This window comes from Cajanus cajan, chromosome 4 (assembly GCF_000230855.2).
Source record: "Cajanus cajan strain Asha chromosome 4, NIPB_CcT2T_4, whole genome shotgun sequence".
NCBI classification, from domain to species: Eukaryota; Viridiplantae; Streptophyta; class Magnoliopsida; order Fabales; family Fabaceae; genus Cajanus; species Cajanus cajan.
Window position 1 is genome coordinate 19827794 of NC_138520.1, and position 72089 is coordinate 19899882.

General features: G+C 32.8%; 2 protein-coding genes and 1 pseudogene across 2 annotated transcripts; 1 reads left to right on the forward strand and 2 right to left on the reverse strand.

Annotated features, from left to right (window-relative positions):
* Positions 1-25877: 25877 nt before the first annotated feature.
* On the reverse strand, positions 25878-26228 carry LOC109807185 (zinc finger BED domain-containing protein RICESLEEPER 2-like). Its single transcript, XM_083073444.1, has one exon. It carries the CDS (start codon positions 26226-26228, stop codon positions 25878-25880), a length of 351 nt encoding a protein of 116 aa, XP_082929570.1.
* A 17785-nt stretch (positions 26229-44013) lies between these two features.
* LOC109807184 (putative clathrin assembly protein At4g40080 pseudogene) lies at positions 44014-44819 on the reverse strand (annotated as a pseudogene).
* A 993-nt stretch (positions 44820-45812) lies between these two features.
* On the forward strand, positions 45813-51892 carry LOC109809486 (GDSL esterase/lipase At5g14450). Its single transcript, XM_020372817.3, has 5 exons — positions 45813-46106; positions 47376-47582; positions 49408-49568; positions 50384-50669; positions 51390-51892. The coding sequence occupies exons 1-5, from the start codon at positions 45854-45856 to the stop codon at positions 51638-51640; spliced, it is 1158 nt and encodes a 385-aa protein (XP_020228406.1). The 5' UTR covers positions 45813-45853; the 3' UTR covers positions 51641-51892.
* The last annotated feature ends 20197 nt before the right edge of the window (positions 51893-72089 follow it).

The following is a 72089-nucleotide window of genomic DNA, read 5'->3' on the forward strand; positions in this document are numbered from 1 at the left end:
GGGGCCACCTCCTCCTCTTGAGGCTCAGGGACCTCAATCTCGGCGACGTTGTAGCGTGATTTCAACTCGCGCCACTTGCTTCTGCCCATGATGCCTGCAATTACAAGAAACAAACACATCATTGAAAGAAAATTCTACAAACCCCTAACAATAAAAAAAAAAAGACGAGATACTCACTCTCTAGGCCCATCTCCTTGTACACCGAGCGACAAAACAAGCTTGCAGTCCAAGGGACGAGGGAACACCTCTAGGTCGGCGATGGCAGCAACCTCCGAGGCCGTCAGTTGCAGGCTGCCCGACCCGTGAAACTTGGCTGGGGCTTGCCGCCAGTAAAGTGGGAACCTTGGCAACCCACTGAAGTAAAATACCCCATCTTCCAGTGAGTTCACATCCACGAGCCGAACCTGGAAAAACTCTTGTTTAAAGTTTTTATAAGATTGGGAGTAAAGGGAAAACAACCCCCCAGCCTTACTACCGTTTAGAGACGCCCAACCGTAAGGAGGGACACCCAATTTTAACTGATAAAAATGGAGAAAAACGGGCAGAGACACCTCTATCCCCAAGGTCGAACATAGGACTTGAAAAGCCCTCAAAAGACCTCAATTGTTGGGGTGCAACTGGCAGGGAGCCGAGTTGATAAAATTCAAGAAATCACATTCAAACTGAGAAAAGCGTAAGAACACGCACAAATCCCTAAAAAAGCACTAGTACATATAAAAGAAAGGAGGGTCAGAGGGACCCCCCATATAGACACGCTCACCGGGCTAGCACGGCTCCAGCGGGATAAGCTTGGAAAGAGAGGATTCACAGATCCTATGCGATTTCCACATTGCATTGATCTCCATAAACGACCTGAAGGTGCTCTGAAACTCCCCGACTTCACTCCTGACCTAGTCGTAGCCAGGAATGTCGGCGAGGGGTTCCTTGGGCTGGTTCTCCCCTTTCTTCTTTTCGGCGGCGGCCGTCCAAGCAGCCACCACCTTGTCGCGCGCCTTACCTTTGCCTCTGACAGGCGCAGAGGGGGCGACATCATTGTTACCAGCCATCAAGAAATCAAAGACTCAAGAAAAGAGACGACAAAGATGAAAAATGAAAAAGAAGACTGTAGAAAGGAAGTACCTGGTACTCTTCCTCAGAAAACAACCCTAACAACGATGGGGTTACCGGAAACGGCGACGATAAAGGAAAACGGAGACGAGGAGAGGTAAAATGCCAATCGGCATGCATAAGAAGCTATAGAAAGAAAAGAACTAAAAAGAGAGAAGTGAATGGGAAAGGGCACGAGAGAGAGAAAAAAAGATCCTCCAAATTCAAAACGGTAACAACACGTGTCAGCGAAAAGACAAAACTGACAGCGCATTAATGAGGCTCCATCATGACGAGCACTACCATCATTGCGCAACCGTCATGCCCATTAACGCGCCGACCTCGCGTTTCGAAATGTGAAACGACAATTGCGACACATGGAAACATAGCAGAAAAGCGCACGCAAAGAGTCACGACCCCCTACTGAGCTCAGCATTAACTCCTTGACCTACGGTCTTCGGAGCTCGGGGGGCTAGTGTACTATCCGTACCGCTATGCCGAGCTTGAGCTCAGCTTCACAGCGCAGGACGACCTTGGACACGCCCTAAGGTACGTCAGCTCGACATCTAAATAGATCATAACTAATCTAGGGCCCAAGGCCTAGTAAAACCCTAATCCACACAAAGGTACGTGCATTACTTATACGAGACTCATACTCCCACAAACACTAACTTTAGCATCGGAGTCTCTTTTGCAGGTACCACCCCCATCTTGGAGCAACAAGCGTACCAGTGAAGGAGGCTCGCCGATCTTACCTGACAGATCGTCCCCTACGACCGATCTCCAGTAAGAACACATATATTTGCATGATATTTATGTGTTCTAGAGGTATTTTTTAAGATCCCACAAAAGTAGTTCTATTTGACATTTATATAAGTAATTTCATGATGTGTATGTTGCAAATCATATGCGACCTATTAGAAATATGAAAAAGTTTTATAAATTTGTTAAACTTTTTCATAATCACATAAAACTTAACCATCAAACTTAACTTTTGAACCACTAAAGTTGAGCTAGTGGTGGGTTAGAACTTTGTTGTCGTTGTGAAGTAATTACAATTGATAAAAAAAATACCTAAAACTCTCAATAATATACAATATCTAGCACTTTCCTCACATGATATGAAAGCATCAAAGAATAAAATCAATTTTTTAATCAATTTTAGTTTTAGACAAACTAAATTTTATTTTTTTCATTGAATCTTCTTCACTTGATCTCCAATTTTAATTATGGGTTACCATCACTTGTTTGTTTTCAAGTGACTCCATTTGATGTTTCTAAAACCATTTTTCTCCCTAGGAGTTTTATTAAAGGATTTGCTAAAGTTCCACCTGACTTCACATAATTCATGATAACTTTTTCCTTCCTTCTAACAACTATTTTTTTCATGTTTTCTTTAATTGTATATGTTTGTTTTCATGTTATAAGTTTTGTTCTAACTATTGTCAATTGGCATTCACAATGCATTGACACTTATGGAGTTGTTTTCATTTGATTTCATTGCCAAAGAAATGTTTGCCAATAAGATTTTAATGACTCAACCTACCAACCATATAAACTTTCACTCAATTGTTGTTCTAAAAATAATTATTCTTTTGGATGATGTGAGAAAATCGCAAGTGTATGATGGTCATCAAGTAATAAATTATCGAATCTACAAGGACCATACGTTTGACCTTGTAATTATTAATATTTAGTTAAATTAAACAAAAAATTTAAAAATACCTAATAGTATGTTTGGATGATGAATTTTAGAAATTCAAGTAATTTGAAATTCTTGTAATTTGAATTACCTTAATTTCAATTTCTATCATTTTTTAAACGTTCTGTTGCATAAGTCAATTCAAATTTCTTAAATTTGAAATTCTTAGTTTAGATATGGAAATTTTGATTTCCACCATGGTAGAATTAATTTTAAATAAATATATATATATATATATATTGAGATTTTATTAAATTTTATAAAATTAAATATTAGTTTTAACATTTAATAGTTTTTAAAATTAATATTAGATAATATTAAATAATTTTAAAAACATTTTTGAATATTCAATAATTAAGAGATAGGAAGGATAAAAGATATATAGGTAAAAGAAAAAAGAAAAAAATATGAAGAATTTCAAATTCTTACTTTTTTTTAGAGAATTTGAAATTTTACTATTTTGAGAAATTTTGCAAATGTTTGAATTTCAAATTCTTTGTAAATTCTCCACCCAAACAAGTATTTCATCTCAAGATGTAACGTAGTTAATAAACTGGAAAGGGGCGTTCCCAAACTAGAACGAGCTGTTCAAAACTACTAAATAGACCTATAAATCATAGATGAGAACGAGCCGTTCTGGTGTAACAACGGGCCGTTCCAAACATGGCCATTATGGGTTAAAATGCAATCCCGGAACGGGCCGTTCTGGTTTAAGAATGGGTCATTCTGGATATGAATTTTAAACATGATGAATGAGTGTAGAACGAGTTGTTCTGAATCTGAAACGGGTCATTCTAGCCACTCTAGACTTCTATAAATAAGCCACATACGTGCAGTTGAGGAAAAAAAAGAGGAGCTTAGAGAGAGGTTTTAGAGAGAAGTTTTAGAGAGAAGGACTTTGGGCTAGGAAGCTTTCTTTTGGAAGATTAAAGTTCTCGGGTTGAGCTTTGAAAGGAAATTCCGCTTCTTTTCAGTTCTTGGCTATTCTGAGCCAATCTTCAGGTTAGGGAAGCTTCATGCATTTTTTTCCTTGAAATGGTTGAGTTGTTGGGTGCGGATTGAGTTAAAAAGTTAGGTTTTTGATGTTTGAAAGAAAAATAGATGATTGATTTAAATTTGTGGTTGCATTTAGTTGTTCTTGTGTTTTAAAAGTTGTTTATTACGTGGTTAAGTTGCTAAGTTTCCTGATGAAGATGAGTTGAGTAGTTATTAGCTTAAGTTGTTCATATGTTGTGTATTTGGTGAAACTAAGTTGTTTACATGTTGTTTATTGTTGAGTTATTAATAAGTTGAGATGTATAAGTTGAAGTACTTTATTATTGTAAAGTTTTTTAAAGTTGTTAAGTTGCATTGAGTTGATTTAAAGTTATCGGATGACTATTGTTGTAAAGTTGAATGAAGGGTGTCTATAGTTGTGAAGTCGTAAAGTTGATATTGTGTTGACTATAGTTGCTCAAGTTGTTTATTCAAGTTGTATAAAGATGCCTATTGTTGTGAAGTTGTATAAAGATGCCTATTGTTGTGAAGTTGTATAAAAATGCCTATTGTTGTAATGTTGTAAAGTTGTAAAGCTTCCTATTGTTGTAAAGTTGAAAAGTTAGGGACATATGGTGAAGATATATGTCCTATGTTGAACATAGTACTAAGGTGATAAGTTGAAAGTTGTTTTAAAGTTGAATCCTTTAGTACTATGTGGGTGATGTGGACGTAGTCGATCCATGTCATGGTTGAATGACCAAATTGAGTAAGGTATCTAGTTACTGTTGTAGTCTTTGACTAGGTACTGGAGGGTGCATGGTACTTGGAGGGAAATGGGTGGACTAACCCCATATGTGGATTGGTTATGCAGACCAAGGTCGTGGTAGGTTCATACCCAAACCTTTCTGCCTTGACAGTAGTACTGGACCTCCGAGTCTAAGTGGCACACCCGAGTAATCGCCTATTGTTGTCTATACCTGGTTCTCTTCGAACTTCCTAACGATGCCCTATACCTGACTTGGTTAAGATCGGTCAAACGTTGGATTCGGTAGGGTTTATGACACTTAGACTGCTCAACCTCAGTTGTTGGGGATCTCCTAGTTGTATATGTGTGATGATGCATTAGTTGATGTTGCACATGTTGTTTCATTCAAGTTGCATATAATGTTATATGAATGAGCTGGGAGTCAAATTATTGTGTTAAAAACTATATAATTGTGCTGTGATGAATTGTTATTGATCACTAGGACTAGAGGAGATATTTTTGAAGTTGTTCATCCCATTGTGTGGATTGAGATAGTTATGGTGCTGGAGCCCAATTTGTTGAAAAAACCTCCTTAGGAAGTTGTCCCTTGGAGTGGATGATGTGTTGTTCTCCTAATGGAGCCAAGTAGGTGAGATGAAGTGATGAATCCTCCTTGCTTGGTTCCAAAAATGATCTTCTCCTTGAGACCTTGAAGATGGACGAAATAATGGAGGAAGAAGACTAGGTTTGAATATTCAAACCTAAGATGGAAGCACTCTAGCAAAGAATGCCAAGGAAAGCTCACAAAAAGCCTTTAGGAGAACTCGGATCCCTAAAGCTAAGCTTAGGAATTGTGATGACTCTTGAGGAGAAATTGGCTGAAGATTTTATTCAGATTTATCTAAGTTCAAAAGTGAATACATGAATGAAGGAAGGAAGCTTATATAGGCACGAATTTGAAGCTAGTTGGCGCCAAGTTCAAGCTTCACAATTTGGCGCCTAGATTTGTATTCCAATTTGAATTTGAATTCAAATTTTCAACCCACATGTGCTTGGTCGTGAATCTTGGTGTTTCCATGCATCTAAGTTTAATTTGACAAGCATTTAGGGTTGATTTGAGTGTGCACATGTTTAGCCACTCATGGTGAAAAACATGTGTCTCAAATGCAACTTAAATAACTTTCAAATTAAACCTAGTTTTGCCTAATTAGCCTATTTAAGTAATCCTTCCATAATCCTATTCTAATGGCCTAAATACAATGGCCAACCAAATACAATCAAAAGGAAAAATTACAAGAATCAAAATGAGCCCAATATTGGGTACCAAAAACCCAAAAACCTATGAAGCCCAAAACTAGGCCCAATAAGCCTATGACCCAAATTGCTACTCTATGTGGTCCAAAATACAAGGCCAAAATATATGAAACCTATACTAATATGATATCTACAAAATGTAATACAATGAGTATCTCAAGGTGTGGCCCATATGATGATCAACTTGGGCCTTCCAAGCCCATCGGGCCCATTGGGCTTTGACTGACCCAAAGCTTCATGTCTAACCCATTCCTCTTGGTTCCTTCAAGATGTCACCCCTTGCCTTCGTAGGCATGATTCCATCATCCCTTCTCTCTTGAAAAGGATTTGTCCTCAAATCACGAGGGTCTATTTGATAGAGATCATCACCTACATGCACAAAATACCATGTATAATGGGTGATATGTTCAAATGATGAAAATGGATTGTGTATCCTAAGAGGAATCCTTCTATCTAGCCTAACAATGACACTTAAACTAATGAAACTAAACTCCCTAAAGTTATGGATAGGATCCTCTCCTAAGCATAGTCTAGAATGAAATCCTAAAAATGTAATAAAACTAAGACTAATACAATGGAAAGAGTTATTCCTAAAGACTAAAACATCTTGCCTAAGGTGATGGCATCCTCACTTGCATGAACATGAGATGATGAGCAAGGAAGAGGATGCCTACTCCAAGGATCAAGTCCTCCAAGGGTGATGCGTGATTTAGAGAAGGAATAAGGTGGAATGAACGAAAATGGAGAGTGTGGGTGAAGTGTTTGATGAAAGGTTTGAGAGGGCACTCTAGGTTTTGCTCTCATGGTGGAGATAGGATGGGTGGTGGCCGAATTTAGCCAAGAGTGACTAAGGATGATATAAAGGCAAAAATGCTCTCTTTATATTCAATTTTCCAAAGTATTTACAAGGTGTGGTGCCTAGGGTATTTATAGAAGTGGGAGGCATTTAGGGTTGCATTTAGCGTGCCAAATGCACACCAAATGAAACCCAAATTAACCCTAGATGCAACTTGGTGGCCAAGGATTGAATCTTTGGGTTTAGTTAGGCTACATTTAGGTGCATGATAAGACCATGCAACCTTTGCCCTCCACTTGGGCCTAAGCCTTTCTAAGTCCAAAAATAGGTCAAAACACCACCAAAAATGCGTCTAGCTCCCTAATTAAATACCTTAGCCCAAAATTAAAAACCTATGATCTAAAGCACCCATAATACAAGGGTAAAATGGGAAATACAAAAGAAAATAAATCCTATAACTAAGATACCTCAAAATACAAGGGTAAAATAGGAAATTAAAGACAAAGGTAAAAATAGGAATAAAAATAAATGCTATAGAAACTTAGGAGATAAGGCCCAAAAATAGGCTTGCTCCTCTTATGGGTTTTCAACACTAACCCATTCCTCTTGCCTCCTTCAATATATCACCTCTTGGTCTTCTTGGCCTTAGTGTTATTCCATCATAAGGTACCCTAAATAGTGACCTAGGCATTTCCTAGAATATAAAGACAACAAAACAAAGAAATTTTCTAAACAATTTTGGATTTTATTGTTTGATAGATTGTCATGGAAAGATGGGGTCCAATGGAGTTTTGAAAACTCACATAAACTATGTTTGTCTTGTAGGGAAGGAGTCGAATGAAATTCAATGAAAGATAAACTTCCCTTAAGATCAAACATAGAGTATAGAACACTACAAGCGGTTTCTACCAAACAATATAATCCAAAAAGTGGGTGCTTTATTAGAGCAACTAAAGAAGAGAGAGTCTTAAAAACAGAAACACTTTCTTCCTTGGGCAACTCCAAGGGAGTAGTATAAGAAGTAGGACTAGGAATAGTCCACTCCTTCTTCACTATATCTTGAAGCTGAGAAATCTTTGTTTGAAAATTGTTTTGTTGCTCATTTTCAACTTCATGATTAGTGGCAGCATTAGGATAAGAGTCAAGATCTTTATGTATAAAGAGAGTATTTTTCAATGGTTGTTTGGTGATAAAGTAACTCTCTTTAGTCACAAGTTCTTTAGAGGAGGCCCCTTCATCCTCATTCTTTCCTAATAAATCCTTTTCTTTTCTTTCTTTCTTTCTTTTTCTTTTCATTTGTTTTTGATCCTCAAACACTTGGGATGGTGTTAAAGGATGAAAAACAATTTTTCTATTTTTATGAGTGAAGGATATTTTGTTAGTAAGGTCATCATGTATAGTTTTTTTGTCAAATTTCCATGGCCTACCTAGCAAAATATGATAAGATTCCATAGGGTTGATTTACCTTATAGAAAACTTGACCTTCACTTGTTGATTTACCTCTAATTCCTCACCTTCATTGAGCCAATGAAGTTTATAAGGTTGGAGGGTGAGAAATGGTGGTAAGAGATAACTTGTTAACCAACCTTGTACTATAATTAGAGCATGATCCACTATCAACAATGAGAGAACAAGCTCTTTTGGACACTAAACATCTTGTATGAAAGATGTTCTCTCTTTGTGATAATGAAGTGGGACAAGGTTGGCTTCCAAGAAGCCTTTTGACCATAAGAAGATCACCATCAACAGGATAAAGTTTTTCTATTTTCTCTTCTTGGTCACTAGCTTCCTCCTCATTCTCATTAGAAGAAGATGAAGATGATGAGGACTCTTCACTATAAATGTCTTTACCCCTAAGTATCATGGTCTTTTTGGTGGGGCATTGAGAGGTAATGTGGCCTCTTCCTAGACACTTGAAACATTTTATTTCACTTGTCCTTGAGCTAGTGTGTGAAGTTATCTTTTTCTTTTCCACATCTTTTTCATTTTCTTGAGTTTTAGAGGGATTTTCTTTAAAGTATCTCTTGAATGAACTTCCATCCCTCTTGAGATCTTCCTTGATATAAGATTTAGAGTTGGTACTTTTAGAAGATTTTCTAAGTTGTTGTTGCTCTACCCTTATACAAAGTTGGACCAGATCATTAAGGTCCCTATAAAGGAGTAATTCAACTTTATCTCTTATATCAAAGTTAAGACCACTCAAGAATCTTGCTATGGTCAATCTCTCCTCTTCCCTTATTCCAGCCCTCATTAAGTACAACTCCATTTTTTGTCTATATTCCTCCAAACTTATATTCTTTTGTTGGAGTCTTTGGAGCTTATCCATAAGCTCCCTACTATAATAAGAAGGTATGTGCCTTCTTCTCATAACACTCCTCAAGTCATTCCAATACTCAATGGGTGGATCATTATTGATGGCAACCCTCCTTGCACGGATTGAGTTAAGAGCGTGAAAAAGGGATGACCGGACTCCTTGGATCATGGAACTCAAGGTTTCTAGCCTTGGAGATGGAGATGGGCGAATGGTGTTTATGGAGGCTAGGTGTTTGATGAAATGCTAAGGTGGTACTCTAGGGTTTTGGCTCACTTCATTGATGGATGAAGGCCACTCCTAAAGGTGAGAACACTCACGGTGAAGATGAGAGGGATAGGTGGCCGAAATGACCAAGGGGACTAAGGAAGAATATTAAGGCACATAAGCTCTCTTAATATCATAAATTCCAAAGTATTTACAAGGTGTGGGGTGTTGGATATTTATAGGAGGGGAGGCATCTAGGGTTGCATTTGGAGTAGGCAAATGCATTCCAAATGAAATGCAAATAAACCCTAGATGCAACTTGGTGGCCAAGGATGGAATCTTTGGGTTTAGATTGGCTATATCTAGGTGCATGATAAGACCATGCAACCTTTGCCCTCCACTTGGGCCTAAGCCTTTCTAACACCAAAAATAGACCCAATGACACCAAAAACATGCGTCACCCTCTAATTAACACCCTAGCCCAAAATTAAAAACCTAATTATCTAGAGCACCCCATAATACAAGGGAAAAATGGGAAATACAAGGGAAAATAAATTCTAAGTCCTAAGCACCCCAAAATACAAGGGTAAAATTGGCAAATAAAATAAAAATAAATGCTATAAAAACTTAGGAGCTAAGGCCCAAAAGTAGGCTTACTCCTCCTATGATTTTTCAACACTAACCCATTCCTCTTGCCTCCTTCAATATATCACCTCTTGGACTTCTCGGCCTTAGTGTTATTCCATCATTCCCTCCCTCTTGAAAAGGATTTGACCTCAAATCAAAAGGTTCCTCATGGTGGGCATCATGACCAACAAAAACATAAAAATAAGCATTAGAGGTAATAGTATATGATAGAAATGGAAAGGGTATCCTAAGAGGAGTTCTACTAAAAATGCTAAAAAGTTTGTCTAAATTAAAAGGACTAGACTCTCTAATGTTAAGGATAGGATCCTCCCCACGGTGAAGTCTAGGTGTATAACTAAAACCTAAAAAGGTAAAAAGACTAAAACTATAGCACACTAATGTATTAGTCCTAAAAACTAAAATATCTTGTTGGAAGTGCCCAATGTAATGACCTAGGTATGTATTTGAAAATAAAGAAAACTTAACTAAAAAATTACCTAAACAACTTTGTATTGCATAATTTGTTAGATACATATGAGAAAAAGGTGTTAAGAGAAGTTTAGAAAACTCATATAATCTAAGTTTGTCTTGTAGGGAAGTATCCAAGTTAAGTTCAATTAAGTTTGAACTTCCCTCAAGATCAAAAATAGAAAATAGGACACCATGAGATGTATCCAACAAATCATACAAATTGAAAGTAGGGTGCTTTATGAAGGGAACTAAAGTGGAGAAAGTCTTAAAGAAAGAAGGCTTATCTTCCTTGGGCACCACCAAGGAAGTAGCACAAGAAGTGGGATTAAGTGAAGTCCACTTCTTCTTCACTAAATCTTGAAGTTGAGATTCTTTTTCTTTAAAAAGGACTTGTTTTTGAATCTCCACTTCATGACTAGTGGCAATGTGAGAGAAAAAGTTAAGGTCTTGATGAATAAAGAGAGTTTCTTTTAAATCATTTTCAATGGGAAAGTGACTCTCTTCAAGCATAAGCCCTTTGGAGGAAACATTATCCTCCTTACTCTTCTCTAAGAGTGTTGGTTGTGTTTCATTTTCTAACCACTCTTGAACTTTCTCTATACTTTTCTTCATTTTTTCTTTCTTTTCTATTTTCTTTTCTTTTTCTTTTCTTCTAAGTCCTTCCTCTCTTTTTGTATTTTCTTCCTCATGCATACTCTTAGGGATTCTAACCTCTTTGGAATTTTGATACCTAGTAGAGACAACCCTAGGTTTGGATCCACTAGTTTCTCTCCTCTCAACTAATTTTGCAAGTAACCTTTTTATTTCCGCATTATTTTTTTCAAACTCTTTTTCTTTTCTTCTCAATTCTTCCTCTTTTTTTATATTTTCCTCTTCTTTTCTTCTTAGGTACTCTTTGAGTTGCCTAAGTTCATCCCTAACACTAGACTTAGAACTACAAGAATTATGACCATGGACACTAGAATGATCACTCATCTTTGATCCAAAAAGTTTTTTACAAAGTTGTTTTCAAAAAGGTTTGAAAAAGTTTTCACAAAGAGTGAGTGATAAAAAGTTTTCAAAAAGGCTTTTAAGGTGCAAGATAGGTAGGAAAAGGCTTAAGTGTACAAAGTGAACTATCAAAGGGAGGTGGACTACTAGGAATCACTTAAAAATCAAGCCTTATTAAGTAAAAATCACAAAGCCCTTTCCACTTTTCTCACAAAACAAGTTGGCACAACAATAAAGTGTGTGTGTGCACGTTACCACTAGTAGGCAAAGCAAGCCTTCTAAACGTAATTGGAAGCAAAGTTAAAACCCTAACAATTATACTACCAAAAACTATAAAACATGCAAAAGGAAAGCACTTAAAACATACTCTAGTCGAAGTCCTAGGTGAAGGTTTTCAAATCACCTTCAACTACACGAACTAAAACCAAAGTGAAGAGGTTTAGAAATGGCCAATTACAAACCAAAAATGAATAAACAAAGGCCAAATACAAGTGGCCTAAAAGAAATGGTGCAAAAGATAAAACAATTCAAGAAATTGAGTCTTCAAGTCTCCCACTTGTCACCCTTTCACAAGGAACAACCAAAAGTTAGCCTCTCAATGTGTATGCACTCTTTTTGATAGTAGAAATCCTTCCAAAGGTCTTGGAATCAAATCGGACAGCTCCTCCAATCAATTCACCAAAAGTGTATGTGATGAGTTTTAGGAGCTTTCCACACCTAGATCAAGAAGAAATCACCCAAGAGTACAAGAGTCCAAAGAAATAAAACTAAAAAGGAACAATTAAAAAGGCTAAACTCAAGTAGAGATATATGTGACAAAACTTAAGAGTAGAAAGAAGACACAAAAACTAAAATTAAGGCACATTAAGAAAGGCAAGTACTCAAAAGATTAATTCCTAGAATGACACTAGAATTGAGTAGCAAGTGTTTGATAAAATGTTGCACTTAACATGTTAAATTTTAAAGTCTCATTCAGCCACTAAAACATAGTCCAAAGGTCCAAAGAATAACTCCAATTGCTAAGGTAGGAAAAATTGTCCAAAAGTCCACAAGTCTAGCAAAGGATCCCTTTTGTTTGCATTTTTTTTTTCACTTGTTTTGGCACTTTTTTTTTTTAATGATAATGTCCAGCCACTTTCTTGCTTTTTTTTTATATTAATATTCCTCCTTTGCTTGGGTTTTACACTTGTGTTTGTTGATTTTGATTAGCAAAAAATTTGGAGTATCCTTTTAGCAATTAGTGATGGCTTAATGAGTCAATAATTTTAGTTTCTTTGAGCTTTTTGTGTAATAAAGTCCAGCAGTAAAATAAGCACATATAATCACTTTTCAACCTCAAATTATCAAGCAAAACATGTTCATATTAAGTGCAAATGGAAAAGGAAAGCAAGATGGTCGATTTTTGCAATGTGTGCAAAGATACAAATCACACATGAATGGTTAAATATCAAGGAACATGCTAGGATTAATTAGCATGCATGATTGACTCTCTAAAGCACTCTAAATCCCACGGCCATTTCAACAAACATATAGCATGCATATCATATTTTGATCATGAAAGTCTTTAGGCATGTGTATTTGGATTTTTCTTTCAAGAAAAATTAGGGAGAATCATACTCTTATGACAAAACTTAATAGATTATAAAATAAAAACACATGATCATCATTTTTCTTATCATGCACAAAATTTTCCAGCCACCCAAACTTAAACAAAAATGGACGGATCCTACAAAGAAACCTAGGCACCAAGATGATTCATAAGGAAATTTATGGCATGAATCAATGAACAAAACAAGACACATAGACCATGAGAATATAGCATGAATATGATCTATCAAGCACAACTTCAAGACAAGCAAGAAGACACCATGACATGACCGGATTTTTAAAAGACTCAAAATAGACTAGAGATTACCCTTGAAGAACCATTGGCTCTAGATACCACATGATGGCAACCCTCCTTGCATGGATTGAGTTAAGAGCGTGAAAGAGGGATGACCGGACTCCTTGGATCATGGAACTCAAGGTTTCTAGCCTTGGAGATGGAGATGGGTGAATGGTGTTTATGGAGGCTAGGTGTTTGATGAAATGCTAAGGTGGTACTCTAGGGTTTTGGCTCACTTCATTGATGGATGAAGGCCACTCCTAAAGGTGAGAACACTCACGGTGAAGATGAGAAGGATAGGTGGCCGAAATGACCAAGGGGACTAAGGAAGAATATTAAGGCACAAAGGCTCTCTTAATATCATAAATTCCAAAGTATTTACAAGGTGTGGGGTGTTGGATATTTATAGGAGGGGAGGCATCTAGGGTTGCATTTGGAGTAGGCAAATGCATTCCAAATGAAATGCAAATGAACCCTAGATGCAACTTGGTGGCCAAGGATGGAATCTTTGGGTTTAGATTGGCTATATCTAGGTGCATGATAAGACCATGCAACCTTTGCCCTCCACTTGGGCCTAAGCCTTTCTAACACCAAAAATAGACCCAATGACACCAAAAACATGCGTCACCCTCTAATTAACACCCTAGCCCAAAATTAAAAACCTAATTATCTAGAGCACCCCATAATACAAGGGCAAAATGGGAAATACAAGGGAAAATAAATTCTAAGTCCTAAGCACCCCAAAATACAAGGATAAAATTGGCAAATAAAATAAAAATAAATGCTATAAAAACTTAGGAGCTAAGGCCCAAAAGTAGGCTTACTCCTCCTATGATTTTTCAACACTAACCCATTCCTCTTGCCTCCTTCAATATATCACCTCTTGGACTTCTCGGCCTTAGTGTTATTCCATCAATTATGGAGTCGCCTCTCTCTAACTAAGGTTGTCCACCAATACATAACTTGTCCTTGGAAAGCTAAGGTGGCTAAGGGAACCTTTCTTTCTTCCCTTACTTGGTGACAAGTGAAGATTTGCTCCACTTTCATTTCCCAATCCAAGTAAGCATCCACATCCTCTTTGCCATGGAAGGAAGGGAGATCAACTCTTGATTCCCTAACCTTTGGCTCTCTTATGACTTGTGGCAACCCGAAAATTTCTGATCTTGCGACCTATGGTTTAGACATCCTTTTAAAAGTCTCATTAATTAAGGAATGCTCAGACACCAGACTAATCCTTAATTAATGGTTTTGAAAATAGGTTCATGGAGTCCCCACCAATATTTTACTCAAAACATTGGAAAAAGAAAAGGTTTTTAAATATCCAATAATGGCCTTGATAACCAGAATTGGGTTCGGGGGTCGGTTACGTGTAGGGAAGGTATTAACCACCCCTACAGCGCCCTCAATCGGTATCCTATGATGAAGTTAACGTGATAAGAAATAATAAATTAAATATTAGATCCCCTTTATTAATAATTATTTACATACTTAATATTTAAATAATACAGTTAACACTAAAATGTCTTCATGATTATTTTTATTATAACGATAATTATTATAGATAAGAAATAAAAAAAAAAAAGAGAAATTAACTGAAATACCTTTTGAATGAGCTCTATTGGATCTTCAAAATAGGGAGATTTTAGGTGCTTTGTGGCAACCTTTCACACTACAATTGTCTCACAATACTCAAGAAATACAATAGGAGAGAGAGAGAGAAAAAGAGAGAAATTTCGAGCTCTAAGGAGTGCTAGACGAAATTTTTGGGGTCTTCGAGAACTGTGGCCGAGATTTCTATTTATAGGCATCAGACGTGGGCCGGAACGGCTCGTTCTGGATTCAGAACGTCTCGTTTCGGATCCGAACATTATCTATTATTTTGCACCTTAGAACGACCCGTTCTGAAATGAGAACGGCCTGTTCCGGGGTACAAATTTTAGCCCCTTCGATTGATTTGGAACGGCTTGTTCTGGTCTGGAACGGACCGTTCCAACCTATTATTTCTAGGCTTTTTAGGAGTCTCAGAACGGCTCGTTCCAATTCAAGAACGGCCCGTTCCGGACTTGGGAACGGCCCGTTCCGTGCCACTAAAACTAGTTGATTTGGGCTTTTGGGTCCTCTGATGTCCTATCTTGTTGTTTGTATGCCCCCGGACGAAATTGGGTGTCTACATGACTCTTCTAGGAGTAGGTTGATAATAATCATCCAAATTTAAACTTCCTACTTCCTCTTGGCTTGTGGAGCTATGGGAACTTTTATGACTCTTCTTTTTTTTGTTTCAATTTTTCCAAAATTTTTGCTTCTCGTTGCTTAACCTTTTGTATTTCTTCCTTAAGTAAAGAAAGTTGTAATTCTTTTTCAATTCTTTCTTTTACCTCTTGCTTCCTCCAAATTTTTAGTAATTTTAACTCTTTAGCAAAATGAGAAAAACTTTTTGGAGAGTCCAAATTACTATTACTTTGAGAATGAGTACTCATGGTTAAGTTTCAAGAAGATTTTAGTATGTAATGCAAAAAGAAAATGTTTTTGGACCTTTCTAGGAATAAGACTAGCACTTGGAGGTCTAAGTATACAAATTGCACTATCAAGGGAGGTGAGCTACTAGGAGCCACTTAATAACCAAGCTTTTTCAAGTGGAAATTACTAAACCCCCTTATGGTAATCTCCATTCCACAAAACTTTTTATGCTTTATGATTTTCAAATATTTTCTTGACTTCTATCTAAACGTGTGCAAATAACAATTCTACACAAACTAGTCGAATCTACAATAATAAAGCAAGCAAAAGAAACTAAACAATAGCAAGAACAAGATTAACAAGCTAGTCAGTTTCCTAAGTGGAAGCTTAAAATCATATGAAATTTTCAAGCCACTTCCACTAGATCTACACGTGAGGAGTCTAAAAGGTTTGAAATATACCTGATCAGCTTCTTAATACTCCCTCCAAGCTATTACAAATTGATTAAATTTAAGAAAATAACAAGAAAGAACAAATAAAACAAAAATAGAATTTAGTGACAGAAATGGAGACAACTTTAGAGACAGATTTGATGACTAATTTTGCAGAAACAATTTTCTTTCACTAATCCGTCCCTAATCTTGAAATTTCCTTTGCTCCTCTAAACTTGCACAATTGAACAAATAATTTTAAAAGAAACAAGGCCTCCTCACTATGATGAAGGTAGGATCACTCTTGTGAAGGATCTTTAGGAGGTTAAAGGAGAATTTATGTATGAACAAGTCCAAAATCTCCTAGTCTTAGAATTCCTCTCCTTCTTCTAGGCTTTGTGAGCTAATGCTTGCCTCCTTTGCAATGGTTTGAGGCATCTTCCAGTCATGGAATCCAAGAATAAAAACAGCAAAGGCACAATTAAGACTCACCTAAAGGTTGGCACACAACAGGAAAATTCCTAGATGCTCTAGAGTGGATTAAGAAAACTAAAAGTCAAAAGAAAGAAAATTAATCAAGGAACCAATCAAGTTGCAAACCGGATTCAATGTAGTGGCAAAATTTCAATGTTCATTGATTCTCCTTGGCTTTTTCTACTTTTCTTTTCTTTTTTTTTTTCTTCTTTTTTTTTAATCTTTCTTTTTCAAATTTCTTTTGAATCAATGGAGAGATCAATTGCCTTTTTCCAGAAAAATATTCCAGCCACTATGGATCACAAATTAAATCCGAATTTGCTCAAAATTTTCAGCTAGAAATAGTTCAAAATTGTAAGGATTTTGGTGCATGTTCTATGTCAACACTTGCTTGCTTCAAATCAAATTTTTCTTGCAAATTATTTTCAATATTGGTTCTGTTTTTCCTCTGTTTTACAAGCAATTTTCCATATTCATAAACTCCAATTCATGCACCAAGATTGAACTACTTCAACTAGCCAAAAATCTAGGAAATGTGATCACAATTTTTTTTGACAAATTTCTTGGAATTCAAAATGAAATACAAACATCAAGACATAATGGAATCATAACTCTAAGAGTCCATCAATGAACTAATAATGAACATGACCTCAAATTTGCAAAATGAAAAGCACATAAGCAAGGCACACAACAAAGCTCTCGGCCAAAGCTAAATATCAAGATTCAAATGAAATTAAAATTGGCTAAACTAAGCACATCTTGAAGTTTTGACAAAGAAATGACTAAACATGACTTCTAGACAACAATTAGGATTCAAAAATTGAAAAACCACATGCAATTCAATACAATAACCGAATCAAAGAAAATGAATCAAGACTCAAAGAAACAAAACCGCACAAGGTAGAATCCTAGACACAAGTGATTGTGAAATTTAAGCAAGCAATCACTAACACATGGATCTATCAAATTTCAACCAAAAATTAGATACAAAACAGCAAGACACATATGAGACATATAAGAATACAAATCACAAACAAAATAAACCGGTGAAAAGGAGCACTTAACCTCAAGGAAAGTAACCTTGCTCTTGATACCAAAAATGATGGAGCCAAGTAGGTAAAATGAAGTGATGAATTCTCCTTGCTTGGTTCCTCAAATGATCTTCTCCTTGAGACCTTGAAGATGGACGGAAGAATGGAGGAATAAGACTAGGTTTGAAGATTCAAACCTAAGATGGAAGCACTCTAGCAAAGAATGCCAAGGAAAGCTCACAAAAAGCCTTTAGGAGAACTCGGATCCCTAAGGCTAAGCTTAGGAATTGTGATGACTCTTGAAGAGAAATTGGCTTAAGATTTTATTTATATTTCTCTAAGTTCAAAAGTGAATACATGAATGAAGGAAGGAACCTTATATAGGCACGGATTTGAAGCTAGTTGGCACCAAGTTCAAGCTTCACAATTTGGCACCTAGATTTGAATTCAAATTTTTAGCCCACATGTGCTTGGCCGTGAATCTTGGTGCTTCCATGCATCTAAGTTTAACTTGGCAAGCATTTAGGGTTGATTTGAGTGTCAACATGTTCAGCCACTCATGGTGAAAAACATGTGACTCAAATGCAACTTAAATGACTTTCAAATTAAACCTAGTTTTGCCTAATTAGCCTATTTAAGTAATCCTTCCATAATCCTATTCTAATGGCCTAAATACAATGGCCAACCAAATACAATCAAAAGGAAAAATTACAAGAATCAAAATGAGCCCAATATTGGGTACCGAAAACCCAAAAGCCCATGAAGCCCAAAACTAGGCCCAATAAGCCTATGGCCCAAAATGTTACTCTATGTGGTCCAAAATATAAGACCAAAATATATGAAACCTATACTAATATGATATCTACAAAATGTAAGAAAATGGGTATCTCAAGGTGTGACCCATATGATGAGCAACTTGGGCCTTCCAACCCCATCGGGCCCATTGGGCTTTGACTGGCCCAAATCTTCATGTCTAGCCCATTCCTCTTGGTTCCTTCAAGATGTCACCCATTGTCTTCGTAGGCATGATTCCATCATCTCCTCTAGGACTTAGTAGATCCCGTGTGTGGGCAAGGTCGAGGCACACGTGTATGAAGTGACCACAGTATAGGGGTCAGGCCGAGCTATACCGATTACAAGCAACCAATTTGAGTAAAGTACGATGTGTTGAAAATGTTGTTGCTATTATATGATGTTGTATATCTATTTTTGTATGTGTTGTGTTGCTTTAAGTTGCAAGATAAAAGTAGAATTCTATTGTTGTTTATTATATGTTGATGCTATTTTTTATGATTATTATTGTGAGCTTATCCTAGCATGTTTTTCTATGTGGTTGGGACTGCAATGACCATACCTAGGTATGCGAGCAGATCAGGATTAGGTACTCTACTGGACTGGGTGAGCTTCTTTTTTTTTGGGACTCAGGAGGAGGGTTGATGTTGTATTTAGTTGATTGGTAGCATTTGACTACCTAGTTGTTGTATAGGATATTATTCCCTACTTTCAGTTATATATATTATGGAACTTTTTAGTTGTGTATTCTCAATATATATATAATTGTTTAGTAGTGGTATTTTATTTTATACTTATATCTAGATGCTATAGACAGTGTGAGCCTAGCGGGTCGTTACACAAGACATTTGAAATTCTTCAAAAAAATGAATTACTACTCTCAAGGTTAAGTTGAGGGTAACTCTAAGATTGATTGTAAGTAAAATTTAGAAATAAAAAATAAAAGTAATAAGATATCTCAGGTAATTTATTAGAAAAGAAATTTTCAGGATTAAGGGTTCACTTAATGAGTTCCTAAATGTTCAAATGTTTTACCCAAATATATATATGCTCTCTTTGAAGGTAAATTAACCTTAGGTATTATTTTTTGGATACGGAGGTGTATTTAATTGAATTAACTTCTACTATCATGATAAATATGATCAATTAAACCTTTTGAGATATATGTTAATTTAGTTGACCCTTAAAGAATTAAACCTAGTCTCGTAATTTAAAGTCAAAGTCTATTTATTTAATTAAGTTTCAATAGTTCCAATACTTAGGTTCACCTTCTTAGTACCTCCTTAAATATCTAAAATCATTAAAAATAGTAAATAATTGTTTCACAAATGTAAATTGTAAAGAAATGAAAACAAGAGGAGAACAAGAATAAATAGCTAAATAATTCTTAAAATCTTAAGGTTCTTAAGGGCTAAAGCCCTGATCCTAGAAAAAGAGAAACTACTCACACATATTAATAGTAGTTCTCTAAGAAGAAAAGAAAGATGACATAAATAGAAAAACAAACATAAGAATCAGGAAAACCCAAATGTGAGTTTTTCATGGGTGTGACTGATGAGTGACAACTATGACATATTCTATTGGTCTTTCTCTCCTTCTTTCTTGCCATTCTTCATTGATCTTTCTAAGAGATCATATCTTTAACTAAAACATATGCAAATAATAAAGCAAAACAGAAACATAACAAGTTTAAAAGGAAAAATTGAATTTAAAGCAATTTTTAGGGTAAAACATTTTATATGATGCATGAAAGTACTTTTAATCAGTTTAATACTTAATATAAAAATATTATAAAAATGCAAGACATCAAATAATCCCAAACTTAAAATTTTGTTTATCCTTAATTAATAATTATGATCTTTGAGTTAATACACTTAAAAACATTAGTATCCAACAAAATTCTTTTTGGTCTCGTGAAAGTCCAATTAGAGTCTTAAGTTTCTAAAATTTATATTCATACTGATTTCTTATAAAATAGGTTTTTGGGTCTCATTTTCTCACTTGGAAACTTCTTTTCAAAATATGGTAAGAAATTATTCATTTTTTTAATTGATCTGAATAGGCATATGAATATTTGTCATTTAGTGGACTTTGCTCAATACTCATTCAACAAAATGGTTACTAAACTTATTTTATTTTTCATCAACCAAAACATTTTCCTAGTAGCCAATCCTTATGAAGCTATTTTTCCTAGAACCTATTCGCCTCAAAGGGATGCCTAGCCTAATACCAAACATTTCCCTAATAGTTAATGAGTTTGTGAGTAATTTTTTTATTTTATTTTTTCTCTTAGTTTTCTAAGGTATTGACCATTGTTCTGAGTTGAAAGATCCCATTGTGAGGATCTGAGTTGTGGCTATACTAACTCCTGAATCCACGAGACTAGTAAGCCTTTTAGTATAGGTTTAAGGTTGATGCCTCATTTTGTATAGGTTGTATTTTGACCACTTAGCAAGTTGGAAGAATTAGTTATTTTATTATAAACTTTAAAATCTTTTGATATTGTTGGGCCATCTTTTGAATTGTAGCTATGTTAAATTCTCTTTTGCTAGTACATCTTCTATTTCTCTTTTAATTTTAATGATTTTACTTAAGAATTCTTCCTAGGAAAAAACATAAATAAACTTAAAAGTGAAAATATTAGATAATTTTTCTTACAAATTACTTTATATATTGAAAATGTAGAGGAAAATTACTAAATATGTGCAAATATAATCTTTAAAAGGAAATATAGAACTTGGTAGAAGTACCAAAATCACTAGAATATATATATATATATATATATATATATATATATATATATATATATATATATATGAAAAATAAAATGTAAAAAAAAACATAAAAAAAGGTATCTGAGTGATGGTTAAGAAATTGCCAAAATATATATACATAGTGGTGGTTCAAAAATTGCCAGCAATGTGTCACACAATTGTGAAAAAAATGCATAATAAATATCCTAATGGTGGTTAAAAAACCACCAAACTAGTCCTGCATAGTTGCGATTTTAGAACCATCAGCAAAGTGAGACATAATAATAGTGTTGAAACCACTAGCAAAGTGAAACATTGTGGCAGATTCAATACTTAGCCTTTCGATGGTTATTTCGACGGTTGCTCTAAAATGATGTTGTATGATGGACTTGTGGTGAAAGATATTGTATCAATTTTAAAATCGCCAGTGGTTATTCTAGTGTCGGTTAAAACCTCTAGTAAACATTAACTTAAACGCCGCTGAAAACCAGTTTTGTTGTAGTGCAATGATGAAAACCTTTTAGTGAGAAAGTTGGTTCCTAAAGAGAGAGTTGTTTTTGAAAAGTTGTCTAAGTTCTAAAAGAGTGTATGGTAGCAAAAGGATAAGTGGCAAATTAATTCCATTTAGGGCTTGATATGCATCATTGATTGATGCATACCAATGATGTGTCAGCTTACACCCAATATATATTATGTACGATGGTTGCACCAGGCTTTCTTAATTTATATGGTGACATCTAAGAAACTATTTTTAATTGTTTATGACTACTATGCCCACCTGAGTTGTTATTACCTAGATATGACAGGTCACTATGTTGTAGGTTTGATAAGGTCGAGCCACTTAATTTTCTCATTGTGTTGTAGGAGATCTCCTAAGTTGAAAATGAATAATGATGCATAGTTTTGTTGAGTTGTATATTTCTGTTGTTGAGGTAATGTTTCTAAAGTTGTGAATGTGTGTTGAAATATGAGTTGTCATATTGTATTGTGTTGGTGTGACCTTCTCGAGTTGGAGTTGATAAGTGTTGTGGATTTGTTTGCAATTGATACAATTAGCTTTTAACTTTCTACTATATGATGTTTCTTTTACACAAGCTTACCTTTATTTTCCTTGTGTTGAATTGTGATGACCATACTTGGTATGAGAGTGGCTTGTGGTGGAGTTGCACTGATGCAACTTTGTTTTTAGAGTTGTTTGATTGACAATCTAGGATTTTATGTTTTCAATCCTTATGGTTGTGCCTCTATGTGTGTGTGTGTACTTGATGATGCATGAATATCAAGGAACTGCATATATGAGAATCCTAGGTTAGCCAACATAGGTTAGTTTACTTAGGTTTTCTGGTTCGTGCTTTTAGTTGTTGTTTTGTGCCAAGCATAATGATTTGTTAGATCGTTACACTTCATATCTTATAATAGAGAGTACAATTGTTTTGTGTCAAAATTGAAACTTCTTTTTCGAACACATCATTTTTCAACGTGGCAAGTGGCACTTTTTCACTTGGCCTTTGCTTTTGACATTGTAAGAAAAAATTAAGAGATTACTTCAAATGATTGTGCTTTCATACTTATATTTAAGTCAAATTATGCAATTCATAGTAGATATATTTGTTGCTCAAGGTAGATGAATGAAGCTTCAAGTGTTTTGATGATTCCAAAATGTTTCTTATGTGTGCAAAATTATTGCTTGTTAATTTACACTTTTTGTGTGTTCTTAGAGTAATTGTTCTATAATCTTAATGTGGTTAATAACTAGCTTAAAAATGGTTTGCAAAGTGTTTAAAATCATTTTTGAAAGTGTTCAAGATCAAAATTCGTGAAAAACTAATTTAACTTAGAATAATTAATTACATACTTATAGTAATCATAGATTATAATACTTAGTTTTCCTAAAGCTAGCTTTTGCAAATAATTGATTATCTACGAAGTAAGAAATACCAAGCTTTGAAAATAATCAATTACGTATCAAAATAATCAATTATTTTTTTTCTTGATTTGTTCTCAGAATTAGGATGATCAAAATAATCAATTATCTATAAAAATAATCAATTATATTAAGTGATATTTAGTACATAACAAATTTTACATTAAGAGCTTGATCTCTAATTTTCATTTTTTTAACACTTGAGTAAGCTTTTGAGCTACATTTTTTTTTATAGAATCCATTGAAAAACAATAGTAATGAGGGACCACCCATAAAGATATACATTGGGCTTATCACAAGGTCCATGGCTAGGAACACTCAAGATTGGGCTAGCATATTCTTTCGTATTATATTAGTAGAATATGTTATAGGAATCATATTTGTGACTTTGTATTTTTGGCCTTCTAGATTAAGATTTTGACCTTGAGCCTTAATAGGTATGTTTTTAGGCTTATTTTGTAACACCCTATGATTTTTTCTATTTTTTAATAATTATTAATTAAAGGAAATGAAGATGATTTTATTTTATATTGCGATTAATGGTTATTATTTCAATAGATTTTAATTATTAAGAAGAGAATAAGATATTATTAAGAGGGAATTTATTATGAGAGATGAGAGGATTAAAATATAACCCTTAGATTAATCAAATGAGAGAAAATTTGGGGTTTAATCAAGTGAGAGGAAATTAATCTAAGGGTTATATTTTAACCCTCTCATCTCTCATAATAAATTCCCTCTCACTTGATATGCTCCCTATATATATATATATATTGACGACGATGGATGGTATAATGATGAATGACGTACATACCTTGTGATAGATGATTTTCATGTTGATAGATAAACTTGACGTGGATTGGTATAGATGTTGGTGAACGATAATTTAAACGGTGAACATGATGTGATAGTATCCAATATCAAAATTAAACACATATTCATACTCATAATCATAAGGAACGTAACAAAATAGTCAAAAAAACAAAACAGAAAACATTAATAAAGTGCTTATTTTCATAGGCATACATCGAGCAAAGGATTGGGAGCCAATTCTGCTACCAAACATATCCAATTTCAAAATTAAGCACACATTCATGCTCAGCATTCATCAATGAACACAACAAAAACATCAAACATTTAAACAGAAAACTTTCACAATTTTCTTATTCCTGTAGGCATGCATCAGGCAAGAGTAGGGGTGGGCATGGATTGGTTTTCTTAAAAAACTGATCCAAACAGATCTGATCCACTTTTAAATGGATTGGTTTAGTAGATTCCGATCTGATCTAGTTTTCTGATCCGGTTTTGAACCGAACCTAATTAATGGATCAGTTTTGAACCAATTTTGATCCAGATTTATGGATTAATCCATTTCCAAAATTGATCGAATAAAAACTGGTTTAAAACCAGTTTTCTGAAACCAATTTTTTGAACTAGTTTTTTTAATCCAATTTTTTGAACCAGATTTGTAAAGCAATTTTTTTAACCCAATTTTTAAATTTATTTTTTTAATCATATTTTTTACCAATATTTTTAAACCCAGATTTGAAAACTATTTTTTAGAAGTAAAAGGAATAAACTATAACATGAAAAAATAAAGACATCCATGGAAACAACTCACACCACCTATTAAGAATTATAATATATATCTTAATTCTTAAAAGAAACTTGAAAATATCCAATTCAAAACATTCCACCCACCAAGTATTTGCTCAATTGACTTTGAGTCTCACCTGAGGCTATATACCCTTTTAAGTCAAATCAAAATATCCACTAAGTAATTACTATGATCATATTATATCCATCAAAATATCTACTAATTAAGTCAAAGCAACATGAGCCACAACAAGAATTACAATGTCCAAATTTATCATTAACTAAATAATCCATCTTCAATCATCTCCAAGTGTAACAGAAGAGGCTGAATAAGCAATGTCTGGTGGGGAATGACACAATTGCTGCAAAATAAAAAAAAAATTATCAATTATTGATCAAACTATAATAAGTATATAATACAATAATGCAGTATAAAATAGATCTAGCTTGTTACTTTGACTTTGAGTCTCACCTAAGGCTATATACCTTTTTAAGTCAAATCAAAATATCCACTAAGTAATCACTATGATCATATTATATCCACCAAAATATCTACTAATTAAGTCAAAGCAACATGAGCCACAACAAGAATTACAATGTCCAAATTTATCATTAACTAAATAATCCATCTTCAATCATCTCCAAGTGTAACAGAAGAGGCTGAATAAGCAATGTCTGGTGGGGAATGAAACAATTGCTGCAAAATAAAAAAAAAGTTATCAATGACCAAACTATAATAAGTATATAATACAATAATGCAGTATAAAATAGATCTAGCTTGTTACTTTATTCAAATTTCTCCAACTCTTCAAAATCCCCATTTTCATTTGAAAACAATGCTAGTTGTGTTCTTTTAAGCCAATCTTGTGTGCAAATAAGTGTTTCTACCATTCTAGGTGTAAGAGAACTATGATATTGATCAAGAAATCTTCCTCCAGTACTAAAGGCAGATTCATAGGCCACTGTAGAAACAGGTATAGCAAGCAAATCTCTAGCCATTTTTGAAAGAATTGGAAATCTACCTAAGTTGAGCTTCCACCAACTCAAAATATCCAAATCTATGTAACTCTCTTCTAAGGCTTCCTCCAAGTATTTGCTTAATTCAAATTTATTAGAGCTAGTTCTTTGGAAAAAAAAATGGTTATAACCATAAGGGTCATCACTACTTCCTTCATTGAATCGAGCTTCTTGTGAGTTAACTTCTATTTCATCTCTTCCACCATTATACTCTTGAAAAAGTAATTTCAAACTAGACTCCACTTTTTATTTTAAACTAGATGCCACCTCACCATCAAAATTTTGACTAATCAACCAATGCGCAAAGTAGCATCATAAAACAATTTTAGAAATGGTAGGATTGCACGCACAAATTCCCAATTAGCATATGAAGGAACACCCTTTACCTTTTCTAACACTTCGATATACTTCTTATCTTGCATCTCAAGCTCTTCAAAAGCCTTGTTAAGTTTCAATGCAGCCTCTAACATTAAGTAGGTAGAATTCCATCTGGTTTCCACATCCAAGCAAACAAGGCCTTTGTATTCAATATTTTGTTTCTCAACACATGTCTTGAATTTAGACAACCTAGAAGGGTAAGATCGTACATATGTTACAGCACCGCGAATTCTCAAAATAGCATCAATGTTATCCTTAAACATTCTTTCACAATCAAATTCAAAATATGGGCACAACAACGCATGTGAATATAATCTCCCTTCATAACTAAACTATTCCAAGACATTAACCTTTTTTTAGATTTTAGATTCCAACATCATTTGACGAGGCATTATCAACTGTTAAAGTAAGAACACGATTCAACGCCCATATACTCAAACAATGTTCAACCTTTTTAGCCATGGTCTTTCCTGTGTGACTAGTGACTTGACAAAAGTTTAACACCTTCTTTTGCAGCTTCCAATTGTTGTCAATGAAATGAGCAGTCAAACACATATAACTCAAATTTTGAGATGAAGTCCATGTGTCTATGGTAAGGCAAACCCTTTAACAGTTTTGAGAAATAAATTCCTTCAACTTTTCTCTTTCACTATCCCAAAGTTTATAAATATCACGTGCTAGAGTAGTACGTGACATGACATTAAGAGAGGGAGCTACAGTGCTTAAAAACTCATGAAAAGCTTCATGCTCGATACATCGAAATGGGAGCTCCATTGCCACAAACATTTTGACAATTGCAATTCTCAATGCTTGTTGGTCAATTTTGGGCCTAGCCAATGAAGGGAAAGAAACCATGGTTCCAGATCAGTTTGATTTTTGCTTCTTGCTCAACATTTTATTTGATATACCCTTGCATCTACGTAAATGATTTCACATAGCACTTGTTCCATTCTCAAACCTAATCAATGTACCATAAGGGTTACATTTAGCTCTCTTATCTATGTTGGGCTTTGGCTCCTCAATAAAGTGATTCCATACATTAGATTGATTATTACGCCCTTCAGAATCGCGAGGCGATAACATTTGTTCAGCTAGATGTTCTATAGTGTCAGAAACTAAAGTTTCATTTAGCTCAGCCATGTAGTTTTTCTACAATAGAAAAGAAAAATAGGATGTTAATTAATTGAGATCATAGAAAGGAAGCCAAGACAAGGTATTACAAATGAAATTGAATAAAACATAACTTTTACGAAGATAATTTGTTACACACAATTGAATATAAATAAGAAAACGTAATAAAATTAAAAAAAGAAGAGACTCAATAATTCCAAAATTGTTTAAAGAACAGTTACTGTAAGGGAACATAAACTTAATCATTGTTGGTACTGAAAAATATTGAGCAAAATTTAATAAATTTTCTCTCCACAAAATTCAAGCAAAAAGAGTAGCCTATTAGACATACAACTTTGCACCAAGGAAGGAGTCACAAACCAAAGTCAAGTTCAACTCGTCTTAACACAGCAGTCACTCTACTGTAAAATTCTGGTTCATTTTCCTTTATGTCATCCAATGTTTGGGATCTGTACTCATCCACCTGAGTAGACAAAATGAACTACATTAGCTTATAACTTAAAAGTATTTACTTAAATAGTTTGTAGCTGTTGATTACAGAAAAAAGTTAAAACATTATCTACAAAGAATTATATTCATTGTGATGCTAGTGAATCAGAAGAAAGGAATTACAAAGATTCAATTTCCATATCACAATTAAATGTACATGAGTATGACAAAAAACACATGATTCAAAAAATGATCAACCCTTCTGCTACCATTTTTTTTTCTGTTTTGAATAAGACCCTTTGACAAGTTGACACCAATTGAAATTTTATGACAATATTATGCCAGATATTACTGAATTTGATTAGTAATCAATAAAATTCCTAGAGAAGGAAATTAATATGACCAAGAGAGAAACCCTTCAATTTGGTGAAATTGAAATAATTGGAAACTCAAAGCCCAATCTGGAAAAGTGGGGGCTAACAAAATCACAATAAGACTTTTAAAAAGAAGTAGTGATGATGCAGGCAGTACAAGAAGCTTAAGATTCATTTGTGGTTATTTAAAAAGAAATGATGGCTTGAAGCATAAGAATCCTCTCAGGTTGACTTTGACAAAGTTAATCTACACCTTACAAGCTTAGGAGCAGAGAAGGAAAATAATGATTAATTTGTCAATTAACACATTCAAAGCTGCTAGAGAAGCAAACAATCATCAAAGCAGGAAATAATACTCTTTGTTACCTATTGTTATGCTGCAGATAGCAACATAGATGCATGGATGATAAACTAGACAAGACCTACTCACCAAAGTGAAGATAAGGTAATGGAGAATACTCGATGTCAAAGGAAAGGGAGAAATAGTGGTTAACACTTCAGCGGAATAGTTGGTGTTCTATGAATACGTCAAAAAGACGGAATCGCAAACCAATATCACATTTTAAGATATAACATTGAGTACCTTATCATATTCATCCGTGCAAGTTGTTCGCGACGTCTTTGGCTCTTCGCGATTTCGTAGTGCAGCACAATGCAACTTTGTTTTATTCGCAATGTCTTTGAGATTTTGCAGCAATAGCGCACCGTGGGTAGGAGATTTGGATTTTGGAGCAGTTATAGTTCAGATTCGAAATTTGGGAAATTAGGGGTTTTGGGAAATTAGGGATTTTGGTAAAAAAAAAGTTAAAATGGATTTATTAAAGAGGTTTTGATTCGATCCGTTTTAAATAAAATGGTTCGGTTAATTGGTTTTTTCAAAATCAGTTCGGTTCGGATATTTGCTGTTTGGATCGGTTATTTTTTTGGATCTGTTCGGTTCGGTTTTAAATGGTTCGGTTTGGTTTGGTTTTTTTTCACACCCCTAGGCAAGAGATTGGGGTCAATCTCGCTACCAAACATATCCATTATTGAAATTGAACATATATCCACACTCATAATTACACAAAGAATGCAACAAAACAATCAGAAAGTAAAATAGAAAATTTTCATAAAGTGTTTGTTCCTATAGGCATACATTAGGTAAGGGATTGAAGACCAATCTGACTACCCAACATATATCTCCACACCCCCAAGTGAGATTTCCCACTCCCCCTTACCTTGATGAATAGAGTACGAAGCACAAGCAGAATTGGGTTGATCTTCTTCTCCCAAGCCTCCTTGTTTTTCAGAGTACAAGAGAGAATGAGGGTCAGAAGTGAATACGTGAAAATGACTTGTAACTTCGAATAACTTCCCTAACCCCCTTTTTCTCAATTAATAAAATAAATAATAATAATAATAATTAATCATTTACTAACACGTGCTTCTTTCTCTTTTTCCCTTTCTCATAAAATAATTAACATAATATATATAGAATTAAACATACTCCTTTCTTTAATCAAATAACATGAACTTAATAATAAAATACACTTTATAAAATAACTCCTACTTCACTAATTAAAATAATAATTATAAATCAAATTTTATAATAAAATAGAACTTATATAGATAATTAAATAATATCAAAAAAATTTAATAAATATATTTAAAATATTAAAATAATTATATAACATAATATTAATATAATTTTAAACAATATTTATTATTGTAGTGTGTTTTAAGACGCAACCACAGTATGATAATTTTGTTGCGTATAATATTTTTTAGTGTTTTTTTTTTTTTTTTTTTTACTTTTTTTTGTCTTATATCATTGAAACGTTAAAAGAACTTTATTATAAGTAAAAAGTTATCAATCTTATTTATTTTTTATATATAATTAAGGTAACTATTTTTTTTGACAAATTATAATTAAGATAACCGAGGGACCTAGTCTTTTGGCTTAACAAAATATTACTACATAACAATATAGATCTTTTAAATTTTTTAAGCCCCTTCTGGCATTGGATCTTAGGTTAATGTCCCTCCAGACTAGGATCAGGGACCCTGCAAAACCTCTTTGAATGTTTAACATCAATAGTGAAAAATCAATAAATGGGTGGATAGAGACATTTAAAAAATTCATTTGTAGCAGACATTATAAATGTTGGTAAGAGCACAGCTGAAAACCTTATATTTTTTCAAACCATTAGGAATGTTTTTACCACCATTTTAATTAATTACCGATAAAAAATTCTTACGATCCTTTAAACAGTGATTTATGATATATGTTAATTATTAATACCTGTTCATATTGAAACAATATAAAACAAATATCATTCACCAAAAAAAAATATAAAAAAATATCATTTACATTAAAAACACATCACAAATGCATTAGAATTTAATTTTAATGGTGTTTAAAATTATATAATTGTGAAAAAAAATCCATCGAACAAGATCTATTTTAAGGGTGATGTATTGGTTTAGGATTTCGTAGGATTTTAAAAGACTTTTTTTGAGTAAAAAAGTCCATTGGTATTCAATCAGGATTTTATGTCACTTAAAAACAATCCAGTGGTATTTAATCTAGATTTTCAAGATTTTTTAAAGAGTCCATTAAAATCCACTGGTATTCATTTGAGATTTTTTACAACTTAAAAACAATCTATTGGTATTCAAAAATATAAGAATTTTAAAGGATTGTTGTGTGAGAAGGATTTTGAAGGACTTTCTAGTGTTATTTATAAATACCAGATTCATAAAACAATCACATCCAAACCTAACGGATTTTGAAAGATTGTTTGAAGTGATTTTTCAAGTGTTTCAATAATTTTCAAGTGAGTTTTTCATCTTTTTTTTTTTTCTATGTTTCTGTCTTCATTAGCTTATTTTTTAAAAAATAAAATATTATTAAAATATTTGTTAGAATAATTTACATTTATAAATATCGTTAAAAATTATCATATAATATATAACTAAAATAAATAAGTAAATATATATATATATATATTCTCTATATCTAAATACTTCCATTTATATAAAAAGATTATATATCTAAATATTTTCTCAGTATCGAATATACTAATTTTTTTATATAAAAAATTATCTTTTGTTTCTATATTTTCGTTTTTACATTTTTTTTATAATGGTTGAGATATTTGATCCATTTGGATAGCCAAGATATATTCGATCTTGTATAATTGGTGTGCTTCTAAAAATAATAAGATAATTTTATTGATTTTGTCTCTTATCCATAATTATTTATATAACTGGTTTTCAACATATATTATTTTAATAATTCAAATGGGAGATTCACATGGAAATAATAAAGAAAAAGGAAAAGAGAAAGAAAACTATGAAGCTTGAACCAAGGAGGATTCCGATGAATTGTTACAATTGATAGTGGATGCTATAAAAAGATGATAGAATATTATGGAGAATTATTATTATTATTTATCTAGACATTATTGTTTTTTTTAATTATTTTTATCTTTGACTCTTTTTAAATTTGAATGTATGAATTTTTTTTTAAATCTTATCAAATGTCAAAACTCCACAAAATCCCACAGAATCCATTAAAATCCTGATTTAAAAGTCTTGGAGAATCCATTAAAATCCTGATTTTAAATCTTGTAGAATCCTGCAAAATCTTAAAAGTGATGAAAATCCTGCAAAGTCTTTTAAAATCCGCAGGATTCTTTTTCACTAAAAAAATCCTTTAAAATCCTAATCCAATACACCCCCTAAGTTTTTTAAAATTCAATATATTAAACATGAAAAAGTTGCGATTGTAAATGGAATGAGTAACAAAAGTGGTTTTAAGGGTCATTTCGCAATTAAAAAATAACAAGATCACAAACAATAAATCATGATATTGTAAATTTCATGTTATTATGCACACCATAAAATTACCATAAAATTTGACCATTTTAGTGTTGCCAAAAGCAATATTAATTATAGTGATCGAGGGAGTAAGTAGAATATAAATTTAGATTTTAAAGTTATATATTCTAATTTTTTAATTATACTTATTACATTTAACATCATATCCACTCCTTCATATATCAACATTTAAGTCTAATCTTTCAAATTGTCATCGATTAGTGATAAAATAAAACTAGTGATAAAATAAAACTGTTAAAGTAGTAGAAATTGAAAGTTAATTTTTTATATATATATATATATATATATATATATATATATATATATATATATATAAGGGTTATAATTAAATCGGTGTAACTTTTATTAAGTATTATACCACTTAATAACTTTATATTAAATGTGAATTTTATAAATTCAACCGTTAGATTGAAAGTTCATATATTTTAGATTATATATAAAAAAATTTATATTGATCGAAAATAATTTGATACTTCATTTTTATAAAATAAAATTGACGTAATATATTCATTTCAAAATACACCAAAATATGAACACTTTGATTACTTTTAAGTTGTTCAATTTTAACAAAATTTGATATACTTGTATAAAGTGATATAAACTTTCAATCTAATTATTAGATTTACAAAATTTACAATTAATATAAAAGTTATTGAGTGGTGTAATACTTAGTAAAAGTTACATCAGTGTAATTATAACCCCTCATATATATATATATATATAAAGTTTTTTATTTAAATTTTGTCACTGTCATCATCGTAATTTTCATGAATAAAAAATATAAATAGAAATATAAATAAGTTATTTATATTAATGTAATTTTTTATGTTAAATATAAAGTTTAGATCATGAAAATGTCTGTCTCCAGGCAGGTCTAAAATAAATGAAATTGGGATTTGCGTATTCCCAATTATTATAGTACATGTTCTAAAGTCGAACTTAAATTCAAATACCATTTGAGTTGAAAGGTAGGTAAACGAGGTGAGTTAAATTTGGTTAATTAAATTTAATTTAAATAATTGAAATTAAATTTAGTTGATGAAGAATACGAATATAAATAAACAAATGAGAGTGACAGAATGCCTAATTTTAAAGCTGTACTAAATGCCATAAAATTTAGAAAAGAGCCAATCATTTACAAGTAAATTATGTGTTTCATACAAGGTAAACACTCACATCAAGTTGGTCCCTCAGTACAACAGAACAAACAATTTAAAAGTAAAAATGATGTCCAAATATACAATAAATCCTGTTTATTCAGGAATGAAACTAATATTTAAGTTATTTACCCACTGCATTAATTGGAGGATTATGATTTAAACTGTAAAATAATTATAACTTTTTTCTTTTTAGAGTATATTACATTTTTACTTAATTTATTTTATATTTATAAAAATAAAATGTAGAGTTGATCACCATTAATTAAATTTTTTAAAATTTGATAGAAGCACAAACGTCATTAGGAAAAACATATTAAAGAATTCAGAGTTATTTTTTCTCGCTAGTTCTATTATTTACACATAAAAAAAATTCATATTCAATATCACCTATAATTTTTTATATCTTCATTTATTATATATATATATATATATATATATATATATATATATGAAAAGTAGTACACACTAAAAATAATTTTTAAAAAGTGTTTATTATTATTATTCAGGAAGCATTTCCCTTTCCTCATAATCATTATTTCTTATCTTCAGATGGAGGTGGATCCAGAAAATTATGTTAATGAAAAAAAATAGTATATAATATTTTATCAAAAGTAAAATATTATAATTTTTTTTACAAAATATATAATTTCATAATAAAAAATCTAAAATATTTGAGCACTTATAATATATAATTCTCCATACGCATTTTTTTTTTATATTTTGAAAATAATGTATGATTTTTTTTTTTATTAACAATAATATATAAAAAATACATCTATTATATTGTCAAACAATCATTAAATCATCCATTTCTCATAGGATTGTGGATTTCATTATTCACAGAATTTATTGTAGAGAAATAGTTTTCATCTATTGCAATTGTTATGGACAAAATCAAAACTAACTTTTAATATAATTATATCATTCAATACACAATATATTTTTTAGTTTTAACTACCATTTCAGAAAGATTGGTAATCCTCTTTCATCTTGAAAATCAATATTAAGATTGGACATCATAAAATTTTTAAATTGGCTATAAAATCTTATAAACTCTTTAGTAGATGAACAAAACATAGCTAAACAAATTAATTTCACCTAATTCCATGAACAAATGACGATTTTCTCTCTTTCTCTCTCTGTTTGGGAGTTGAGATTGTGTCAAAATGTGTATTTATGTTACCATGTGTCTTTAATATTAAAAGATCATAAACAATAAAATCTAGAAAGATAAAATAGTAAAATTAATGTCAATTTGTTTTATTTTTTTTAATATTTTGCCTTCTTTTAAAATAATTATTTTTAGGGGCTAGCACTTAATATTTTATAGGAGTTAACATTTATGCAAAAAAAAATTATTGTGGGGACAATTGCCCTATAAGTGAGCCAGTCTTGCATCCGTCCCAATCCTCATGTAATGTAACTTAACTAGTAGTCTTAAATTTGAATATTAAATGTTTGAAAGAAGAGTTTTATAATCTATATTAGTCTGATCTAATTCGACAAATTTATTTCATATAAAATGTGATTTGCAAAATTTTTTTATTACTTTGTAATTTAGGTAAATAGATATTTAGTTCCTTGATTATTATAATTATTTATGTAATTTTGATACTTTAAATTTTAATTGTGACTTTTGGGTCTCTCTAATTTGCTCCAATTTACAAATAGGTTATTTCGTCATATAAAAGTGTAAAGAGAAAGGATGGGAAATTGGCCAATGGTATAATGGATCGTATGAATGCAAAATATAATTGGAGTCAGTGACACTTTTAAGTTTCCTAATTTGCGATATAGAGAATAGGATCAAGTTGGTCCTTATTCACAACTGGATGCATTAACAACTAGTAAAATGTAGCAAAAGAAAAAAGAATTCATGGTCCGTCCCCACTTCATAAGAACTACGATATCACCACTACGAATGCCTTCGACATTGTCATCTGCGTCATGTTAGAAAAACAGGAGAGAAATTAACTATCTACAATTTATATGATAGATAGAAAGTGTAACATCTTAAAGTTTTTGAAATAAAATAAAATATATTGTTTTAAATAAAAAATTAAATTATGAACTTAATTAATTAAATTATTTTTTTTTAATAAAAATTAGGTATGGCTTGTATTAACTCTAATATCTCAATAACGTTAACACTTCAAAGTCTACCAATCATTTACAACATATCAAGAAATAATATATAATATAAAAAAGAGATAAAATACATAGAACAATGGGAGGACTATACCAACTCCAAGCGTGTGGTTCAGCGGTAGGAGTTGATCTACCCTTAAGCAAGGTTAGGGGTTCGAATCCTGCCTTGTGTATGCAGTCTCCCTTAGATTATCCAAGGACAAACCTAAAAAAAAAAATAGGAGGACTATACCAAAGCCCATAATGAAACTAACAAAACCTAAAAAAATGGAAGACCACAACAATTACAAGAGTAAACCTCCCAACAAAAATGAAGAATCCTATCCCACAAAAAAAAAAATCACCTATATAATCTAACCAATAAAAGACAAGGCGATTCGCACACACATTTCCCTCTCGAAAAATATGAGATACAAAAAACCTCATAGAAGATGTTAAATGAAAACAATGCTTACAACTAGAATGAAGTTCCCAGGGCACAATATAAACATTAGAGAAAGCCATTAAAATTAATTTTGAATCACTTTCAACCCATAAATTCCTCCACCCATCTCCACTGCCTTCTAAATGACCATCATGACCGCTAAGATCTTTGCATGCAAAGTAGACTTATTCCCAACATAGAAGGAGAACTCATTGAGAAAGGCACCAGTATGATCCCAAAAGTATCACCACCATAAGCAACATGACTTGGACAACCACGAGCTGCTTCGTCCATATTACACTTGATAAATCCAACAATAGGAGAATGTTAGTCTACTTGAATAATATTTTGTAACTTAGACGGGTGAGCCATCCATAAAAAATTATTAAGAATAAGGACATTTAACCAAAAATAAACAGTGCCAATAAAAGCCAAACTAGAAGAGAATGTCAATAATATGAACAAACCAATGGCTCTAGTGGAAGTAATACAAGTATTGCAAAAACGCAAGCAATTTCGCAAAGGCCAAATAACCCATAACACATGAACGATCACTATTGAAAGAGCTTCCTTCACTTGGCTGCTCTAGTTACAACGCAAAAATTAGAGTAAATCGACCACAAAAGAATGATCAATTTGAATGTTAATCAAAGACTGCAACCACCCGTAAAGAAAATTCACAAATGAACAATGAAGGAAAAGATGATCATATGTTTTTGATGCAGAACCATAGAGACATCACCAAGAGACTACAATGACACCCCGTAACTTGAGATTCTCATCCATGGCTACTTTATGATGAAGAAGCCGCTAGAATAAACTAGACCTTAGAGGAGGAATGTGCTTGCACCAGATAAGGCTAGCCTAAGGAACACATTGAACAATTGATTAACAAAACCTTTCTAAAGGACAAAACATCATCCATGGTTGGATGTCAAACTAGCAAATCCTCTTCTTAAGCAGTAGGAGTAAGAAGCACAAGGGAGTTCCTCAAAGTTGGAACCCGATCCAGTAAAAAATAGGGAATGTGCCAAGCAGAATGATGAATATAAATAATGTTTTGTTAATTAAATAAAATAAGAAAGAGTGAAGAAAGGATGAAGAGTTTGGGTTGGACTCTAGGCCTAACCTAGAGGCTTTTGAAAGCAAAGACAAGGGTTAGATTTTCATTACACATCTTGAAATCTTAAGAAACACCTACAAAGGAGAACCTAGAGAAGATCATTAGAGAGAGTACAAAGCATGACTAAGGCTATGGGGAGTGCATTGTACTAAAAAATTGTCACATAAGGGGGTGGGGGGACTACAAGAAAAATGTAAATTTTTTACGGAAAATTTTCGACGGAAATGAATCCGTCAAAAATTTTCAACGAAATTTTCTGTCAAAAATTTCCGACAGAAATATAAATCCGTCAGAAATTTCTGACAGAAACTTTTTGACGGAAAATTCTGTCGAAAATTTCCGATGAAAAATAAATCCGTCTGAAATTTTTGAAGGAAAATTTTCGACAGAATATTCTGTCGAAAATTTCTGACGAATTTATTTCCATCGAAAATTTCCGATAGAATTATAAATCCGTCGGAATTTCTTATTTTTAATTATTATTTTTAATTTCTTATTTTAATTTCTTATTTTTAATTTCTTATATATATTTGTAATATTAAACATTTTATATATCCTTTAAAGATATAAATATATATTATAATTATTTATTACAAGTTTTTTATATCTACGATTAGTATTAAAGATGAAAATAAATTAGGTCACACTATATTTTATTATAATTTAGTTGGTTTGAACCTAACTTTCTTTAAAAATATATATTTTAAGTATGACTTATTTATCTATCATAGACATTTTTTAAATGTTTGGGTAGAACTACAATCATAAAGACTTATTTTATAATAATTTAACACTATTAAAAATATAAAACTAAATATGTTAAATTTTATAAAAATAAAGTTTAATTTATTTATGATATAAATATGTTTTTTTTTTTTGAAGCAATATAAATATGTTTTTAATATCTAATATATATTTTTAGATGATAATTTATTTTAAAATATATCTTATAATAACAATTCTAAATGGAACATAAATCTTCTGATTTTTCTTATTTTGATTTTTTTAATCAATGTATACAATTTTACTATTTTGATTTTTTCAATCAACGTATACAATAAATAAAAGATACAAAAGATAAACATGCATGCTAAAAATTTTATTTTATCAAAAAATTATTTATTTTAATATATTACATTATATATGTGAATATTAAGACATACATATATATATACATATATATATTATAACTAAACTTTTTTAAAAAAATTAATTCATTATTAAAAAAAAATTTTATCACATGAGAATTAATTTCCTTCAAAAATTTGACAGATATCAAATAAATAAACATTTTCTCTGAATCTATATGTTTATTTTATTAGAATATAATTTTTATTTTTTAAAATATATTATTTTTTTAGATAAAAAATTATGTATATGTCAAATAGTAGTGGGGCAAGTTCCCCACTATTCCAAACGTGCACCTGTCCCTATATATATATGTATATATATATATATATATATAATATAGGAGATTATAATTATACCTGTGTAACTTTTACTAAGTATTATGCCACTCTATAACTTTATATTAAATGTGAATTTTGTAAATCCAACCGTTAAATTGAAAGTTCATATCACTTTATACGTGTATATCAAATTTTGTTAAAATTGAACAACAAGTGGAAGGTAATCAAAGTGTTCATATTTTAGTGTATTTTAAAATGAATATATTACATCAATTTTGTTTTATAAAAATGAAGTATCAAACCATCTTGGATTAATATAAAGTTTTGTATATATAATCTATAAGAGATATGAACTTTCAATCTAACAGTTGGATTTACCAAATTCTCATTTAACATAAAGTTATTGAGCGGTGTAATACTTAGTAAAAGTCACATTTAATATATATATATATATATATGAGGGGGGTTATAATTACAATGGTGTAAATTTTACTAAGTGTTACACCGCTCAATAACTTTATATTAAATGTGAATTTTGTAAATTCAACCGTTAAATTGAAAATCTTTTACTCTTAAATCATATATACAAAATGTTATATTAATCGAAGATGATTTCTTATAAAACAAAATTAAATCTGTTGAAAAATTTATATTTTCGATAAGAAAATTTTTGTAGGAAAAGCTATATTATTGATAGAATATTTCAGACAAATTTATATTTGTCGAAAATGTAAGAACTGGTTTTAAATTTGATATGAAAATATTATGATATAATTAAATAAGATTTTAAGTTAGTATTTTATTAATGGTTGATAATTAAAAAATAAAACAAGGCTAAATATATTTTTTGAATTTTATATGTTTGATTTAAGATAACTTACAAAATAACTCTTGGTAAAGTTATTCCGCTCAATAACTCATGGTGTGTGTTGAATTTCATCGATCCAATTAATTGTTAAATTAAAAGTTATTAAATTTTACTAATAATTAATATAAAAAAATTAATTAGTTTTGGAATAAATTATTTGCTAATTAACAATATAATTGAAACATTAATTATTTTAAATTATTTAACTAAAATCTTATTGACAATTTACTATATGATCTTAATATTTTTGTATAACTAATATCTAGTTTTAAATTTGATATGAGAATATTATATATAATTAGATAAGATTTTAAGTTATTATTTTATTAATAGTTGATAATTAGAAGAAGAAAAAAACAAGGATAAATACTTTTTTTGAATTTTATATGTTTGATTTAAGGTAAATAAATATATTAAATTAATTAATAATTTATTTAAAATATTAAATTTTAATTTATAAGTATGTAATAAAAAATATTTATAATTTTATAAATTATATTATCATTATAAATTATAAAATTAAATAATTTAAATTATAATTTTAAATAGAAATAAGTAGATGTTAATTATAAAAGTAAGTACATATAAATAAAGAATAATTAAATATATTATTATTATTCGTAATATAAAATTATTATATATTATTATTATAGTACAAATATGAGATTGTATATTTTAGGATGACTTAAATGAATTAATTTGTACAAGTTCTACTGACAACATACATATACATTTCGGTAGCTTACTCATCAGAACTTCACAGTTAAGCATGCTTGACCTGGAGTAGTACAGGGATGGGTGACCTTTTGGGAAGTTTTCCAGAAATTGCAAGCTAAACAGTGAAATATTGTAAAATACCTTGAGAGACTAAATATGAGGATTGTTACATTAATAAATTTATTAAAATAAAAAAAAATTATAATTTTCGACGGAATTTTCCGTCAGAAATTTGTGATGGAAATTTCTGACGGATTTTTCTGTTGGAAATTTTCGACGGATATTTCTGTCGGAAATTTTCGACGAAATTTTTGTCAGAAATTTCCATTGAAAAAATTATTTTTGACGGATTTTTTTTTCCGACGCCACTTTTTTCGACAGATTGAAATCCGTCGGAAAAAGAAAAATCCATCGGAAATTTACCTGTTTCCGTCAAAAATTTTCGTCGGAAATCAGCATTTTTCTTGTAGTGAGTGTCTCATTCATGGGCACGTATAAGGGGTATATAGGTAGTGAGGTGACCCCTAAGCCTCTCATGATGTTAATTGAATTATTGTAGATGCGTATTTGAATGTTCTTGAATTGGTGCATCGCATTGTCATGGTATATTCGTAAATTGTGATGATTACTTTGAATTGTCATGTGTGTTGGGAGCTAGTGTTAGATGTATGATTTGAAAATTTGGTATGATTTGTTTAATTTTGAAAAATTTTGGTATTGATACATCTTAATATTAAGGTGATTTCTCTCTATATGATTAAACAAATAGTTTCATTTGTTGGGTTGAAAACTAGTCATTTGGGACTACAATTTAGAATCAAGAATTAGATAAATTTTCTAATAAATAACCAAATTATGTGAGTCACAAGATGAGCTTCACGTTTTGTGTGTGAAAAGTAATATCTATAACTTCTCAACATTGAGAGAACCCTTAGATGACTAAATTAGGTTTCATGGTACTCCAAAGAATTGTGTCCTTGGATGTTAACTTTACAATAGCGTTAGAATCACCTAAAAAGAAGGTCTAGAGCTTACATTATGATCAAATTAGTGAATAAAAGTCAAGTTATCAAAATTAGGCTAATATAATATGGTTTTGTAATTTTTAAAAATAGTAGATGGTAAAATCAATTTTTGAGGTCACACATAGAAGTTGAAGATTATCTTAAATTCTTAATAAAATTAAAATCAACTTGATAGCATAAGTACAACTCTAGATATCATGTTTAGACCATACTACATCATAGAAGCTTAAGATAAAAAGAGATAGTTTGTGAGTGTAATGGTGAATTGCTTTATTCTTTAAGTATTTAATCTTAATACTTTGTGCCTATGTGTGATAAGAAATGTGTATATTTGACTTGAGAATGACGCGTAGAACATTTGAGATACTAGTAAATGATGTTATATTGTATAACATGCAATGAATGAATAATATGAGTAATGATAATGTTATGTTGTGTGATGATGTTATGATGATGATGTATGGTGATAATATGATGTATGAAATGAATGATGGTGAAGTATGGTTGAGTTGATGTGATGTGATGTTGAGATATGATTATTCATGTTGTGATGAGTCACTATGGGAAAATGTGACCGGATGTGGTGGATGAGTTTAGGACTATGGTATGACAAAGTTGCATTAATGGTTGTTGTAGGTATGTGATATGTGATGTTAATTATTAGTAGAGTCCATGCATACTTACTATATTCGTAGGATAGTGTGAGTCTAAGTAGATCTTAAAAAGTCATCTACCTAGACATTAGGAATGTTATGGGGAGGAACCTCATGCAGGCGGTATGAGACAATCATGACCAACTATAACACTTTGACAGGACTCTAGTGAACGTCCCTGTTGAATGTCTTTTTTTGTATGTTTTTCACTCAACTCTTGGAAATCTTTTTGTATAATTGTAGATATTTATATGACATTTCACCCCTTTTATTTATAGAATTAAGTCATACTGTAAGAGTAGAGGAGTAGTAGTAATCTTAAGGAATTGTCTCATTTTTTGCAGGATTTTTTGGCTAGGCAGAGATCCACAGTCATAGCTGTGGATCTGGAGCTCGAGCTGTGGAAGTCTGGGAAGGATATAGAGGTCTAGAGACTTGCAGCTATAGCTGTGGTTCTGCAGCTATAGCTATGGAAATCTGGAATGCTCATTTTTGGTTCCAGAGACTTGAAGCTACAGTTGCAGGATCCAAGGCTTGAGCGCTGAGGCTTGGGAAATCAAGGGAAGCCACAGAGACTCACAGCCATAGCTGTGGTTTCACATCTACAGCTCAGGAAGTTGCTTAATCATGAAGGAGTCTCCACAGCCATGGCTGCAGAGCTACAGCTGCAGCGCCAGACGTTACTTCACCTTGAAGGATTCTCCACAGCCATAGCTGTGGTTCTATAGCTGCAGCGGTGGAGTTAAAAATTTCACTTTTTGCTCAGTTTTAGAGCTGATATAAAAGGGAAAAAGGAGGAGAACTGTGGGATATCATACAGAGCACGAATTGAAGAGAGAAAAACAGGGGAAAAGCTGGTGGGGAAGGAAGAACGAAGAAAGAACAGAGATTTGGAAGCTGGATCCTTTGGGGACGAAGATCAACTCCATTTCTTCATCCTTTGCTTTGTAATTTCTTCTTTTCACTCTTTGATTCTGTAATGGCCATGGGTGGCTAAACTTCTTAAGGATTGGTTAGATGTAACTACTAACTCCTCTTCTTCTTAAATATATGCATTTTGATCTCATTATTTGTGTATTGATTCTTTGATTAACGCTTATATCGGCTTGATCAACCGTTGTATGAATTTTGGCTTTTGAATCCAGTTGGAAAACGTTTTCGAAAACCCGAACTGAATCTTGCACCTAATCACTTCTTGTTCTAGGAATAGACTTGATTTGGTTAGTCACATTGTTCAAGTTATTGTTCTTAATGCGAAGTGTTAGACTCAAAACATTGAGGAATCATGTTTTGAGCTTAATGACTTTAGGATTCAACCTTGAGGAATCTTGTTGAATTATTTAATGAACGTGGAAATAATGAAATTAGAATTGCATTTATTTTAAGAAGATCTATGAGTTAGCAAGTGCTCTGAGCCAATCCTTGTTTCCTTATCATTGTCTTTACTACATTTACTTTATTGTGTTGTTTGAATCTATTTCCATTCAATTGCGATTTTAAAATCATTCTCTTTTAAATCATTAGAGCGAGAATTACTAAACACGCAAATCCCTGAGGACGATCTTTAAATACTACTTCGAAACTTGGTTCACTTGCCAAGTGGTAGGTTTGTGAAAAATCTTCATCAGTCCCCTAGTTGAGGATGGTTCGAAGGTGTCACCAAGGATGGGGTCCCAACACATAAATAGGGTGGTCTCATTCAATGGCTCCTAGGCTATTCTAAGTTGAGGATGATGAGGGGATTGCATGCAGAATTAGGTGCATGCATTTACATGAGTCTATGTATATTAGCTTTAATGATTTTGGTTTCCTAAATGAGCTTTAAAGTAGATTGATATAATTGAGATGTATGTACATAGTTTTTGATGATGTATAAAGGTGAATGCTTGTGTGAAGTCTAAATATGATGTATGTATGTTATTACTACACTTATGCTTTATATATAGCTCATGAGTGTGATGTATTCTCATTTCTTGTGTGTTATTTTGTATGTGTTTGGGTTGAGCATCATTTACAGACATAAATCAAGTACAAGAGAAGGAGTTTGATGGAAATGAAGCTTAATGTTTCACGAGTATTGGGGTTTGCTCTAATCGTGTAACATTAGGACTTGATTTTATAGTTTATTAGTCATAGTTAAAGTCAATTTATATATGATGATTTATGTTTTATGTTGGAGGTTGTGTAAATAAACAGTTTGTACTTTATTTTGAATTTATGTAGTTATTTGGTTATCTTTTTATTAAAGAGCTTTATTTAAAAAATTGTCACTACTACAAGATGCATATTTTACATCGGTTCTCTAAAGTTATCTACATCGGTTCTAAAACCGATGTAGAATAGAGCGATGTAGAAAATGTATACATTTTTACATCGGTTCTGAAAAACCGATGTAGATTTAAGCATAAATCAAGGCCTCAGTGAGGGACAAGGAGTGCTCCACAAAATGGTCTTCAGACTTTCTTCTGAATTTGGGGTGTTCTTTCTACTGAAGCACAAAGACTTTAATCTAGCATGTTTAATACATTTCAACCAAGCCCTTTCAGTCTAATAGCACACAACAACCTTCCACCCGAAAAAGACCAGAACACAGTAAGCAAAACTATCTGCAAAACTCTTAGCATAAAAAAACAACACCAACTCTTTATTTCTCATAAATAATCACCAAAGTATAGAAAACGAAACGTGAAAGCAATCCACACTAATCACCAGGTGCGCTCGGTGGGCTCGAGCCTCTTCCAGATCCCCTCCACCACCGCCACGAGGGAGTCAAACTCGGTCAACAGGTACGCGTTGGTGATCCCCGAGACCCTGTCTTGGCTATCGAAGTTGGCTCTGAGGAAGAAGCCGAGGTCCCTGGAGGCGCAGAGGAGCTGCTCCACGTGCTGCGCGAACCACCGCACCTAGGAGGTGGGGTCGGCAGTGCTACGGTGGAAGTTGGAGAGGTTGAGGTGGTTTCTTCCGCCGGAGGAGGGGTAGACGGAGAGCTGGTCTTGGAGGATGAAGGTGTCGTTGCAGACAATGCATGTGGTGCACGGCGAGGCACTTGAGGGCGACGGTGGCATGGTGCGTGGCGTTGAGGCGGTCCATGAGGAGGTCGACGAAGGCGGAGGCAGTGGTGCGTGAGCCATCGGAGGAGGAGATGAGCGTGGCGAGGTGCTTGCGCGTGGGGGGCATGGAGGAGTCGTGGGTGGTGGCGTAGAGGAGGGAGAGGGTGGTCCATTAGGAGAGTAGCGCCGCCTTGCTCTGCGATGCTTTCTCTTTGATTATTCCGATTAGGAGTATTGAACGACGGTCAAGTGGGGGAGTTAGAGGGGGAGGCGACGACAACGGCGTAGGAGTGGAGGAGGTGGCGATGGAATCGAAGAGGGCTTTGGCGTCTTGGAGGTTTGGGAATTTGAAGAGAGGGGGAGTGTGCACCCGCGCGAGAATGTTAGGGTTTCATTTCTACATCGGTTATAAGAAAAACCGATGTAGAACAACTCCCGGATTTATCTTCTACATCAGTCATAAGCAAAACCGATGTAAATATGTTTTTATTTTATATTTATTTACAAGTTTGCCACCGCGTTTATGATTTACATCGGTTCTGGTAGAACTGATGTAAATATAGCGATGTTAAATACTGTTTTTGTAGTAGTGTGTGAACTCTTTTACTATAAAGACAATCATTATAAAACAAATTTTAATAGGAAGTCTTTATAAAATTTGAAAAAGTAACAAAAAAAAAATCGGTGTTCAAAATAAAAACAATATTTTCTTCAACAATATTACAAATTTATTTACAAAATGGGGCACCTTAATTATCATTATACTAATAAGCTAATTAATAATAAAATTTTTATAAATACTAATATATATTTTATATTATTTTGAAGGTCTAAAGAAGAGTTTTTCTTGCTTTATGGTTGAGTGGACCATACACTTAAAGCCTAATAATCGGAAGACCAAAGAGTAAAAAAAAAAAGTGAAAGTTTTTCATTATCGGTGCTCGTGTAATTGAATCCTTCGGATTCACAATAATCCTTAGTTAAAATAGAGGAAACTGATTGTAAATGAGTGAAAAGCAAGAGATCCAATTGACAAAATTGGAACATAGGAAGAACTAAAATGCACAATCACAATGTATATGATGGAAAAAAATGTAATTAAACGTTTAATTTATTGTCTAAATGATCGTAAACCTATAATGCTAAATTTCGATTAACATGACCCAATCTTAAGACAAAAAGTATGGCATAAAAAAACATACACGATCGAGATGCTCAAATAAGACAAGTGAGATGAATGAATCATATTGAATTAATTCTAATTTTATAAAAGGTTTGTCTCTTAACAAAATCCAGCTCAATATACAAAACGAGAATTCACAGCTGCATTCTTTTAATTGTTTCTCCATCAAATACTTAATTATGCTTCCAAAGCTCCAACACTTTACCAACCACTAATATTTTGACACCGACATAATAGGTATACTCCTACATGTACATATATTAACAACATAGGACGTAGCTGTGAAACAAACATAGAGTTTGTGGTGCCATAATGGGACTCCTGAAACAGTTGGTTGTTGCTGTGATTTTACTCTCACAAGAGTTTGTGAGTATAGGAGCTGATGAAGAAGTGAAAGCCTCAGAAGCATGTGGTTTTGAAGCTATATTCAACTTTGGTGACTCCAATTCAGACACTGGATGCATGTCAGCAGCATTTTTCCCTGCGGCTTTGCCATATGGTCAGACCTTCTTCCATGAGGCTGCAGGGAGAGCTTCTGATGGACGCCTTATCATAGATTTCATTGGTACACTTTTTCTCATTCACATTATTATTCTTCTTTATTTTTGTTATTTGGCCAAATAGTGACACTATATGTTAATTAATTTTTCTCAAATTTAACACTGTACTCCTCCTTTCTTAGTTAAATATTTTTTATTATTTAAAATACAGTATACTGTGAACTTTGTATTTCCCAAATTAAAAGCATTACATTACATTACATTATATATATATATAGTTTGTATGCCTTATGTTACACCAACTTGCTTAGTTAATTTTTTTTTTCCAGTTTTTATAAAAGCTTAAATATATTTCTCATATCTGCAAATATATTAGTTTTAGTTATTTTTATAGACAAAATAATAATATTATTAGGATATACAGAAGGATAAACACCATGAAATGCCCAATATTTCTCTGCTACTTGAGATTTAACTACAATAATATAAGACATCGAACACCAAAACATTAAGTTTTGTTTCTAGTTTCTGTAAGAAAGAATTGTTTATGATTTTTTGTAATTTCCAACTCTTTCATGTTTTTAGTCATTGTCGTTGATTTGATCTGTTGAAAAAATAATTAGGTTTAGCATTGTCACGTAAATATTTTGTAGGTTTAAATATCATTTTATCCTTATAACGTATAGTTTTGTAATTTGAATTTTGTACAATTCTTTTTAAAGTGGTCTTTGTAATATTTATTTTATTTTGTTTTTATTTTATTTTATTGTAATCACTATAATATATTTGCTCTTTTTTTCTCCCTATAATATCTTGTTAATTTTAAGTTAGTCCTTTCGAAAAAAATATAGAAACTAAAAGTAAATTATTCACATATTTCAAGAAAAATAAAATTGTATATATTACAAAAGAAAAACATATATTATGGAGACAAAAATACATTTAATTAATATTTTATGGCATGACATTGATATGTGGCAAAACGTAATGGAGTCATATAAACATTTTTGTAACAAAGTGATCGACAAAACACCAAAAGGTTTGTATAAATTTAGAAACTGAGCTAAAATGATATGACATTTCTTAATTAGTTATTTATGAAAATAAGAAATAAAATTTCTTAAACCAAACTGGCGCATGCATTATAGTATTCTGATTTCTTTAATAAAGATTAGATTCAATAGCTAGCCTAACCTTGTTATATATAATTAATACATGTATTGTAGTATATTCATATGAAAGCTAAGATTGAATATATGTATATCACCTACCAATGTTTAATTCCTAACAAGAAATAGAAGCAACTGATGATTGTGGGTGATTTGCATATGCAGCCAAGCACCTAGGTTTGCCATACTTGAGTGCATACATGGACTCAATTGGATCAAGTTATAGTCACGGTGCAAACTTTGCAGCAGCAGCATCAACTATTAGGCGCCAAAACAGAACCTTCTTTGACGGTGGTAGTCCTTTCAATCTCGAAATTCAAGTGTCACAGTTCATCCAATTTAAGACACGCACTGCCAAGTTCTACAACCAAGGTTCTTTAATTCCATGTGTGAAGTTTAGGTTACTTTTACATGAAAATTAAAATGACGAATATCGATAATTACATGCTAACAAACACGTAAATGCAAGTGATGGGGATGGGGTATTTATGATCTAACACGTAAATGCAAGTGATGGGGCATTTATGATCTAACACGTAAATGAAGAACTTGGATAACAAACATGTTAATCCCAGAAGCAATATCCTCGTATTATTAGTTTTGAAACTTTCCTTCCTTGAATTAGACCTGAGAAAACACGCTACAATAAAATATAGTATTACCAATAATTATTTAATGAAAATAAATTAATTGTTTTTATTTTATTATTTAATAAAAATATTAATGACTATTATATAATGGTCACTAAAAATGTATTTACATCACATCAAAATTTACTATTAGCGACAATTATTTGTTAGAAAAAATTTAAGTCCCACATCGACTAGAAATAAAATAATTAAAAAGTATATAAGTGAATGATAACTCTCACCTTACAAGTATGTTTTATAAGGTTGAGTTAGACTTATAACTTAAAATTAAAGAATATATACTTAGAAGATAATAACCTTCATCTTCTAAGTCTCACATTAATTAGAAATAAGGTAACTAAAGAGTATTATAAATCTTTTCTTAAATTTTTAACGACAATTTTAAATACCAATAACAAATAACACAAAAAGTTATACACTTTTCCCGACCATTATGAGAATCTTTACTAGCATGTAAAATAATTGCCGATAAATATTTTAGCGACACTGCATACAATGACTAATGTGTGAAATATCGGTAAAATATTTTGTAGCAATTTTTATTGTCACTAAAAATCATATTAAATGCCACTAAAAATCTATTTTATTATAGTGACAGATCGTCTTATCCTTTCATCAACAAGATTAATTTGGTACGATCAACAATAATAAGGTTCCTTCATTTTGGCTTTAAGTATATATAGCTAGAAAATTGGTTTAGTGACATCTTTGTTTTACTTTTTTCTTTTTTTTTTAAAGCACAAATGATTTACTATGTAATATTCATTTAAGCATACAATTCTTTTACTAAAGCATTATTATATGTTCTGTGTTTTGCCCCAAACCCAAATTTCCTGCTCTGACCCAAATGATCATGCTTTTATTCAGTTTTAATTTAATGTATTGATACCCATCATAATTTGTGTTTATTACGCATCCTTTATTGTATTAATGCCAATTAATGCCGTATACGTATAAGAATAATCTTCCATTAGAATTATTCTTGATTTAAATATAACGCCTCTATGGGTAAATTATACAAAATGCATTACATCACATACATATAATACTTAAAAAGGCATTAATCTCGATGAATCCCATCTTAACACCAATTCAACTATTGATTTTTCGCTAAAATATTATACTAATGTTTGAATATAAATTTTTTTTGTGTATATATACATTTCTCGAACTTTTCACCACTATTAATAATTTTCATCCCATTCAATTATATTGCTTTGAATGTATATGCATATAATGAGTATTTAAAATTAAAAAAAAAAAAAACAATTTAAGTATGGTTTCACAACATTAAGTAACCTAGAATAGTCAATATTTACATGTAGTTATATGGTTAAAATTTATTTTCTCTACCACTTTCACTTAAACATAACCTTTTCCACTTATATAATGTTTATAACACTTTTATCTCTCTTGCTCACGCAACTTTCTCTTTTGTTTTCTATCGCTTTTTATTATATATTATGAGGATAGCTTTCCTCAATTTTCATGGTGAAGTTACGGATAAACAATTAAACTAAATAATAAATATTTGTAATTATTTGCAGGACAGGGAAATTCCTATCCAAAGCCAGAGGATTTTTCCAAGGCTATCTACACATTTGATATTGGGCAAAATGACATTGCTGCTGCTCTTCAAAGAATGGGCCAGGAAGATTCTGAAGCAGTGATATCAGACATAGTGGACCAATTATCAAACCAAGTTATAGTAAGTGATTCAATGTACAAGGATTGTATCTTATTTTTATTTGTTTTTTAATTTAAGGTTGTTCATGAACAGTATTTTTTTAAAATTTAAATCAAATTAAAGTCATCCATGTTATTAAAATAGTTCGGTAAATTAAACTATTCTTTTATAAAGTGGATAAGTTACTTACAAGAAATGTTACATATAGTGACATTTAAAAAGAAGTGTCACTATAAGTACAATATATGTAGATATATGTCTATTTGACATATAGTTACACACAATTTTAGTATTAATTTTGAATGAGATTTAACAATATATTTTGTGTGTCACTATAGTCTATACCCACACTTTTTAATAATATACTAACATATATTGTGATTATTGTATAAGTAAAAGTAATTTTTAGTAACATGTATAATGTCACTATAAGATGTGTATCACTATGTGACAATTTTGTTATAGTGTTAAAAATGCTTTTTTATAAAATACTTCAATTTAATTTTTTAAAACATAAATCAAGTTTTTCTTTTTTTTTAAATAAAATCAGTTCAGTATAGTTATTTATTCACTTATACTCATACGTATTGATTTTTTTTATAAAAAAAAAAAATCAAATCAATCTACTTTATAAAATAAATATGTTAATTAAATGTTTTTTTGAAAAGTATAATAATTCAATTCTTTTCTTAAAAATTAAAATAAATCGAATTTTATAATATGATCAAATCAGTTCAAATGGATAGAATAACTTGAATTTTTTGCACACCCCTATTATTTTTTATAATATCTACTGTGGCAGAGTACTAATAGGAACATCCATACATGCATGTCAGTATTTATACAATGAAGGAGCAAGGACATTCTGGATCCATAACACAGGCCCCATTGGTTGCCTACCAGTGGCCATGCCCATGCACAATGCCTACAATTATACTCCAGTGCCTGGATATCTTGATCAAAACGGCTGTGTCGTATACCAAAACGACTTGGCCAAAGGGTTCAATAGAAAGCTCAATGATACAGTGGTCAAGCTGAGGGCAGTGTACCTTGATGCCTCATTTGTGTATGTGGACATGTTCTCTGCTAAGTATGAGCTAATCAGTAATGCTAAGAAAGAAGGTAATATTCTGTCACACCAAATTTACCCATTTTAATCAATTGATTTAAACCCTCTTAATTTACTCATTAGCTAAATGGCATTATAGAAATATAAGAAAAAAATAATTTTAGATTTAAGCTGGACTATACATATATATATATATATATATATATATATATATATATATATATTAATTTTAATTAGTTATATAGTTCTCTTACATTTTTTCTATAATTTTAGTGTTTTATAAATATTAAAAGTTTTAAAATTGATCAATATTATTATTTATTGATGATGTATAATTGTAACATATATCTATGCATGTTATATGATCATGTTAAAAAAATTATTTTTAAAAACTAAAATTAACACACAAAAAATTGAAAAACTTAAAATCAAAATTAATTTATTAAAATTAAAAATATATTTTACTCATATCATCTATAATTTTTTTATCTGAAAATAAAAAAGTGGACATAAAGTAAAGACAAATTATTAAATTTTAGATTATAAGTTTATAATCCTAGTTCATTTTTATTTTTTATTTTTGGACAGAACAAATCTACCATTTCTTTGATTTCAATTAATAACATAAGTTTTGAATTAAGAAATCAAGCAATTTCAATAATAAGGTTCATCGATATTCATAGTATAGAAGAGGTTATGACACATATAATCATAGTGAATTTCATATGGAATTGTTTGATCTCTCCCTGTTAATTATTTATCTTCACTTGCAGGATTTGAAGACCCATCTAAAATCTGTTGTGGGTATCATGAGGGTGGCAATCACTTCTACTGTGGGAATTACAATGCAACGATTAATGGAACAGAAATTTATGCTGGTTCATGCAAAGATCCTTCTTCACACATTAGCTGGGATGGCGTGCACTACACTGACGCAGCAAATAGCTGGATTGCTAATCGTATTGTAAATGGTTCATTCTCAGATCCACCACTTCCCATTACACGTTCATGCTCCTTAGCATAGATATTGCACTTTTTCCGATCTAAGACATAAGGCACAAGGGAAATATAATGTTCTGCATACCCAGGAAATTGTTTACTTGCTTTGTTATTTCACGAACATGATGTTGTAATGTTCACACTTAGTTTCTTTTTTAATACTTTGGCAAATAAAAAGGTAGAGAAACTGCGATTGAAGGGTTTTCTTGTTATTTTATGATTTTAAATATTGGTTTAATGAAAATATATAGTGGACAACTTATTATTATTATTATTATTATTATTAAAACGAGTCTTAAATAGTTTTTTGAATGTTATAATCAATAAATATTAATACCCACATATAGGAATGTGAACAATAAATCGAAGCCTGACCGAAAATCAAAGTATTTGACGATGAAATAATGAATTGGACAGTTTCAAGGGGATCATCAGCTTGGGTGGGTGAAAAAAAAAAAAAACAAACGTGGATGTTTGAGTGGATCCGAATATGAAAAATATATGGCAGACGATAAACACACCTCCACTCTCGTATAAATACACCTTCTTTTTAAAAAAATATATATATAATGTCTAAATTACCCTTAAAGAAAATAAAATTTCTAAATTTACACCCTCCTTCCCGCACCCCACAGCCCCCTTCCCCGTACCCCCACACCCCACACCCCCTTCTTCCTAAAGCCCCCCTTCTTTGTAGTCCGCAATTCGCAATTGCACCCTCAAATTTTCTACAGTGGCCAGTCTCTATTGTTCCCAGAAGCACGAGGCCCCTCAATTGCGGCGAGCCTCGTGACTCAGAAGCTAGTGGTGTCGGTGGAAGCGTTCCCACTCTCATTCCGAGAGTTGCAGAGTAACTGAAGATCCACAACCGCGGAGTTCAATGCGGTAATGTCTTGCTTAATAACCGCCGTAAGCTCTTGGATTTCCATGGTAGGGTCGTCAAAAATCGAAGTCCTCTTAGCCATTGCGAGATCAAAACGAATTAAAAGTTCAATATCGTATGATTCTAAAAATCAATTCAAATAGGTTTGTAATTCGCTTACACTTGGCGAGCTTGGCGAGTTTCTGAGACGTTTGGTGAATCCCGAAGCCGACCTTGGAAGCTCTTTTATTGAACTCTGATTGATTTGCGATCGCGGATCGTTGTTCCTTGAATCTGGATGAGCTACTGCTTTGTCCATTTGGTGCTGGTACTGTCTACTTCAGCCTCTCCGCAATGCTCTGGAATTCGTGCGTTCGATCTCGAAATGATGACTGCGCGCGATTTGGTGTGCATTTTTCCGGAATGTTAGACGGTGATGCTAGATCCGTGAAGCCGGCGCCGGAAACTGGTGTTTTTTTTCCGGATTAACTTTTTCTGTGCAATGCGTGTGCCAGCAGCCACGCTCACCGCAATTGGGGCGGGCCTCATGCTTCTGGTGAACAATAGAGACCTGACCACTGTAGAGAAACTGGGAGTGCAATTACGGACTACAATGTTTGTCACTTTAGGAAGAAGGGGGGTGTGGGGTGTGGGGTGCGGGGAAGGGGGTGTGGAGTGCGGGGGTGTAAATTTAAGAATTTTATTTTTTTTAAGGGTAATTTAGACATTTTATATATATTTTTTTTAAAAAAGGGGTATGTTTATACGAGAATGGAGGTGTGTTTATCATATGCCAAAATATATTTTTATCAGAAATTAAACCCAACCAAATAAAGCCCAAAATTTAGGAAAGGCCTATAAACCAATTTGGTACAATACCTAAATATACTACACTTTCGCGTTCATTTGTCTCCCTTCAAACCCTAGCTAAATGACATCCTTTCTAATATTCTACTCACCTAACTCTTCAACACATTTCACATTCATTTTTCCTTGTTTTCCTCTTCATCTTTGATTCTGCTCTATTACAAAACTTGAGGGTCATAATGACACACCGTTCTTCATTTACAATTCATAAACTTTTTAAAATTTTTCTTTCACAATCAACCATACAAGTCCTTTCCTAAAAAAATTATTTCTAATTTATTTTGTGATGACACTATGCTCGGAGATCAAGTTCAAAAGAAACTAAGAGAAGTGAATTAGACTTAAAGAAAGAAGACATAATCTTTTATTGAGTTTTATTAGGTCATTTTTAATAACCTACTTTCTCTTTTTTGTGTATATTTCTTGATGGAATCATGCCTAGGAAGGCAAGGGGTGACACATTGAAGGAGCCAAGAGGAATTGGCTAGACATGAAGGTTTGGGCCAGTCAAGGCCCAATGGGCCCGATGGGCCTGGAAGGCCCAATTTGAGCTTCACATGGGCCATCTCTTAATAAATCCATTTTTCTTATATTTTGTACATATTATATTAGTATAGGTTTCACATATTTTGGTCTTGTATTTTGGACCACATAAAGTAGCATTTTTGGGCCATAGGCTTATTGGGCTTAGTTTTGGGTTTCATGGGCCTTTAGGCTTTTGGTACCCAATATTGGGCTCATTTTCATTCTTGTAATTTTTCCTATTCATTGTATTTGATTGACCATTGTATTTAGGTCATTAGATTAGGATTTAAGGAGGATTATTAGTTTAAGTGAATTAGGAAAAACTAGGTTTAATTTAGCATGCATTTAAGTTGCATTTTGAGTCACATGGATGGTGCCACCTTGGCTGAACATGTGTGACTCAAATTCAACCCTAAATGCACACTAAATCAAACCTAAATACACCTAGCATCAATGTGAACCGGACTTGCACATGTGAGTTAAGTTTTGAATTCAAAATTCAAAACTAGGTTTAATTTAGCATGCATTTAAGTTGCATTTTGTGTCACATGGATGGTGCCACCTTGGCTGAACATGTGTGACTCAAATTCAACCCTAAATGCACACTAAATCAAACCTAAATACACCTAGCATCAATGTGAACCGGACTTGCACATGTGAGTTAAGTCTAAATACACTAGATGCTTCCATCCATAGCCTAGGAAACCTTAGATCCGAAAATCTTCCTTCCTTCAAGTGTCTTACATCCGGATTTTGAGCTCCATTGAAGAGGTCCAAGCTTTGGTGAATCCGAGGAGAAGAACACCTATCACTTCTCCTAGTGTTTGCCATCATTTCTTCTTGTAAATATTTTCTTAATTTTAATATATTATTTTTAGGTCAATTAATATAGGAATTTATTTGCTTGTAATTTTTATTTTTAGGAGTGTATGTACATAGTATTTTAAGAAGTGTAACTAGAAAATGAGATATGTGCTTATTGGGCTTGAATGATCCATGAGAGAGTTAGGAGGGTATGTAAACCCCTAGTTGGACATCCACTTGGTGGACCACACATCTCATGGTTTATTCAAAGCTCAAATAAGTCACATATGTCATCCCTAATCACACTTTTAAATTCTTGTCATGTAGCATGCTCTCATTAGCTCTTCTAGATTTAGGATGTTAACATCTATTCACACCTTTTGCACCTTGTCATGTGGCATGCTACCATTGAATCTTTTATATCTAGGATAGTGACATTTTTAGAAGAGAAATTCAAATTTGAAAATGTAACTAGAGTTAGTAGTCTTGAGTACAAGTTAATCTAACCTTTGTTACCTTTAACCATGGTTAGCTTAACTTGCATCACAAGCTACCAAACTCTATATATACATCCCTCTTTATGTAATTGCGCCACTTTTGAGTGGAATAAGAATTTGATTTTTAAAATTCTCTCTTAGCTCTCTCATCTTGGAGCATTTCTTCCTTATGAATTTTTACCAAGGAATTCTTCCTTGTCACAAGTTCTTCACCACTTGTTTATCTTCCTAAAGAAGTGGCACACCATATTTTTGATTCATTTGTGAAGCTTGGAGATCCATGGATGAAGATAGAGCATCAATGGAGCTAGATGAGAAGATTCAACATGCTTCTCCTCACTAGTTTCATCATTTTGTCTCACTTATATTTCTATCTTTTTGCATGGCTTTTGAAAATGTAGATTGTGTTAAAAAATAAATCAAGCTAATAAGAATAAGCTAGAAGAATTGAGAAATTATGCAACAATATTTGACCAAACAACATTCTTCAATTTTAAGAAATTGAAAGGCAACACCACTTGAAATTTTTACATTAAGCCTTGGCTTATTATGTTACGATAGTTAGTTAGTAGCCAATTTGCCACCTTCTTAAATTTTTTCTTAAACATTAAGGATATAATTTTAATTATGAATATTTTATTAGATTGTGAAGACACCATATTTCGCCCGAGTTGTCAAGACTAAGGACAAAAGACTACTAAAATGACACGAGCAACCCCTAATACCACCAAAACAGACTAGAACAACAACAGAAGGCCCGAAAGTTTGAAGATAGGGTTTTTGGCGTTGAATAGGTTATTCCCAAACCAGAATGGGCTGTTCCAAACCACAAAAATAGCCTAAAACCCTAGTTAGAAATGGCCTGTTCACAATCTAGAACAGGTCATTCCGACCATAAAAAATAACATGTAACCCTATTTGGGAATGATCCGTTCCCTAACCAGAATGGTCGTTCCATGTTTTCAGGTGCCTATAAATGTGTGCCTAATGCACGCATTCCCCCACACACTAAGTTGACCTAATCCAAGTAGAATCTTTGTCTCCTCCCTCTCTATACTTTCTTAAGTGTTTGTGAAGCTTTTGTAAAGCGAAATACTAGCAAAACGCACCTGTGTACTAAGATTTTGAGGTTCTATAAATGCTTGCTATAAAGGTATTTTCACCAATCTTTCTTTTTTCCTTCATTATTTATTTAATTATTTTATTTATATTATTGTCACAATAACATCATTCACCATGTAGATATTTAATATGTAAATAATTAATAAAAGGGGTAAACATTTAAATTATTGTTCATTATTATGCTAAAATCATCATAGGGTACCGAATTAGCTAGGGCGTTGTATGGTGCCTAATACTTTCCTACACGTAACAGACCCGTGAACCCAATTATGGTTGTCAAGACCATTATTGATTTTTGAAAACCTTTTCCTTTTTCTGACATTTTGAGTAAAATATCAGTGGTGACTCTTAAGAACCTTTTTCAAAAAACCATTGGTGAAGGATTAGTCTAGTCTTCAGGCACTCTTAAACCAATGAGATTTTCAAATGAAAGTCAAAACCATTTGTGGGCAAGATTGAATTTTTTCTAGTTCTGACAGATGGCGGCTCTGTTGGGGACGCTTAAAGAGGATCAGGCCCATTAAATGATGAATTTAGCAAAATAAAAACAATAATTCAAATATTTTCCTATTTTATCTTGTTTGTAAATATTTTGTTTGTTTATCTTGTTTGTAAATATTTATCTATTTTTTTATATCTCTTTTACATTTATCTATTTGTTTATCTTGTTTGTAAATATTTATCTGTTATTTGTTTATCTTGTTTGTAAATATTTATCTATTTGTTTATCTTGTTTGTAAATATTTATCTGTTTGTTTTAGTGTGACTTTAATATTTATTGCTTGTTTAAATTTTGCACTTTGTTTGAAATAAAAATTATACACAAACCATTGCACACAATAGTTCCCCCTAGACCCGAGGGTAAAAGTGAGATAGCCATAGGGAGTAGTTGATGTACGACCGATCCAAGTGATGACCTTGAGCCTGTAGGTCATTCACAGAAATCACACTCAAGGTGATAACTGACTACTCTAACTTGAAATACTGTGACGAACCTTAGTATGCTAGGTGATAATGACAGAGATATTGAGTTCCTATAATTGGGGCACCTTGGGAGCCTTTTAAAGACCAGTGAGAACAATTATAACCACTCTATACCACACACCTTTCTTTATAGGGTCCTTAACCCATGGATTTGAATGTGGACTGTTCATGGGTGTACGTTGTATGAGCATGTGTGTGTTGTATTTGTTTGTTTACATTATTTGTTTTCAATAAGAGTGGATTGGAGTTTTAAAACAAGCAAATAGATAATAAAAAAATAAATAAAGAAATTAATGCCCCTTTATACTTTTTTAGGCCATCATTCCATTAACATCATATAGGTAGCTTTTTTTTAGTAAAAAAATAATGAATAAAAACCCTATCTTTACCATGCATCATCTCTCCTTAGATAACAAAATATGATGAAGTATAGGCAAAAAAAGTAAAAATAAATAATAAATATGTCATGTATTTTTAGGCTACCCTATTGACCACTATGCATTTATTTTCCATAGATTCTGGAAGGATTAGATAGCATCATGCATAGACAGTTAAGAAAGGTGAATGTTTTAATATACGATAATATCTACACTCTAAAGAAAACAAGCCTTCTTGGAATCTAATCTACACTGTTTGCAAAATCCCATTAGAACGAAAATGGAAAAAATGTAAAAAATGTTCTAAGAAAAAGTATGGGCAAATTATGAGCTTGCCTACAAAAATTAAACAAAAAAAAATGCAGACTTAGGTACTAATAAGACATGTTTCATACAAACATCGGCCACCTTGAGGTCTCTTTAGAATCTTTTGCAATATTGTCATAATCTATTTAAGCATTCACCAATAAACAAACAAATGAGACTGATATTTATCAATTCTTAACTTTCTCTACATCACATTCAGTTAGAACATACCTTTCCTTGTAAATGAATAAATAAGAATAAAAAAAGAAATTGATCTTTGTGCATCAATCATAGGAAAGTAAGTCGTTGGTAATCAAGCCTGCACTTTGGAGCAAGGCATGCTTAAAAGCTAAACCAGTTACAATCTAAGTGGGTAAAGGGCAAGGAATGCTGAAACAATTAACAATCAAGATAAAGAGTCTTTCCCCCATACAACAAACATAGAGTCGTGTTATGGGTCCTTGTGATTCGAGCGTCATCATCTAAAGATGCATCCAACATCACTGGAATTGTAGGAATAACTAAGAGTGACCAAGTCTACACTCCTGACAAGATAATATCTTCAAAGAGAAGGAGAAGCTTGAAGTAGGAAGGAAATGAACCCGAGGTGGAGGATGAATTTCTCAAACACATAAAGTAGAGTGAATAGAGCTTTCTCACCAAGACAATTCCAATATGGAGAATAAGCATTATGCTCGGAGGCTTTGCTTGCTAAAAGCCCGCTAGGACAAAAACCCGCAAAGTGCGTTCTAGGCAAAAATTAGGGTAAGAAAAGCCCGCCAAGCAAGAGTCTTAGGTAGGAAAAAAAGGCTAGAGATCTTGATAGGTCACATCTTATGCAAAAGTTAGGGAGAAAGAAAAAGGAAGCAAATAATGCTCACTTGAGTTGAAAACTGAAAGGCAGCTCAAGTGTTCCTTCTAGGAAGTAGGACCTCATGAAAAATCTACTCCACGCTCTATTATCACTCCTACCTTCAGTTGCCTCCATGGAAAAGACCATGGATACATCAAGCACAAGTTGTACCCTCCACGCTCCACCAGAAAGTTAAGTTCGTGAGCTAACAAAGATCTACTTATCGACAAGCCAACTCATACATGGATATAGTGAAGGAAACCCTAGGGATCACTCACATGAACAAGGTCTCGAGAAATGGAAGTTTAGTGGCACAAATACTGCTTAAAGAGAGATACCCACTAGGAAAAAGGCTTGGTAGAGATGTTTAAGGAATGACTAAGCTACCATACTTTTGAGACAACCCAAGGTGACAAGGTTTAGGATATGAGTCAACCACATATTTAAAGGAGGAAAAACTTAGATGTCTTCTTTTACGTAAGACTTTCAGAAGCGCCGACATGTAAACACTAGAAAAGGCTTTGGTGGACAAGTGGCAGAATCTCTTTAAGGGGAACCTTCCCTCTGATTCTCTATGTACAAATCATGAACTCAGGGCATGCTCGGGCCCTCAAGCTACACTAAATGGGCATGTGTAAATTGAAAATTTTATTTTAATGCCATATATCTTTCTACTTCATTTCTTTTCTTCCTTTAATCTACTCTAAACCTCGTTAACGAATCTTAAATGAACAAGTATATTTGAAATAGGGACGTTATTGGAAACAATGGCTTAATATGCAATAAAGATAGATGACACATAAAGATCAATTAGACAAACTCGGCATGACTTGTGGATAAAAGTGCAAACAAAATCACTAAAAGAGGCATCCCCTTTTTTAATGAAGGGATAAAAGGTGATCACAAATGTTGCAAAAAAATAAACAACAAAAGTCCAAAAAGAAACCCATTAAGGGGCCTGCACAAAAATTAGGGCAGAACTTGCTAGTTAACAAGGAAGGAAACCTAGGCAAAAGTCAAGGTTCAAAAAGAAAAGTTCGCTAAGAGTCCCACAAAAGAGACAACCTAGGAGCAGTATCCCGAGTTGAAAACCGAAAGGCGGTTCAGGTAGATCATTTAATCAAAATGCAATCCCAAGTCATCACTTAACTTTTAAGGAAATAATAAGCTAATGCAAAAAATGGTTTCCTTATTTTGAATGTGCTTGTTCATCAGCCTAAACACCAGCCAACCTTAGCCAGCCATTCTTCTAAAAACAATTTTTTGAAAAATCCTTCTAAAAAAACTTTTGAAAAGTTAAAAATATCCCTTTCTTTCTCTTCTCTTGACCTACATGGCATTAAGATAATATTAAGAGATACATGGAGTATGCACAGTGAACACTCATACAAAGAGGTTGGAGGTGTCCTAGAATAGAGTCTAGGAACACTTAACCTTAGGAGCTGACAAATCATATCCTATACATGCAAAGGATGGCCTAATGTACAAACCTCGGGATCAAGCAAGAACACTCAGCAAAGACGAATTCGGCATAACTAAAGACTAACAATCCACGCCAACAATTAATGTGCATAGATTAATTTCCTAAAATTTAAAATCAATTTGCATTTCAAGCTTAGCATAGGAACATCATTGCATAGCATGTAATGGCATAAGTATCCACAAAAGGGTCAGAATTTCAAAAAAAAAAAAAAAAAAAAAAAGAATGAATTAAAAATAATTTATTTTCCAACCCATTCCTACGTTGCATTTTCCTTGCATTCTTGCATTCTTGCACTCTTTGCCAAAAATCATTAGGTCAAAGCACCCGCAAACACTAGGAAGCTCAACAGTCGAACAAGGCCTTAATAGCCGAAACCATATTAACCAAAGGACGTCAGAAGCCTAACCCAACAATGACAATCCTTATAAGTGGTTTCGTATAGTCGCCAAGCAAAGAAAGACATGTTAACAACAAGATGGAGCAGAATTTTCCAAGGAAGAATAAGCGAGCCTACAAGCATGAAGAGGCCACCAAACTTCATATTGTCTTCAACTAAATCATTGATGATTTAAGAGAATGGCAAGACTAGGAATGACTTGCTCATCAAAGCCAGGAGTGGCTTCAAAATAATACTTATCAATAAAGCTCCAACTAGCACTATCATCATGGAGAAGGGATCTCTTCACTGTCAACCACTAAAAAATAGGAAAAAGCCAATAGCTTAGAAAAAGGCAAGCTTCATACATGTTGAAAAAGCCGAAACATTTACAAAAAGGCAAAAATAGCAAGAAAAATGCAAGCCTAAAACATGTTGCAAAAGTCGAAACTAAGAAAATTCAGAAACTCACCAACCAAAAAACCCCAACCAAGTCGTACAAGACTAACAATCTTTCAAGCTATTGGATATCATAGATCCAAAACAAAGGGCAGATTCTTCGTACCTCTTTTACCTAAAACAAAGACATCATTTTCTCTTTGAGAGGAGCCAACTGAGATCCAATCAAGATCCAACAACCATGTGGGCTACCGGATGTCAAAAATCCAAACAAGGGGTGAAACTACCAAATCTTCCCCAAATCTTCCCTATGCAAAGTATTCAACTCAAAACTAGCAGCCATGCAAACTACTGGATATCCAAGATCCAAACAAGGGGTAAAGTTGTAAAGATCCCTAGCTAGGTTAGATTAACTACCAGAGTAACTTGTTCCCCAACATTCTTGACAAGCATAGACCAAGCCTGGAAAGGCTTTAACTCAAACAATACTCAAGCTCTAAAAATCCCAACAATAGAGCCCCAAGAGGCTTCAACAAAGGGGGGGGCAATATCAAGCAAGGGACAGGAACTTCCCATAGCAACAATTCCATCAAATGACCAAGTCAATAACTCAAGAATCAACCACTCTTCCCTCTTGACTATCAAAGGGAACCACCCGGACGCATACAAGACTCTCGCACTGTCATCAAGACACATGGAGAACAAAATCCCCCATCATAACAATAGAGAGCACATCACAAGAATTCTTTGAAGTTTTCTTACTCCCTAACAAGTTCTCCCCAGGTGAAATTACTGACATCTTTCACCAAGTTCTTCAAAGGGATCACACTAGGCAAAACTACTCTAAAAGATCATTCGGTAAACAACGCCCAAGCTAAAACTCCCAAAGAAAAAACACAACATAGGTTCTCTTAGGTGAAATTACTCAAGTCCTTCAATGAGATCACTTCAGGTGAGAACACTCTTGAAGATCACAACAGAATTCCAAGGCATCCACTCCGACAAGCGCCATTTAAATAGCACCTCGACAACAAGTTGTAACACTCTAAAATTTTAATGCTTGATATTTTTTAATTTATAAATATTATGTTAGAAAAGGTATAAATATATATATATATATATATATATATATATATATATACGGTAAAAAAAATCTTGTTTATTTGGTATGTGAAATTATTTGTTTTATTTACACGTGATTTTTTTCATATCTATAAATTTCATTATTTAAGTTGTGAATTCTTGTTTTAGAACACGAATTTAAATGTTTTATTATGTAAAAGATTAATTTTGGTTTGAAAGAATATTTTCAATAAAATTCCAAAATTTAGTTTCTACCACATTTTTTTTCTTCAATTAATTTAGTACAAGTACTTTGTTTATTTTGAATACAAACTAGGTATTAATTTTACTCTAATTCTTCCTTTATTATTTTTATGATCATATGGATTTAAGAAGGAAAAGAAAAAAAGGATAATAATAATACTATTCATTGATTTGACTCAAACTTATCCAAAAACTTATTTTAATCATTTTAAATCCAAACCAAATTTCTCATTTCTCTCATTTCTCACGGATGCTTGAAGAAGGGAAGGAGAAAGAAAGCTTCTCCATTTTCATTCAAATTTCTCTACTACTAAGGCAAGTTTTCAAGTTTTCAAAGCTTCCTACCTCATTTCTTTTAGTTCTTCTCTTCTATTTCTTTTTTGTCTTACCTTAATCTTGTTCTCTTTAGGAGAAAGTTCTAAAAAGTTTTTTCTTTTGTCATCCTATCTTGTGTGAAGCTTCTATGAGGTAAGGGGGTTGATCTCAACCTTTAAACTCTTACTTGTTGTAGTTTCTTTTGATTTTGAAAAGTTGTTAAGAAAATTTGCCACTCCCCTGTTCTGGTCTGTATTTATATAGTTGTTATTTCTAGTTTTTTATGCTAAAAATGGATTCTTTGGGTATAAAAACATAGGGTTTGGTTCAAACATCTCTCAAAACAGAGTTTTCTAGCAAATGATATGAGTAAAACAAGTTTTGAGCATTTTTGTGAGACCAACTGTTTGAAGCACGAAAATAGTGTATATTTTTTGAATGATCATTAACCTACTTTAACACTATTTTTAGTGCTTAAAATTTTCTAACAAAGTGTGAAAATGCATATTCTCACATTTATTTTGTGAAAAATTGATTTCTGAGTAATTTAGTACTTATAATTAAGATTTGGTACTTTAATGCATCTATTGTTTTGTTTGTTTTCAGTTGATTTTTAAAATGATTTAATTTTGTCACTTTGACCTCAAAATGAATTAAGAACATGAATAAAATTTGAGAAGTATTAAAGTTTATTTTTATTTTTTTCTATAATAAAATTAAAATAATATGTACCAGGTGATAAAATGATGATTTTTTGAATTTCTTTGTTTCTTTTATTTTGTATAGTCTAAAATTGATGCTTGCAATATGAAATATTTATTTTGAAACCTTAGGTTAGTTTCCAAAATGACAAGACCATGAGAACGTGAACTCTAACAATTTAACTGTGGTGCGCAGATTTATTTATTATTTATATATATTTTGGATTATGCGACTTAGCTGAGTTCGGGGGTGTTTGACCTTCGACATATTGGTTAGGATGATATTATAAGATAGGGTTATTTCTTGTGTTGATTTGGATTATTGGAATGAATTGTTCAGGGTATATGAATTTATAGTTGTTATGTTACTCGTTTGTTTATGTGGCTTTTCTTGTATTTTATTTTCCTTTAAGTGCTAGTATGCTAGAAATGTTTTGTATTATTTTCTTTCAAATTGGTTAATGATAATTATGGTATATAGAATTAAGTATTAAACAATAAAGTTTAAGTTATGGTATAAGGAAACTTTAAGTGTTCGTGTGGATAATTACAGAGATACACTGGGGTACATGAAAAATGGGTCTTTTGACCTTGGGAAGCTGGAAATTGGTGAACTGGCCGACATTTGGTGTACACATTTGACGTGTTAGAAATCACAAGCCTCAAATTCCACTTCTAATGCTAATGCAAGCTATACTTTTAGCCAAGGGGTCGTATGCACTGACATTGTATCTATCTAGAGCGTTGACCAATCGAAAATTATCTACATGTGGCGTAAGACCATCATGACTTAAAAGTTTTGATGACAGTGTTTGGGCCCAAGTTAACAAATTAATATGTTAATGATTCTTTTAGATACTTGAAGTAAATTGTTGAGAAAACCAATAGGAAGTGTTGGATGATTATGTATTTGTTTATTGTATAATGTATTATTGTATGTTTGTTTTTATGTTTATGGAGTTTGAGGAGCGGGGAAAACTCACCCTTATAGCCCATATTTCAGGAAATGACGACTCCACAAAGAACACTTCTTCTTGTTGAGTATCGGTATACCCATGAGATAGCCATAGAAGCTAGGACGCATGTATTGTATAGTTATTATAGATTGTTGGTACATACCTTAAGTGAGCAACCCTAACCTCTAATTACAATAGAGGTGAATGTGACTTTTATGATGCCTTGCAATTGGAGGCCAAGCATGTAGATCCATCATGTACGATACTACTATGTTTATTATGACACAAAGAGACCTGCAAATGCTTTAAGGTTTTATCAACAACTTTTTGATCATGATGCTTCTAGTAGGCCTACCCGTCAGACTTTTCAATAAGACACAAGAGTTCAAGTGTATGCTGATGAGGGAGACTTTGATGTTGAAGACTTGACTCTAGAGGAACAGGAATTATGTGATAGGCTGTTTGGGGAGGGTTAGTTTATATAGGTTGTTGTTTTGCTCTCTTATTTTGGGTAAACTGCTCTAAGTATAAGTTATTTCCTTTTTGGGTTGTATATTTGAGATGACAAATTTTCTATACTCTCTATGCCAATACTTAGTAATGTACTTGATACCTATACCTCATAATAACTTTTGGGGTTGCATCTTTCATCTTTTTCCAAAAACAATCATGGATGTACATATTATAGCTGTATGTATGGGGATATGACTTGTTAACCATTTTTGTACATTAAGTTACATGTCTTTTAAATTATTGTCCTTATTTAATTATGCCTATTTCATCAACATAGGTTCAATTTATCTTTATAATTTTTAAGGCGTAATTGAAATATTTTTTATTATTTTATTTTATATTTATTTTATTTAACTTAAACTTATGATTTAAACGTATACATGTCTTTGAAAGAAAGAATATTTGTATGATTTGTTTCCTTTAGTCAATGGTTTTAAAGTAAAGGGAATTATATTTTAATAGCATATTTTGGGTGTTACATTTTAGTGGTATTAAAGCAGTTCATCCTAATAAGACTAGGGTATGGACTTGTCCATTATTTGTGTTGTGTGTTCTTATATTCCTGTGCAAATAGGAATACAAGAGGATTGCTCGTTTGTATGACCTACTGATGGAAACTTGATTAGAAACTGGATTATGGTTGATTCCTCTTCAAGCTTCTCCTTAGACCTTTGGCTCCTTGGTTCTCCTTAAGCTTCTCCAAAGCCTCCAATGATGGATGAAGCTTTGGAACTCACCAACAATGGTGAAGAATACTCTCAAGTGGCGCTACTCCTTGGAGGAAGATTACCCACTTCAATCCTCACCACAGTCTTGTACGAAGAGGATAAGAGGATTGGATTGAAATCAAAGAAGTTTGAGACTTTTGGAAGAGACAAAATTCAGAGGAAATTTTGGAATTCTCTCATATAATGCATCAAAAGTGTTTACAAAGTGAAAGAAAAGGCTTATATAGTGAGGGAGTGGCTTGTGGTGCAAGCTAGGCTAACTATGGTTCAAGGAAAACCATGGTTAGCCTTCTTATACTCAAGCTAACCGATCTAGTCAACTAGAAGGCTTGTGGAGCAAACTTCTAACTTAGAAGCTTGGGGAGCAAGCTAAGTTAGAAGCTTGTAGCACTAGCTATCCAAGTGTGTAGGAGAAGCCAAGTAATTTCGGCCAAGGAAATGAGCTAGGCGGCCAAGGCTTGTTTCTTTCACGTAATCCAATCCAAAACTCTTGGAATTGGTTTAGTTAGGTTCACCGAATGATGGTGAGACCTAGCTAAATCAATTCTTTGGAAAAAATGGAGGAAAATAAGCCTAATATGTTAAATTTAGCCTAGGACCACCAAAGGCCCAATTACTAGTTACACCTACACACCTTACTATTTGTCACCCCATTTCTAAAAATATGAAAAACAATGACCCTTAATACAAGGTCAAATGGAGCAAAAGTCTCCAAGTAACATACTCTAAAATCCTAAAAGGATAACCTATATGAAAAGAAAGAAAGTAACCCACAAATACAAAGGCAAAATACACATGTACAAGTATCAAACAAGGTATATACAGTGGAAACTAAGGGACTAATAAGAGGAATCATACTCAATGCTCATGAAGAACATAGGTCTAATAAGCACCTCCTTTGTAGAAGCCTCCTCTAACCTCCTAACCATGGACCTAGTTAAAGGCCCAATGGTCTTCTAGTGTGAGCTCTCCTATGGATCAACCTTCACCCTTCTTGGTCTTACCTCTTCCAAAAGGATCCTTGGGGATTAGATTTCCATCACCTACTTACTATTCTGAGTAGGGATTTATGTGAGTTGATTTTTTTTATGAAGTGTAAGTTTGTTTGTGATTAGTAAGAATAGTTACGCTCTTAAGTTGTGATTCATTATGAGACTAATGTGATAGTTTCAAGAATCATGGTTGAACGACCCGGAAATACAATTGCTAAATTGTTAGCCCAGATGACTCAAGTGCTTGAGAGTTTAGTCTAAGATTGAGATGTTGAACCTGTAGAGTACATAGGACTATCTACTTTTACAAGGCATAACCCACCAAGGTTTGAGGCAATTTTGAACCTAAGGGAGCACAAAGATGGATTTTAGAGATAGAGAAAATTTTTAATGTTGTGGGATGCCGTGAAGAACATAAAGTCATTTATGCCACTTACATGCTAAGTGGGGAGGCTGAAGATTGGTGGAAGTTTGCCAATCAGACTCTTCCAGAAGAGGAAAATGTGATTGCATGGGAGGTATTCAAGGAGAGTTTCTTGGGAAACTATTTCTCAAGAGACTTGAGGAAGTATAAGGTAAAGGAATTCTTAGATCTTAAGCAAGGAAACATGACTTTTGGGGAGTACGCCTCCAAATTTCATGAGTTGATGAAGTACTGGCCCTATTATTAGAATGATGATAATGGAAAGGATTTGTGTGCTCAACTTGAAAATGGTCTTCGAGCTGGTATTCGTATTGCAGTTAGTGTTTTTCAGCTTACTGATCTTTCAATATTAGTAAGTAAGTGTCAGATCTATGAAGCAAGCTTAAAGGGGAAGCATATTGATACGAAATATGGAGGGCCATATAGACATGACAAAAGGTATGAGGGATATAACAAGAAGTCATATCATCGCCCAAATTTTGCTCAGAGCGCAGGAGCAGTTAATCGTGTCAACAACAACAATTTTAGAGGTCCGATTTAGTGTTTTAGATGCGAAGGTTCACACTTAGTGAAAGACTAGCCACAAGCCCCTAAGCCTTGTACTTACTGTGACAAAATGGGACATGCAGTGAAAAATTATTGGTTTGCACCACAAAAGACTGGTAGCAGTGGAGGAGGAGCTAAACTTGAACCTAGGCACAATAATGGGGCAAAGCCAAAAATCTCAGGAAAAATGTTTTCAATGAGTGGTTCAGAGGCAGTGGGGTCAAATGATCTTATCCAAGGTAAATGCATCATAAATAATAGAGTTGTTGATGTTTTGTATGATTCTGGGGCTACCCATTCTTTCATATCCCTTGATTGTGTGAGAGGTCTTGAATTTCTTGTATTTTCTCTACCATATGAATAACAAGCCAGTGGTCACTTCTAACATATGTTTGAATTGTTCTATAATGATTCACGGAAGGATGTTTTCAATAGATTTAATTTGTCTACCACTTTCTAACCTTGATGTAGTGTTGGGAATGGATTGGATGTCGTCCAATCATGTCTTTCTTGACTATAATGCAAAAATCTTGATTTTCGGTGATAGTGCACAAGATATTTCTAGACTTTCAAGTGTGAGTGACTTAGGGAAGGTAGATAATGCTAAAGCTTTCATGATATTGTTTTCTTCCATTGTTTAAGAATCTTGTAGTGCTAAAAGTATACCAGTTGTAAACGAATTCCTTAAAGTATTTCTAGAAGATGTGATGGAGCTACCACTTGAAAGAAAAATTGAATTCATGATAAACCTATTGCCTGGGTCTAGTATAGTGTCGATTTCACCATACCATATATCATTGATGGAATTAGCTGAAGTGAAGAGACAAGTAGAGGAATTGTTGCTAAAACAATTTGTGAGACATAGTGTGTCACCATGGGGAACACCTATGCTTCTAGTAAAGAAGAAAGACGGTAGCATGAGGATGTGTGTAGATTATCGACAACTTAATAAAGTGACCATTAATAACAAGTACCAAGAATTGATGATCTCTTAGATCAGTTGAGGGGTGCATCAATTTTCTTGAAGATTGATTTGCAATCAGGATATCATCATATCCATGTAAAGGAGGAAGATATTCTGAAGACCGCAATTAGGATGCGTTATGGTCACTATGAGTATTTAGTTATGCCTTTTGGTGTGACTAATGTCCCAACAGTGTTCATGGATTAAATGAACAGGATTTTTCACCAATACTTGGATATGCCTTATTGACCATTTTTGTACATTAAGTTACTTGTCTTTTAAATTATTGTCCTTATTTAATTATGTCTATTCTCAACGTAGGTTTAATTTCTCTTTATAATTTTGAAGGCGTAATTGAAATATTTTTTATCATTTTATTTTATATTTATTTTATTTAACTTAACCTTATGATTTAATTTGGAATGATTTTAATACGAAAACATCTCCTTAAACGTATACATGTCTTTAAAAGAAAGAGTATTTTTTATGATTTGTTTCTTTTAGTCAATGGTTTTAAAGTAAAGGGAATTATATTTTAGTAGCATATTTTGGGTGTTACGCAAGTCCACTCGAATCCACTTCAACAAGCCTCAAAATTGTGACAGTATAAACTACGCCTAGAAAGGCATCATAATACTCACACAGCAGGAATAACATAAAGTTCCTACCAACCTTCAAACTCAATCAGCAAAGACATCCCAAACCAAGGGCACATCAAGCATCTTCTGCCCGTCATCCCTAGGGAGTTCTTCATACAATTAAGTAAACTGAGAAGGACACTGCCAGATTCCTCAAATGAAGATAAGTCAAGATCACAATCACATAGAAAACTCTACCCACCAACACAGGGACATTTCTCAATAACCCATCGACTCAGATCAATCATCAAACATCATGACTTGGGCCAACTAGAAGCCCTAATACCAGTCTAACCTAGTGAGGCTGAGCTTAGAAGATACTCATTTCCTTCACTGGTCGAAAAAAAGGTTATAAGGAAAACATGACTCGGACAAAGGTCAGCTAGAAGCCCTAATACCTGGAGAGGCTAAGCTTACAATATACTCAATCTTTCACTGGCCTGCAAAGAGGTTATAAGGAAACCACTACAACTCAGACAATGACCAATTGGAAGCCCTAATACCAGTCTAGCCTAGAGAGGGTGAGCTTAGAATATACTTAATCATTTACTAGCTTGCAAAGAGGTTATAAGGAAACCACTACGACTCAGACAAGGGTCGAATAAAAGCCTTAATACCTGTCCATCCTAGAGGCGATGAGCTTAGAATATACTCAATCCTTCACTGGCCTGCAAAGAGGTTGTAAAGAAACCACTACGACTTAGACATGGGTCAGCTGGAAGCCCTAATACAAGTCTAGCTTGGAGAGGCTAAGCTTAGAATATACTCAATCCTTCACTGACCTGCAAAGAGGTTATAAGGAAAACTCATCAACTTGAACAAGGGCTGACTAGAAGCCCTAACACCAGTCCAACCTGGAAAGACTGAGCTTAGAATATACTCAATCCTTCACTAGCCTGTAAAGAGGTTATAAGGAAAACTCATCGACTCAGACAAGGGCCGGTTGAAAGCCCTAATACCAGTCTAGCTTGGAGAGACTAAGCTCAAAATCAACTTAATTCTACACTAGCCTACAAAGAGCTTATAAGGAAAACTCATCAACTCGGACAAGGGTCGGTTGAAAGCCTTAATACCAATCTAGCCTGGAGAGACTGAGCTTAGAATATACTTAATCCTTCACTAGCCTCTAAAGAGGTTATAAGGAAACCACTACAACTCAAACAAGGGATGACTGTAAGCCCTAATACCAGTCCAACTTGGAGAGACTGGACTCAGAATATACTCAATCCTTCACTGGCCTACAAAGAGGATATAAGGAATCACCACAACTTAGACACGGGCTAACTAGAAGCCTTAATACCAGTCCATCTTGGAGAGGCAGAGCTTAGAATATACTCACTCCTTCTCTAGCCTACAAAGAGGCTATAAGGAAAACTCATCGACTCGGACATGGGCCGACTAGAAGCCTTAATACTAGTCCAGCTTGAAGAGGCTAAGGTTAAAATATACTCACTCCATAATATATATGGAAGAAATCTTTACCTCACCACCACAGAGAAGCGACCAAAAGAAGCAACATAAAGCATTCATACGAAGCCAAAGGTTCAGAAGGTACACTTTGCCATCCTTGTCCATCTTTGGAAAATGTACCCCAACATTTTGTTATTACGAAGAGCAAGAACATAGGTAAACCCATCTAGCTAGAGGAAGCAATGTGGAAGCCCTGCATAAAGAAGCAAAGAGAAGATCCAGAAGAAATGTCTATGTCTTTACTTGCCTTTGGAAAGGCAACATCCAGCCATCCAAAGGACAAGTAAAGATGGGTAGTTATAGACATCAAATTTCGTTCGGGCTATCAAGACTAAGGACAAAAGACTGCTAAAATGACACAAGTGACCCCCAAGGGCCCAATAGATAACTAGAATTGACCAGAACAACAATAGAAGGTCCAAAAGTTTAAAGGTAGGGTTTTAAGCGTGGAATGGGTTGTTACCAAACCAGAATGGGTCGTTCCAAACCACAAAAATAGCCTAAAACCCTAGTTGAAAATGACCTATTCCCAATCCAGAATAGGTCGTTCTGACCCATAAAAAATAATATGTAACCCTAGTTGGGAACAACCTATTCCCAAACTAGAACGGTTTTTCCACATCTCCAAGTGCCTATAAATGCGTGCTTGCTACATGCATTCCCACACACACTGCTCAGTTGACCTAGTCCAAGCAGAATCTCTCTCTCCTCCCTCTTTGTACTTTATTGAGTGTTTGTGAGGCTTTTGTAGAGCAAAAGGCTGGCAAAACGCACCTATATACCAAGATTTTGAGGATTATACTATAAAGGCTTGCTGCGGAGGTATTTTCACCAATCTTTCTTTTTCCTTCGTTATTTATTTAATTATTTTATTTATATTATTGTCACAAGAACATCATTCACCATGTACATATTTAATATGTAAATAATTAATAAAAGGGGTAAACATTTAAGTTATTGTTCATTATTATGCTAAAATCATCGTATGGTACCGAATTAGGGCATTGTAGGGTGTCTAATACCTTCCCTACACGTCACCAACCCCTGAACCCAATTTTGATTATCAACGTCATTATTGATTTTTGAAAACCTTTTCATTTTTCTGACATTTTGAGTAAAATGTCAGTGGAAATTCCTAAGAACCTTTTTAAAAAACTCATTTTTGAAGGATTAATCTAGTCTTCAGGCATTCCTAAATCAATGAGATTTTCAAATGAAAGTCAAAACTATCTATAGTCAAGATCAAAATTTTTTTGGTTTCGACAATTTGTAATTGTACTATGGTTTTTAACCAATTCAATTGAGTGAAATAAGAGAAGTTATAACAAAAACTCTTCATTTTTCTCTCAATTTTACTTTTGTTGCGTAAGTGGATTTATATTTTTATCCCATTGATAACAATTAGCATCAAAGCTTGAGAGCCTAGTGGTAGTATGGGTGAAAAAA

Excerpts from the sequence above, each read along its gene's own strand:
- LOC109809486 (XM_020372817.3), top strand. The coding sequence starts at position 45,854 with ATGGGACTCCTGAAACAGTTGGTTGTTGCTGTGATTTTACTCTCACAA. Across the intron at positions 47,583-49,407 it reads TGCCAAGTTCTACAACCAAG|GACAGGGAAATTCCTATCCA; the intron begins GTTCTTTAATTC and ends AATTATTTGCAG. Across the intron at positions 50,670-51,389 it reads CAGTAATGCTAAGAAAGAAG|GATTTGAAGACCCATCTAAA; the intron begins GTAATATTCTGT and ends CTTCACTTGCAG.
- LOC109807185 (XM_083073444.1), bottom strand. The coding sequence starts at position 26,228 with ATGTTTAAGGATAACATTGATGCTATTTTGAGAATTCGCGGTGCTGTA.